This window comes from Adiantum capillus-veneris, chromosome 5, assembly GCF_014529385.1.
Source record: "Adiantum capillus-veneris isolate H3 chromosome 5, ASM1452938v2, whole genome shotgun sequence".
NCBI lineage: Eukaryota > Viridiplantae > Streptophyta > Polypodiopsida > Polypodiales > Pteridaceae > Adiantum > Adiantum capillus-veneris.
Window position 1 is genome coordinate 118099270 of NC_140935.1, and position 72089 is coordinate 118171358.

At 44.2% G+C, this 72089-nt stretch overlaps 1 protein-coding gene, 1 long non-coding RNA gene and 1 pseudogene across 5 annotated transcripts; all 3 read right to left on the minus strand.

Annotated features, from left to right (window-relative positions):
• Positions 1-3944: 3944 nt before the first annotated feature.
• LOC147457982 (transducin family protein / WD-40 repeat family protein) lies at positions 3945-40936 on the minus strand. 3 transcript variants are annotated; one of them, XM_086512741.1, is made up of 12 exons: positions 40371-40935; positions 16023-16238; positions 14884-15957; positions 14685-14807; positions 14394-14575; positions 13725-13956; positions 13425-13634; positions 13186-13305; positions 13025-13093; positions 12828-12950; positions 7435-7485; positions 3945-4284 (listed from the first exon to the last, which is right to left on the minus strand). In XM_086512741.1, the coding sequence occupies exons 1-12, from the start codon at positions 40617-40619 to the stop codon at positions 4132-4134; spliced, it is 2802 nt and encodes a 933-aa protein (XP_086368867.1). In that variant the 5' UTR covers positions 40620-40935; the 3' UTR covers positions 3945-4131. The 3 variants fall into 3 exon arrangements, 2 of the variants coding, with proteins under 2 accessions (XP_086368867.1, XP_086368866.1); XM_086512740.1 differs by lacking the exon at positions 3945-4284 and adding an exon at positions 7018-7357 and having other exon boundaries at positions 40371-40932; XR_015188173.1 differs by lacking the exons at positions 3945-4284; positions 7435-7485 and having other exon boundaries at positions 12882-12950; positions 13186-13259; positions 40371-40936.
• LOC147457983 (uncharacterized) lies at positions 4371-5998 on the minus strand. The gene is made up of 3 exons (XR_015188174.1): positions 4834-5998; positions 4623-4731; positions 4371-4412 (listed from the first exon to the last, which is right to left on the minus strand). It is a non-coding gene; the product is annotated as an uncharacterized LOC147457983 (long non-coding RNA).
• Positions 24072-27676, minus strand: LOC147457984 (uncharacterized; annotated as a pseudogene). The gene is made up of 5 exons (XR_015188031.1): positions 26600-27676; positions 25892-25993; positions 25424-25683; positions 24984-25280; positions 24072-24882 (listed from the first exon to the last, which is right to left on the minus strand). The product of XR_015188031.1 is annotated as an uncharacterized LOC147457984 (transcript).
• Positions 40937-72089: the final 31153 nt, after the last annotated feature.

Below are 72089 nucleotides of genomic sequence, written 5' to 3' on the forward strand. Positions count from 1 at the left end.
TTACAAGGCTTGGGTGAAAACTGAAAAAAATGATGATGATAACCTACGGTTTACTGAAAATGGTGTCGTGGTTGCGTGATGCCGGCGAATGGTGTGTTGCCGATGCGTCAGTGTAGCGCGTACGTCTTTTCGGGGTCGGCCGAATCATGCCTTCGGTGCATTTGCTCTTTTTGTTGTCGGTGTCGCGTGATTCGGGCTTCTCCTTCTTTGTCGATGTCGATGTCGTTTTCGTTTTTTCCTTCTTTTTGTATTTTCAGGTGTGTGCGTATATGCGTGTCGTGTGTATGTATGTCGGTATATGTGGGTGAGCGTGTGTGTATATATATAGATGTGTGTGCGTGTGTATTTATATGTGTGTGCGTATGCGTACGTGGGAACGAGGGGGGTGGGTATTAATATTTTTTTTTTATTTTTTTCTGGACCTAGTAACACAGAGACAGAGGGGGGGAAATATGGTGAATGAGGGGGAGATGTGTGTGTGCTAGGGTGTGTGTGTGATCGGGTGTGTGTGAGTGGGAGTGCTGGGGACGGCACTGCACAGGCTGCGTACAAAGCTTGAGCGGGAGGGAATGATGGGGCTGCCTGCGGGCTGTTACATAGCGAGAGAGAGAGAGAGAGAGAGAGAGAGAGAGAGAGAGAATGAGGGTGGGGTGAGGTGGTGAGGGGTGAGAGGATAGGGGGTGGGTGGTGTGTGTGTGGTTGTGTATATCCAAGGTGCCCACGAGGGCCGGGGTCCGGGGGTGCGAGCGTGAGAGAGAGAGGCGGGGCTCGACAGCGGCCGCAAAGGAAGGGGGGGAGGGGGGGTGAGAGGCTTAATCAACGAGAGACTTGAGAGAGAGAGAGAGAGAGAGAGAGAGAGAGAGAGAGAGAGAGAGAGAGAGAGAGAGAGAGTAAATGCCTAGCATCGGTTCCCACCAAGGGAAAAAACAGGGGGAGAGAGAGAGAGGGGGGGTGTGAGGTTGTGAGGGGGGGGAAGAGGATAGGGGTGGAAGAGAGAGAGAGAGAGAGAGAGAGAGAGAGATCCTCTAAGACCTGCGGGACCGCTCCCGAGAGAGAGAGAGGTGAAGATGTGTGTGTGTGTGGGGGGGGGGGGGGGGGCAGTGGTCCGCCAGGGTTGGGGGGATAGAAAACAGAGGGGGCGGGTATAGTGGCCCGCCGGGGCTGAAGTGTGGACAAGCAGAGAGAGGGTGGGAGAATATTTGGAAGAGAGAGAGAGAGGATAATATCTGTGGCAGCCCGCCGGAGGGTGTGACAGAGGCACCAATGCACCTACCGGGCCGGGTGATGCAACGACAGAGTAGGAAAGAGAGAGAATATTGGCAAAGCCGGGCAGTAAGAGAGATAGGGATCGTGTTTTGGTGATAATGGAGGGGTGTGGCTAAACTGACGGCGCCCCACTAGTGGTTAACTTTGGGGGGGGGGGGGGGGGGGGTATGGTGAATGGTAAGGGCTTCTTTTTTTTGTTTTTTTTTTTCCTTCTGGTAACAGGCCTTACCTTCCTTAGGGTGTGGTTCTCACGGTCACGGTTTCGAAAGACGACCATCAACATCATGGTTTCACACACATGGTTTCACCATGGACAGGTTGCCTCCTTTTCAATACTCTCTACAGGCACCCTTGAGGTCTCTAACGCGGGTAGAGAGTAATAGACTCATTCGTCAGGATCTAATCCAGATGAACGCGAGGAGGACATGGATAGAGCCAATACAGGAGTTGGGCACAAAGATGGCTTTCTATAGAGAGCATCTTCTCCACCTCATGGGGGGTGGGTTTGTGATTCGACCTAGCTATATGGACACGCATCTTTCTCATCGTTTGCGTTGTGCCATTGGCCAGATATGCACGTCCTCACATCAGCTCGAGATTGAAACTGGCAGATTCAGAGGGACACCAGCAGATAGCAGGATATGCCGCTTATGCCATCTAGAGCCACAGACAGAGGTACATTACATATGTCATTGCACAGTGTACTATGAGATACGAGGCCGTTTGCATTGTCTATTCAGAGAAGGTTTTGGGTCTCTATCTAGGGTCATGAGTTATGAGGATCAGAGATGTCTTGAGCTATATCTACTTGAGTTACACAAGCATAGAGAAACTTTACTGAGGAGAGGTGAAGAGAAACAACCCCAGAGACAAATCACAGATTTCTTTACACTAGATATTGTACATCCAGAAGAACAAACAGAGGAGCAACCAACAGTGGAGAGATCTGCCTGCACTACTGGCATTCTCATAAACCGAGCATTGGAGCTAGGGAGATGTAGACAACCCCGATGGAGAAGAGGAGCTCCACAATTTTGAAGGAGGCTACAGCAAAGGATTGGAGCCATACTTTTTCGTCGTCCAAAGTGCAGATGAAGATGGATATCTACCTCCCTTCCATATTGTCTACACATTGTACTACTTAGTTCACACATTTAACGCCTTTCACCTTTCACACCTATCAGCTTAGTTTAAGATTTCACAGTATTTATATTTGGTTATCCTAGTTTAATTTATTTTGTTAATCTGACTTTGTATCAGATACACCGCATTGTAACTTTCTCGTCTCATAGGTCACTTTGGCCTTTTGAAGACGTTAATATAACATTTCATTTCATTTCATTTCTCTCTCTCTCTCTCTCTCTCTCTCTCTCTCTCTCTCTCTCTCTCCCCAGCCCCCCAATCTCACCTCCACACACACCATTGCTCATTGTGAGAGCATACTTGAGAGAAATATGTGTGAGGGAGAGGTTTGCAAGGCAATAAGATTAGAACAGCTTGAAGCTTGCAAGAAGTATGTTTGAATATGCATGACCCTACTGGATGTGCAATATAGAAGCCATGGCTATCATGAACATGGAGAAAAGCTTGGTGTTATGGCTTGGGTGAGTGGAAAGCGAAGAGCTTCTTGGACCACGGACCTCTCTCTCTCTCTCTCTCACACACACACACACACACACACACACACACACACACACACACACACACACACACACACACACACACACACACACACAACTTGGTATGCTCGTCTTGCATGCTTATAACCCCTAGGGTCTTACATGGTGTTGACGTCAACCGTATCAACTACTCTTTGCAACCTTGAATAACAGTTGAATTCAATTGGATCCACCACCAATAGCACCTTATATAGCCATAGTAGCCTCACGCTCTCATTCAGACTTATTTATATTGAAATGAAGATATATACCCTGCTCCACCAATGCCATCATTTGCAATAGTGATTTCAATGCTCAAGTAATTCAACATGCAGACCATGTTAGCTTCTTGCTAACATCACATGCCTTCAAGATGAAAGCATAGGTGTCTGCATTCGAAACGAGGCCTTCACTCTGTATTCAACAAAAACCCTACCCGAGCTAGACATACACTTCAATAAACACAGTCCAAGAGCCAAAATTGAATCTTGTTTGCTCATTACTGCAAGGCAAGTGCACCACATTCAACATGCTAACCGATAGAGCTTTGTTGCCTTCCCCGTGTTGAGCATATAGTGCAATGATTGTGGTCTAAGAGACAAAATTGGACCCTAAGCTTGCCAAAGGCAACATCACCGATCAAAAGCTCATCAACATCTTGTTGTGTTTTGGTAAGTGCACCACAGTCGGCACACACTGACCAATGCACCTTATAGCTACTTCTGTTGCCCATGTTGGAAATATCCTTCAACAAACACATTCCAAGGACCAAATCTTGAACCAAAATCTCTTCAATTACTTTTTGTGCTTTGAAACCTTTCCTCCTTGATAATGGCCAAGGTTGGCAGTCTAAATTGGGGTCATCCTTGCAAGCACCTATTTGCATGGACTATTTTCTTGGTTGTGAATCTAGCTACCATTGAAGTAAAGGTCTTCTTATACTAAATTATGCAGCAGGTAGACGGAGCTTTGCAACATTGAACATTGGAGTGTATCACACCCACCCTCAATTTGTATGGCTTCCTTCAAAGACGTAAGATTAATTACCTGCCCCAATCAGAGGCTGTTCAAGAAAACTCTTTTGCGCATCATCTCGATTACATTACAAATGTCATCTATTCTGTATGAAGCAAAGATAAACCCTCCCACTTAAGATTACAAGTGAGCAACCCATCAAAACTGTTACAGTGATGCCTAAAAGGTTAAGTCATGCAGCTTCCTTCCTCTTCTTCCGCTTCTTCGAAGGTTGATGGCTTTGGTCCGGTCTCTTATCAACTTTTTTTGCCAGCTTCTCCCTGATGGCCAATACCTTCGCTCTTGAGTCTTTAAATGTTGCATCAGAACGAGATGATAGTAGCTCCTGCTGCAGTCCTCTGATTAGCTACCATGCTGATGCTTACATTAAAACATCAAACTAGTGAGTGGTAGTAATTGTACCTGCAATTGGCCCATTGCAGCTAAATTGAAGCCAATTGTATCCTTCAATTTCTGAACATCAAAGAAAAAACAGACATCGGGTGAGAAAGATATTAAACTAGAGTATTCAGCCAAAACCTCAGAACCCCATTCTTCTCATAGCACCAGACCAAGTGTAATACTCAAGTGGTACAATCCCTTTCACAATTCTAAGCCAAAGACACTTCACAAACCTAACTCTCTTTAAGTTTCAATAATTGCCACAAGAAGTGAGAAACACACTTAACACTATACTTCTCTATTCATATCCAAGCCTCCATGTTAGAGTTCCTCGAATTATCTGCAATTCGCTTAAAAATTTGACCGGCTTGTGTAACTCCGAGGAGCCCTGCTGTGTGAGCAAAGTCACCACCAAATTTCATGAATCTGAATGAATGAAGGCTCCTTATACACACTGGTAAGCCTAGGTACAGCAAGACGAAACACCACTTACCCCTAAAATGGGTTCCTCTATCACAGACTTTAGAATTACGAATTTTGAATTTAGGTTAGGCTTTTTGAGAAGCCAGCTCAAACTTGGTAGCACATGTGGGTGGTGGGCGTTTTCAGAATCTTCTGGGGAAGGGTGCATGGCAATCCAAACTCAAAGATGCTGCATCCCCCCTCTGAGAGAACTTTGAGAGAGAACTCAATACGGTCACCAATTTTGTGTGCCAGATCCTCTGAAATTACCAAAGAAGGTGCCATAACACTCGAGAGAGAGAGAACCCAATCAAGAAAGACCGATACTGGCACTTGAAGACCCTTACCCACCACTCCACTCAAAACCCAAGACTAAGATGAAAAGGGAACCTGCTGCAGGGCTGGTGCGTGTAGGGATACAAGGGTTAGGGTGTGCGTGAAGTATGACAGAGAAAGTGTGTGAATGTGGGGGTGTGTGAGTGTGAGGCGGTTTACGAGAGAATGTAGGTGGGAAGGAGGTCACCCACGAGTAGTTGTTGCTGCTGCTGGCGCTACAGATGGGCAAAGGAAAATCTGTTGCGGGTGGCAGGTGGCAGGGGCGGAGACACGCAGGTGGCGGAAGGGGGCGCGCAGGCGGCACGGGGCGCAGGCAGTAGAGACAAGCAGCGTCACCAACCGGTAGGCAGGAGGAAACGGGCAACAGGCAGGTGACACGGGCAGCAGGCAGTGAGCCGGTTAGCGTTTAGGGTAATGGGCAACGAGCAGCGTAGGGTTTCGAGCAACACGTTTAGGGTTTTGGGTAGGGAGAGGCTAGGGTTGGCATAGATCTCTCTCTCTCTCTGTCTCTCTCCCCAGCCCCCCAATCTCACCTCCACACACACCATTGCTCATTGTGAGAGCATACTTGAGAACATCTCTCTCTCTCTCTCTCTCTCTCTCTCTCTCTCTCTCTCCCCAGCCCCCCAATCTCACCTCCACACACACCATTGCTCATTGTGAGAGCATACTTGAGAGAAATAAGTGTGAGGGAGAGGTTTGCAAGGCAATAAGATTAGAACAGCTTGAAGCTTGCAAGAAGTATGTTTGAATATGCATGACCCTACTGGATGTGCAATATAGAAGCCATGGCTATCATGAACATGGAGAAAAGCTTGGTGTTATGGCTTGGGTGAGTGGAAGCGAAGAGCTTCTTGGACCACGGACCTCTTTCTCTCTCTCTCTCTCTCTCTCTCTCTCTCTCTCTCTCTCTAACACAAACACACACACACACACAAGTTGGTATGCTCGTCTTGCATGCTTATAACCCCTAGGGTCTTACATGGTGTTGACGTCAACCGTATCAACTACTCTTTGCAACCTTGAATAACAGTTGAATTCAATTGGATCCACCACCAATAGCACCTTATATAGCCATAGTAGCCTCACGCTCTCATTCAGACTTATTTATATTGAAATGAAGATATATACCCTGCTCCACCAATGCCATCATTTGCAATAGTGATTTCAATGCTCGAGTAATTCAACATGCAGACCATGTTAGCTTCTTGCTAACATCACATGCCTTCAAGATGAAAGCATAGGTGTCTGCATTCGAAGCGAGGCCTTCACTCTGTATTCAACAAAAACCCTACCCGAGCTAGACATACACTTCAATAAACACAGTCCAAGAGCCAAAACAGAAGCTTGTTTGCTCATTACTGCAAGGCAAGTGCACCACATTCAACATGCTAACCGATAGAGCTTTGTTGCCTTCCTCGTGTTGAGCATATAGTGCAATGATTGTGGTCTAAGAGACAAAATTGGACCCTAAGCTTGCCAAAGGCAACATCACCGATCAAAAGCTCATCAACATCTTGTTGTGTTTTGGTAAGTGCACCACAGTCGGCACACATTGACCAATGCACCTTATAGCTACTTCTGTTGCCCATGTTGGAAATATCCTTCAACAAACACATTCCAAGGACCAAATCTTGAACCAAAATCTCTTCAATTACTTTTTGTGCTTTGAAACCTTTCCTCCTTGATAATGGCCAAGGTTGGCAGTCTAAATTGGGGTCATACTTGCAAGCACCTATTTGCATGGACTATTTTCTTGGTTGTAAATCTAGCTACCATTGAAGTAAAGGTCTTCTTATACTAAATTATGCAGCAGGTAGACGGAGCTTTGCAACATTGAACATTGGAGTGTATCACACCCACCCTCAATTTGTATGGCTTCCTTCAAAGACGTAAGATTAATTACCTGCCCCAATCAGAGGCTGTTCAAGAAAACTCTTTTGCGCATCATCTCGATTACATTACAAATGTCATCTATTCTGTATGAAGCAAAGATAAACCCTCCCACTTAAGATTACAAGTGAGCAACCCATCAAAACTGTTACAGTGATGCCTAAAAGGTTAAGTCATGCAGCTTCCTTCCTCTTCTTCCGCTTCTTCGAAGGTTGATGGCTTTGGTCCGGTCTCTTATCAACTTTTTTTGTCAGCTTCTCCCTGATGGCCAATACCTTCGCTCTTGAGTCTTTAAATGTTGCATCAGAACGAGATGATAGTAGCTCCTGCTGCAGTCCTCTGATTAGTTACCATGCTGATGCTTACATTGAAACATCAAACTAGTGAGTGGTAGTAATTGTACCTGCAATTGGCCCATTGCAGCTAAATTGAAGCCAATTGTATCCTTCAATTTCTGAACATCAAAGAAAAAACAGACATCGGGTGAGAAAGATATTAAACTAGAGTATTCAGCCAAAACCTCAGAACCCCATTCTTCTCATAGCACCAGACCAAGTGTAATACTCAAGTGGTACAATCCCTTTCACAATTCTAAGCCAAAGACACTTCACAAACCTAACTCTCTTTAAGTTTCAATAATTGCCACAAGAAGTGAGAAACACACTTAACACTATACTTCTCTATTCATATCCAAGCCTCCATTTTAGAGTTCCTCGAATTATCTGCAATTCACTTAAAAATTTGACCGGCTTGTGTAACTCCGAGGAGCCCTGCTGTGTGAGCAAAGTCACCACCAAATTTCATGAATCTGAATGAATGAAGGCTCCTTATACACACTGGTAAGCCTAGGTACAGCAAGACGAAACACCACTTACCCCTAAAATGGGTTCCTCTATCACAGACTTTAGAATTACGAATTTTAAATTTAGGTTAGGCTTTTTGAGAAGCCAGCTCAAACTTGGTAGCACATGTGGGTGGTGGGCGTTTTCAGAATCTTCTGGGGAAGGGTGCATGGCAATCCAAACTCAAAGATGCTGCATCCCCCCTCTGAGAGAACTTTGAGAGAGAACTCAATACGGTCACCAATTTTGTGTGCCAGATCCTCTGAAATTACCAAAGAAGGTGCCATAACACTAGAGAGAGAGAACCCAATCAAGAAAGACCGATACTGGCACTTGAAGACCCTTACCCACCACTCCACTCAAAACCCAAGACTAAGATGAAAAGGGAACCTGCTGCAGGGCTGGTGCGTGTAGGGATACAAGGGTTAGGGTGTGCGTGAAGTATGACAGAGAAAGTGTGTGAATGTGGGGGTGTGTGAGTGTGAGGCGGTTTGCGAGAGAATGTAGGTGGGAAGGAGGTCACCACGAGTAGTTGTTGCTGCTGCTGGCGCTACAGATGGGCAAAGGAAAATCTGCTGCGGGTGGCAGGTGGCAGGGGCGGAGACACGCAGGTGGCGGAAGGGGGGGCGCAGGCGGCACGGGGCGCAGGCAGTAGAGACAGGCAGCGTCACCAACCGGTAGGCAGGAGGAAACGGGCAACAGGCAGGTGACACGGGCAGCGGGCAGTGAGCCGGTTAGCGTTTAGGGTAATGGGCAACGAGCAGGGTAGGGTTTCGAGCAACACGTTTAGGGTTTTGGGTAGGGAGAGGCTAGGGTTGGCATAGATCTCTCTCTCTCTCTGTTCTGGGGCATGCTTCCTGATCGGCGGCTCTGCTCAGGCTGGGTGTGTGGGTATGCTTCTGCTGCTGCCTCATGCAATGTCTGTGTCAGTATAGTAGTTAGCTCCTCCAAAGGTCGCCTCGGGTCCTCACTGCATAGGCGTCTGTAGATCCCGTCCATGTATACAGAATCCGTCTCCCGTGGGAACGTGTAGCGAGTAGGGGCTGCTACCCGTGGCCTGTGTGCCACATTGAACTGGAAAGAGATGGTCATCGACACCAGAGCATGATCTACTGCTACCCCGACCGGTCTGGGCCCAACTGTGAGATCCTGGATACTAGCGATGAGATTCGGCTGTGCCATGACATAGTCCACTGTGCTGGCTCCATGCCTGTGTGGAAAGCATGTAAAACCTCTTGCAGCAGGAAATCTCTGTAGGCCGTTCAAGAAGGCCAATCCATGTGGAGTGCCCATGTCTATCAGGTGTCGCCCATACTCAGTATATTCCACATCGTGTGATAGTCTGGACAGGCCCGTCTCCATGACATCTAGCTCTCTTAGCATCTCCTCTGAAGTATCATAAAACACTGCCTGGTGATGGGCAGTCCTAGCATTGAAGTCCCCTAGTATGATAATGTCACCATCTCTAGAGAACTCCCATATGTCATCATCTGGAATAGAGAAAGGGGACTGTCCTCTGGGTGATGCATAAACTGATGTACTCGGGGGAAAGTAGCAAATAGCTAGGTAGAGGTATCTGCCTGTCTCTGCTTTCAATCTCACCCACATGTACCTAGCCTGTTCATCCCTGCGGGCTATATGTATCAGTGGCTGCAGATTTTCTCTAAATAACACTGCCACTCCCCCCGAGCCCCGTCCTCTGTGCTCTGAGCCTGTCTCCTGTCTGTAAGCTGTCTCCCACCTGTATCCACTGATGTGAGGCATGGGTTGCCCAAGGGCCTGGTGTGTCTCAGAACAGACACAGGACAGCCGCAAGAGCCACTCCCACAACAGAGCTCCCCCTCGTCTCACACCAGCGGCACATTGATCGACCGAGCGATTGAACTGGGGAAATCCAGGCGCCCATGACTGCGAAGGACTACACAGCACCGACGGAGGCTACGTCAAAAGATTCGGAGCACGCTGACCAGCCATGCACGACGCTTGGTCAGATTACTAACCATGGAGGAAATTGATGAGATTCGCCAACGATCGATGCTAAATTTTTTGTGATAAACCGCCCATTTTTGCTTAGTCTTCTACTTAGCTCACATCGACCAACCTAGGATCCCATAGTATATATCTTTGTTTTGTACTGTTGTTAGGTTATTTTCGTTACTCTGACTTTGTATCAGATCCACCACCTTGTAACTTGCTGGTCTCATAGGTCACTGTGGCCTTTTGAAGACGTTAATATAACATTTCATTTCTCTCTCTCTCTCTCTCTCTCTCTCTCTCTCTCTCTCTCTCTCTCTCTCTCTCTCTCTCTCTCTCTCTCTCTCTCTCTCTCTCTCTCTCTCTCTCTACTTGTTTTCCACAGAGACATGGGGCCAATACTGTAGACTAGAGACATCTGAGCTTTATCTCTCACATTCAGGATTTTACAGTGGAGCCCAGGCCTATTGGGATAGTAGTATTTCATGCACTTTTTACTTGTTTTCCACACAGACATGGGGCCAGTACTGTAGACTATGTTCTGACACATCCGAGCTTTATCTCTCACATTCAGGATTTTACAGTCTATTGTATCTATCTTCAAGACAGGAGACCCCACAGTGCCGGGGAATTACCGTACTATCATGGTAGGACACACATTGGCACGGTTGTATGCATCCATCCTTGAGCATAGGCTGAGCAATTGGACGGAGATTATGGGCATACGGGCACCTCGACAGGCTGGTTTCAGGAGGGGTTTCTCCACACTGGATCATGTCTTTACACTCAGAGCTATCATTGAGGAGGGTCGAGCACATGGTAGACGGATATATTGCAGCTTTGTGGACTTCCGCAAAGCTTTTGACACAGTACCAAGGGCCAGATTGATGCGCCGACTTATGGAATTGGGGTACCCACAGAGCTGGTATGGTGGATTATGGCATTGTATAGTTCAGTGAAGGGTCATGTACGAACACCAAAGGGGATATCTGACATAGTTCACTCCACTATCGGAGTGAAACAGGGATGCCCATTGTCCTCTACTTTATTTGGTATGTATGTTGATGAGGTCTCTGATTATATTGACAGAGGAGGAGATATAGGTGCTCAGCTTGCAGGGACATGGATCCCTCTTTTATTGTATGCTGACGATATCGTGTTGACATCAGACTCACCAGGGGGTATGCAGAGACATTTGGACGCATTGCATAGTTTTGCAGGGGATAGTGGATTGCCTGTCAACCTTGGTAAAACCAAGGTCATGGTATTTAATACCACACCACAGTGGGTCAGGAGATCAGCACCTACATTCACATATGGTCAGGACAATATGGAGTACACTGATGCATACACATATCTTGGGGTGGTCTTTAGTGGACCGAGGTTCGCACTGAAAGTGGAAGCAGACACTAAGATTGACTTGTGCCTATGCAGCCCTAGGCGGTTTAGAGAGAATTTGTTCGCAACTTCAGTTCCAAGAACCTCGAACAAAGCTCTCGCTCTTCGACACTTTGGTCGCTTCAGTTATGCACTACGGGGTTCAGGTTTGGGACCATCTGTTGACAATGCTGGATGGAGTAATATGGAGAGGCCCTTGGTATCTATGATTTCTAGGCTGATCAGAGCCAAGACCTCAGTTCCACATGACATCATACGAGCAGAGCTGGCTGCCCCACCTATGGAGATTGAGGCACTTACCAGATCAGTATCATTTGTACACAGCTTATGGGACACCACTAGGGATAGATATGCTAGGCTTGCTCTTGAGTCATCTAGACAGCTGGCATTACAGGGAGATACATCATGTTGGTATGCACAGATGAGCTCATGGTTTCAGCATGGACAAGCTGCCCCCTTTCCAGTATTCTCTTGATGCACCATCTTTGGCTCTTACACGGATGGAGATTACTAGACTCATTCGGCAGGATCTTATCCAGCTTGATACTAGGAGGACATGGATAGAGCCATCACGAGAGTTGGGTACGAAGAGGGCTTTCTATAGAGAGCATCTTCTCCAGCTCATGACAGACGGATTTGTCACACGGCCCAGCTACATGGACACACATCTATCTCATGGGTTACGATGTGCCATAGGCCAGATACGCACATCTTCACACCAGCTTGGGATTGAAACAGGTAGATTCAGAGGCATACCAACAGACAGGAGGATATGTCAGTTATGCCATGCAGAGCCAGAGACAGAGTTTCACTTCATATGTCACTGCACAGTCTACTATGAGATTCGGGGATGCTTTCACTGTTTATTCAGAGATGGTTTTGACTCGTTAGATAGAGTCATGAGATGTCACGATCAAAGATGTCTCGGATTATTTCTACTTGAGATACAAGACATAGAGACTCTCTATTGAGAGGGCATAGACAGAGACAGTCCCCAGAGACGCATCTCAGATTTCTTCAGTCTGAGTACCACAGAGGCAGAGGGGCCACCACCACCACAGAGCTCGGTTCCCACCCATACACACACTAGTGGTACTCTCATTGATCGAGCTATAGAGTTGGGGAGATCGAGACGACCACGAATGAGGAGGGGAGCCACGCAACACCGACGGAGATTGCGGCAGAGGATCCCACTCTCCTACTGCCTGAACATTGTGTTCATGGTCTTTTTCTCCATGTGCTTGATATATCTAGAGTCTCTGATGAATTCCAAGAAGAGGTCCAAGAAACTGTCAACCTCGGCCGCCTTTCTCTCGTTATCACTATCTGGAGCCTCATCGTGGCCATTGGTTTCCTCATACCTCAACCTCACGCTCACTTCTTCATATTCCTCTTCTTGGTTGTTGTTGGTTTCCTATGTGTTCTCCATGGCGCTTGAAGGTGTTGGAGATATTTGGATCAGATTGCCAACAGAAGAGCAAATACCACAAAAACCAGTTGGCATGTGGTGAACTTGATAACCCACGTCAAACACAATAAATAGAGAGAACTTGAATCAGCAAACATAAGCCTGAAAACCTACCTTTACCCCACGTTGAAGAACTTCATGCAGGGATGTCAAAATAGAACGACAAGACACTGTTGCAACCATCTGAGAATGATGAAGATGTAGAAGAAGAATTGCAACCCTACAGACGAGTTCTACCTGCAAACAAACACTGGGTTATTAATATGAAAAAATCACCCGTAAACATAAAGAAAAACTTGACCATACAAAACCTGGCTGCCTTCTATCATCCAATCCTTTAAGTAGGTCATGACCTTCAATGCATCAGTAAAAGGCAAGGCCTACAATAAGCAAAACAACACACTAAGCTATTGGCTATGTATCATGCGACCCAAATACAGACTCTAATTTCTTAGTTTCCAAAATCCATTACCAGCAATGCCTGCTCCAAATCACTCGCACGCACATTGCTCAAGGCTCGTAAAACATAAGCTGATGGTGTGAGTCCTAGCATCAATACGTTGGATTGGAAAACTGACTTCTCTTTATTGGCCTACACAAAATATTCCATGCATACAGCCACCATACAATATCGAACACTCTAAGAGAACTAGCCATTGGGAGAAGTGCCAGCTATAATGTACAGAGCAAAAAGGCCAAGTATCTTTCTACCTCATGCAAGTGCAGTCGCTCTGATTCAGACTCTGCCAGGTCCAAAGCTTCAATAATTGAGTCTGCAGCAGTGACAGTTTCTTGGGTTTGCTTCCCTGCTAGGCCAACAGCTCCTTCTTCTGGAATTTCTCCATTTGGGAGCTCATTCACACTTGTTGTGCTATCCTGTCCTGCATCAAACAATGCTTCAAGCCGCTTCTCTCTTTCTTCCTGCATCCTCACAGGTTCACCAAACAAAACGATCTGTTGGCACCCTACAACTTTCTGATTTAAAGATGATCAAAAAAGACTCTAACACACCTCTATGAAAAAGGGCTCTTCAGTACGATCCCATCTTCTAATGGATCGATCATGTGATCCAGTCACTAGAAAATCTCCCAGGCTGCTGATCGCTAAACACCACACCTCCGCATGATGCCCTTCTAGGGTAAGCAAGAGCTCAAACTTGTCTGTGTCCCAGTATTTGACCATGCAATCTTTTCCAACACTGAACAAGTAGTGTGTGTTCCGAACAAACTGCACTGCCATTACACTGCTCCACAAATACATTTTCAAAAATCATCACCTCTTGCATGGAAGGCAAAACAATGAAATTTTGATGTCTACATACACATTCATACATATATAATCTATACAACACGCCCTATATACGTGTGTGTGTCTGTGTGTCTGTGTGTGTATCATTGTTGCTTCAACTAGCCCTAGCTAAGTCAACAACAAAAAGCTTCAGTCAATCAAAGCCATGCGTGCACTTCCAGCTAAAGAATGAATAGCCCGCAAGATCCATAGAGCAGAACTTTGACAATGAACTGCTCAAGTGAACAAAACACTTATAACTTGCCCTCTACAACACCAAAACGTCAGTGTAGTAAGTACTGAAATAGGGTACTCAAAAGCTGGTGAAATGTGGTTTCCAAACAAGCTCTCATACAACTAACTGAATTCTGTAATAAGCGATCTCATGCTAACCTGTCAGCATGTGCAAACAACGAACGGTGACAATCTCCAAAATCTAGACCCCAGATTTTTATGTTTTTGTCTGCTGAACCACTAGCCAATAATGCTGCATCAGAAGAAATGTCCATACAAAGTACAGGTAGCTTGTGACCATAGAGGGAGAGGAAGAACTTCAAAGAATCTGCAAAAAAGACCTGCTATGGTATATAATCTCTCAAGTCACTTACAAGTAACTTCTTGCATTGACCAACCACCTCATGAAAATAAATAATTAGTTTGTTAGATTAGGGCTTTGTCTCTCACCTTAATTGTGGAATCTAGAAGTGCAACTGCAATGTACTTAGCATCAGGGCTGAATCTCACAGAGAGAACATCTTCAGACATTTTCAAAGTGCGGACGTTTGTAATATTCAAAGTCTTAGTCCCCTTCAAACGGAAATAATAAACTTTATTATTCTGTAGCTTCCAGATTAGCAAAATATGTAGAATACACAGCACATACATTTTTGGTATCCTGAACAAGCTCAAAATCCCAGAACTTCACATCATGATCTGCACTTCCACTCACGAATCCCTGCCCAGCTGGAGAGGGGGTGACTGACCAGATGGCACCTTCGTGAGCTTCCACCTCATTCACACGCTCACTAGCCCCTATGTCAAAAATCTCAAGTTTCCCTGCCTTAGTACCAACAATGGCATAACCATTGCCAGGTACAAACAGTCCACTTAGTCCATAGCCTGCCTCAATAGTGCGAAGACAACTGCCAGTTATGGGATTCCAAATCTTAACAGAATTATGGCTTGTTGACATAAGCAATGTGTTGTCATGACTAAGGGTTAAACTTCTTACATCAGACCGATGCCCAGGTAGATCTATCATGTGTGCTGACGTAAAGGAGCCCTCCGTTAGATCGTAAACTTCAAGAGAATTGTTGTGTAAAGAAATCCCAATAGTTGCAAGCAATTGACCCTTCCTTCCAATAGCTGGGGAAAAAGAGAAAGACCGTGCTTTCTGCTTCACACGCACCACTTGCAAAAGGTGAAACATATCAGATGCCAAGATTCCATCTTTCAAATCTTTTTCACCTTCTTTGAAGGACGACTCCTTTTCTGGCGTCTCCTGCTTAGATTTGTCCTTTTCCCGTCGCCTTCTATTCCTTTTCTTTACCTGCTTCAAAGACTCCAACTCATCCCTGATTTTGTATATCTCAAGCATTTTTCCTGCGACTTGGCAGCCCATTAAAGATCCAGATCTGTTAAACCTGACAGTCATAACTCGATCAGTGCTTTGTCGCTTCAAATCACCAAAATGCTTCAAAACATCTGATTTCGCCATACTACTTGTGGTCTCTGCTCCTAGTTCATCATCAACAGAATATACTCGAAGTTCCAAATCTGATGATCCAGTCACAAGAAGCGTTTCTGAAGGATTCACATCTAAAGACCAAATCTCTGTCCTATGGCCGACCACAGTTTGAATACAATGCTTGGTATCCAAATCCCACACCCGTAAAAATGTATCCTTTGAGCAACTTACCAACCTCTTCCTTTTCTCCAAGAATCGGACATCCGTAACCTGCAAACTCAGGCATTAAGAATTTACCCTTACATTTAATTTGAGCTTCCCAGGCCTCGAAATACCTGATCTTTGTGTCCACGTAATCTGAACAATCCTGCCTCACCAATTGCATCCCAGATGATGATGTCTGTATCCTTACTGCCTGAAGCAAGAAGAGCGCCAACAGTATTATAGCATAAAGCTGTAATGGCTTTTTTGTGCCCATTTAAGGTTGTCTCACAAGAACCATCAATTATGTTCCATATCCTAACAGAACCATCACCATACCCTGCAGCAACCTGGCAAAACAAAAATCAAGATCTCTGTTAGAGATTGAAAGACGTGTACCTAGATGAACCTAGGAAAAGCCTGATGCCAATTTAGTTTTGGTCGATGTCTCGGAATCCAATTCTTGGATTGGTGTTCTCAGAACATCTTTATATGAATGGTCTTTCAAGTTTACATGTGTAATTGATCCAACTTCTTTCAAATCGAAATGGTAATTTTCCCAATCTTGGATCAAGTGTATTTTCCACATAAAAGGTCGTCCCAAAATGATTTCATAGTTCAATTTTTCCCCTAAATCTACAATGGCAAAAGTGTGTTGGTAGCCAATTCCACAAGAGTTGACTATCACATATTCTAGTAATCCCATGGGCTTTTCAATGTGCCCATCTGCCAATTGCACTTTCATTCGCGTTTGCCTAATTATAGGCTTTCCCTAGGCTTCCCACACTATTTTTGTTGCGATGGCAATGCCTGTCCCACAGTCTAGAATAGTCATGGTTGTTACATCATTGTATGTGTTGCTAAATTGGCTTTATCTTACAGAAAAATAATTCTAAATGAATTATTGGATTTATAAGTGAGAGGGTTTTCTCGCTTGGAACACCAAGGAAAAATAATTCTAAATGAATTATTGGAATTTTAAGTGAGAGGGCTTTTCTCACTGGAGACATCCGAGTACAGAGTATTCCTAGTGCGTCATTCAAAGTAATGACAAGAGCAATGAGAACGGGAATATCTGTAAGGCCACCAAGAATGGGTACTTCTAATGCGTCACATCAAATGGGTGACAGGGAGCATCAGAAAGAAGTATCCGACCATCCGGGAACGGACATCTCTGATGCGTCATAGGATGGGTGACATAGAGCATCGCGAAGGAGATTGTACCGTAAGTTCGGTAGGAAAGGACTAGGTGATGGGTATTCCTGATGTGTCACAAGGTGGGTGACGGGTGCATCGGAAAGGGGATATCCATAGTCAAGAGGAAATTCCAAACTGTTTTAGAATTGTGCACAAGGAAAAGCAAGTACTTGAATGAAGATAGGTTTAGAGGAAACTTTGAGGAAAAACAGATGCTTTCTGAGAAAGCGGGATTGCTTTTCGGGAAAGCAGATGCTTTCCCGCGAGGAAGTCTATGTCTGCATTGCAACTGTGCGTGTAATTGCATCTAGGGACGCCTGGGAAGTACTGTGAAAGCATTGTTTTTAACTTATAAGGTTTTATTGAGTTTTTGGGTAGACTCATACTATTTTTAAAATACGTCGGCCGCCCATTTAATAAGTGGGCAGCCATTTGATAAATAAGGCCACAAATCAGCCAATGTTTTCTCTCTCTGTTTTTCTAGCAGAACAAAGAAAAAAAAAAAAAACCAGCCGCGATCTCTACGCGAGCAGCTATTCGCGCCCGTGGCTAAGAGCTATAAGAGCATCGCATGCCCTCACTCAGAGGGGAGGATCAGTTTTTGCAAGAAGGAGATGTTGTTGCAGAGTTCACCCACAAAGAAGACGTTTGCCGGTGATGCCACTGTCCCAAGTGTACCCAATGTCGCCAAGACCCAATGCCCGAGTTCCCTCGCGAAGAAGTGCCTACACAGCGTGTTTCCATCACGGAAAGTTGCTGTTTTTCTCTGTTCTCAGCCCATAAATGTCGTAGACGGGGCTGATTTACGAGAAGGAACCGGAGAACACACCTCTTTTGTGTGTAGGATTGGAAGAGAGGATTTTCTATGTAGAGATCTCTTCCGGGGAATTGCTTTTCGAGAACCGAGTTGCGTTTCGAGCGTCGAGACTTTGAAGGTAACGATTTTCCTGTTATGATCTCTAAGTATTTGATTGCAGATGTACTTCCTCTTCGTGAGGGAGTAGGAGCAGAAGAAGGCATGAGCCTCTGCAGGAGAAAAGCGCTCTAAGGAACTAGAGCCAGATCAGCCCAAGGGTTTCGTACCCAAGTTTGGGAAGCAGATCCACGGATCGAAGAGAGGTAGACTCTCGAGATGTGATCTGGAAGTTGAAATTCCCAAGGGAAGAACTTCGTATCCAGGAAAGCGGAGTTAATCTGCAAGAAGAGGACTCTGGAAACAGAGTTAGAAAAGAGTTGCAGGGATGTCATGCGCTGAGTCTGGCAGGTGAGATCCAGAGGCGAGAACCTTGATTCTCGAGGATTTGGAATAAGGAACGGAAGTTCCTTGGAATAGGGTTTTGCCCTAGGAATAGGAAGTCGAGGCTTCCAGGAACCATCAAGTCTTATTCTAGAACGAACGTGGTAATACGTTCGGTTCAAGTGCTTATATAGACTTCTCCTCAGTAATGAAGATACTATTACGGGGGGGGACCAGCCCATCTTCTGGTCCCCAGTACTCTGTCGATCTTCTCACTCTCTATCTTCACTTCTCTCTATATCCTTTGGCTTCAGTAATAAGTGATAAAGTCTATTTATCACTTATTGTTATATTGTTATGTGTTTTATATTGTTATGCGCTCCCGATTGTGACAGTATTGTACTAGTAGGGTTATGTTCCCCTTTCCTTTGCAGTATCTCCTACCTTGTTCATAGGCACGGATTTGATGATTTTTCCCCGCAATTCTTCTTTGGGAATTTTATGCGAGCTTTTGTTTTTTATATTACTATGCATAATGGAGCTGATTAATATATTGCTTTATGGCTAATTACCGGTGTAAAAATAGGCGTCAATGTATGCTCCCACACACATGCACACGAGCATCACTACAAACATCCGTGTACTGAGTTTTATTTTTTGTCATGGTTCTAGACATGAAGGGCATACTCGGCCATACTGAAGCCTAGCACTAAAAGAGGCATTAAACAGGAAGAATTATTATGATAAAAGCATATGCACCACTAATCATAGAAACAATTAACAAATATCAATCGGTCGTAACTTGGACAAAAACATCATAATGTGAAATCAGCATGTCCGCTAAATGACTCTTAACATAAACCTCAATAAAACCCAAGAGAAGACCCTTTCTTTCTTCAAAAGAAAAGTGCAAGTTATACAGTAGTCAGCCATAAGAACATATCTTAATCAGCTCCATCATTCATAGTATTGATCAATACTACAACATCCTTACTAACGTCGTCAATGCCCAATAGTGGCTGAGGACCTAGGTATCAACATATGTTCTCACACACATGATATACCAGTCAGCTCCATCATGCATAGGATTCGCTAAATACAACAACATCCCTACTAGCGTTACCATAGCCGAGAGTGGGTGTAGAGCTACGTATCAATATAAATATATGTACATATGTACATACGTATATATATATATATATATATATATATATATATATATATATATATATATATATATATATATATATATATATATATATATATGTGTGTGTGTGTGTGTGTGTGTGTGTGTGTGTGTGTGTGTGTGTGTAGATATACATATTAATACATATATAGATATAACATAGCATAAATCACTACAAACGTCTCCGTATTCAGTTTCTTTCTTTTGACTCTATAGACGAAGGGCAGACTCCATTATCCTGAAGCATGACACCAAATGCATTGAGTAGGAAACATTAAAAGCTACCTCATAGGGCATACACACGACAAAAGGAGAAAGTACTAACTCAATATCAGCCAATAGACTCCCCTCTGAAGAAAGTCCAAGTTATAAACTTATGGAAGTCAGCCATGACACATCAGCTCCATCATGCACAATATTGACTAAACACTACGACATCCTCATAACGTCGACACTGCCAAGAGGGTATGTCCACATCTATCAAGACATTGCCCTCATAATTACAGTCAAGCACTGCAATTGAGGGACCTTGCTCCTCTACAATGTCTGGATCACCCGCAGCCGGGTCATCAATTTGTGAACTATGAGTGTGAATGAGACAAACAACCTCATTTGCATGCATCTGGCCAATACAAATGGATAGCTTCCCCTTGTGAATGCTCTCACTAAGAACTACCTACCTCCGCCGCCGCAAGACGAAGAGCAGTGTTGTATGCCCATGAGGTCACCCGCACTGTCAAGCTCCTTGTGCAACTCGCGAAGGATCTCCTATACATCTCAGAGCCGATGATCTACCTCCTCTACAATAGATTCATCTACCAGGCTATCAGATCTACCAGTTCATCCAAGACAAGGCCAGACTACAATCATAAGTAATGCAAATTAAATTTCCAAGTCTCAAGAGACACGAGGCAGTGTTGAATTTAGTTATAAAGTGCATTGTTGATCTACTTTGGAGTCCCAAAAGCGAGGAAGCTATACACGTGCCTCGTGTTAGCTCCACACAAGACCAACTTCTCCAGCTAAAAAGTGCTCAATCCATAGAGGATCTTTGTGTGAAATTGTGGATCAAAGAGTTTGAGCTCCAGGTATGCTCACATGCACCAATTGAGCAATCCTGCGAGCAACACACGGATATGCAGTGTCCAACACTTGAAAGTACTGGAAACTTGAAAGCAAGAATAGCAAGTTTAGAAGGAAATCCTAAGAATGATTAATATTTGAGCATTGTACCTAATCTAAGAGAGGATACGAAGACCGAGGCGGCATTGCTTTGGAAGAGCTATCCTGCCATGAACTTGCCACCATGTCAAAGGAAGCTTGCAAGCCTCTTCTCTCAATTCAACAGCTCTCACAATCGCCCATGATTGTTTATGTAGCTCACAAACTCTAATCAATAACAAGCTACTCCTCTTGTGAAAACATCCTTGTCAGGTGCCGTGGAAATGAAATGGTGACAAGATCTAGACTTTACACTTCCACAAATCTTTACTTCTTTCCTTGTATTAATGGTTGCTACTTAGCATGAGAGATGGCTCCTTTTATTTCCTTGAAGAGAAGGAATGAGAAAGAGAGGAAGAGATGTGGAGAGAGAGAGAGAAGGAGAATGACACCCAATGGGGTCCCAACCAACCCTCTCAAGGGCCTCCAACACCGTTGCCGATGTTGTATTTGCTTTTGATTGCGCAAATGGAATGTACACACATGCAATACCTCAAGTGCAAACTCTATTGACTCCTATGGGGAATGTTGCTGCGGTAACTCTTAAAAATGCACCTCCGGGGCTGATTTGATGCACCTTGGATCCGTCTCGAAGGAGGGGTTGTTGATGGCCACCAAGGGGTAGATCTGGGGCTGATTTAGGCTCCTGATGTGAGAGGAATCAAGGGCTGAAAGCTGGCTGCAAAAACGCAGCCGTGAAACAAGGCCGAAAAGGCAGATGATGATGGAGCCGATGATGGACAGCAATGGGAGCACGATGCGGCGAGGGAATGGCTAAGCAGAGGCTCGATGGGCTGCCAAAGTACCGGGCTGCAACGGAGAGGCTAGCGCTAGCAAATCCGGGCTAGTTCTGGCGATGTTGGGCTGACCTGCTGAAATCTGAAAACGCTGGGCTGATCTGCTGGAATCTGGATCAGAGAGCAAAACGCCAAGCTTGCAAATGCAATGCAAAAACGTTGGGTTGAATACTAGCGGTTGGAAAACTTATGAGAAATGTTGGGCAATGATTTCCCTTTATAGTGGATTTTTAGGTCAAGAAGGAAAATTTATGCCAAGTCGGGAAAATGTGCAAATGTGCGCACATGGGAGTTCTCTGACGATAACTCACAATTCTGTGACCCATTTGACGAACCGACTGGACTGACAGATTCTACATGCTCGTCATGCTAGAAGTGTCATAACATCTGTCAAAACGCTTGTACAATCCGTTTATGCAAGAGGGTTCCAGAACTTGAAAACCTAATGGACTTGTCAGGTCATGCAGGTCCTTTGAACAAGCTCACAAAATTGACGGTACTAATCCTCCTAGGGTTCTAGTGTCACAAACTGCTAACATGTCAAGCCACTAAAGACCGGACCCAACCTGCAATCCCAGCCGAGGGGCCTAAACCCTAAGAAGAAGAAGCAGAAGAAGAAGAAGTCTTACCAACTTGGGCCCAAGTGACCTAAAGACATTAAAATAAAGCAAGACCCACTCACTCATTTTCTTGTGATCAGCTCATGACGTAGCATTGTTATATGAACAGCCCGGATTTTGCGCCAACATGCTGATGTGGCACTTTCGCATTTTTCATTGTTGTTTGCTAACGTGACAAGTGTGAGGATTTTCGTAATTCACACTGACAACTTTTCACGCCAATTTTTGGACCACATGCTTTTAGAGTTGAAAGCTTTCATGTAATTGCTTTTCATGGCCAAGGGCCTTTGAATATGAGCTAAGGGCTGATTCTCTGGCACGCTCCGGCATAGAGGTGCAGAGGATGGAGTATCGGCATTGTACTCAGTTCAAACAATATAAAGAAATACCGAACGGGGTGCCAAGGTTTGAGGCCAGTGCTCTCTCGGGGTGGAACTTCGCCACTCCTCGTCTCGCGTGTCGTGCATCTCTTTCAGTTCAGTTGTTATTTGAAGTGCTAAAAGTTGTTCAGTCTGTTCTTTTCCATTGGCACATGGTGCCCGTCCCCATTACATCTAGGCACTCCTATCTAGAGATAGGTACAGAATTGGCTCTCGAAGTTGATGAAGCATGTCCACGTGGCACACAAAGCCATGTGTACATGACAATGATGTTGATGTAATGTGTCTATAGTGTGAACAAGGAGGTGTCACAAATAAGTTGAGCGCCCTGTAGAGAGGATGGAGCAATGCACCCACTCCATGAATAAGATGGGTCATGAATGCCCACCAACTCTCTGCAATAGCCAAGATCTCAAATCTCCTACAAAGAAGATGTGAACACAAGGATAATGCTAACCAAAAGTTTGGTGCAAAGGACCATCAAGAAGACTAGGTGGTTGCAGGTTCTCACCGCTTTGGTGTTAGCATCGGTGCATGCAGAGATGTGGTTTTCCCTCTGTGTAAACAAATAAGAAAAAGAAGGTCAATTCGAGCCCATATCCATAACCCGCAGGAGAACATACACAGGCAGAAGAGCCACTATGCTCTCTTCAAGCACTCTTCGTACACCTCGGATCCAGACTGCAATATGCAATCTCTCAACTTGAAGAGCCTCAATGTACAATAGGCAAACCTGAAGGTCTAACCATGTCCCCTGTGCTATGGCTTCTTCGTAAATTTTCTCTCTCTTGAAATAATTGTGCCCATCTGGTTTTACATCCCTCATAATCCACTTGTTGATTATAAAGCCACTTAATGTTGTATGACCACTTAAAATATTAACTTAGGCGTAGATAGTAGTGGAGTCGTAGCAATAGCTACTTTAAGCCTTTCAAAACTTCTACTTTGTTCTGCGATCTCTCCTTCTCTCTTAAAATGATTAGTTATAGAGCACATAATATGCCATAATCTCCATTCCCAAATGACTCATCAACATAATCTAGCTAAGCCTATAAAATGTTGTAGCTCTTTTAGGTTCCCTGGAGGAGTCCCAACTACCTCTCAATCCATCTAAAATCTAGATTCCCTTTCCAAATATCATACTTCTAGTGCAAAAACTTCAACACAAGATTTGTCTGTATTAAAAAAATGGGATTTTCAAAGTTGCAACACTATACGTCATTGTTACAAGTGTTCCTCTTGACAGTTGCTGGCTAGGAAGTGTCAAGATAGAGTACAAAGACTCTATAATCGAGTTCATCAATGTAGCTAATACATTGGCAAATCCGAATGATATTACCAAAAAATTTCATGATGTTTGTACCTTGTCTGAAAAGCCGTCTATAGAACCATAGTGACAACCCGAAACGGAAACGATAGAAACGAAAACGGAAAAACCAGAGTTTCGGAGTTTCGACTGAGGTCGAAACGGTTTAGAAACGAGGTTTTTTTATTTATTAAAAAAAACAATATTTTACTTAAAAGTTAAAACAAGAAGCTTAGAAACTTGAAACTTGAAAGACATGTCAATGATCATATTCTACAGAACTTCAAAATTTATATGACAAAAACCCTTTACCTTCAACCTAGAGTCTACCAATGATCACTTTGTACTCTAAAAAGGTCTACAACATTCAAACCAAGACTCAAGAGACATTTTATTCAAAGACACTTTTCAACGTCATAAAAAGACGATCATACATGATACTACTCAATGCCAAAAAAACTAAGCAAAAAGTGACAGAGTCATAAGTGAAGACTCAAGAGCCATAACATGTCCAGACTCCAAACCCATAAATCCCCGCAATACAAAAAGATAGGGTTCATAAACATAAAGATAAGCAATCCATTGAGCCAAGCCAATATAGTCATCTAGTGGAACTATCGATGCTCAAGAATCTAAGCCCTGAGAATCCTCCTCCTCCTCCTCCTCCTCCTGGCTCTCCTCACTAGATGCGGAGGAAGAGCCAACATCTTGAGGTTGTCTCCTCCTTCGCCCATGTCCCCTCATATCATGAACTGGAGTAACTACCTCCTCATAGAGCAAGGCATATAAATCACGCTCCTCCTGAGGGATGTCTGGAATATCCTGCACCTTTTCGTTGTAGATTTTGTCAATATTGACCTGTGTAGGCTCGGGGGAATCAGAAAGCCTTTCAAGGAGCTTTAAGTTGGCATTGCAATACACCAATCGCTCAAGCTATAGGGTAGTAAGCTTATTCCTCTTCTTTGTATGGAAGAGGGCCCAAGTGCTCCAATTCCTCTCACAAGGACCAACAGCACAATCTTGTGAGAGTACTCGAATGGCAAGGCGTTTCTGCAAAATACATTATACATATTACGAGAAGGAGAGAATTTAGAGGTTAGGACTTATTTTGGAAAGAGCTAAATGCGAGGAGATTAAGAAAGAGTGGTTACCAAAGTAGGTGCACAATTCCCATATTTTTCCCACCATGAGACAGGCTGCAGTTGTGTGTCTCGCAGCTTTGCAGTGGCTCAACCAAAGTGCTTGCTTTCATTCTGAAAGGCCAACAAATCAGCTTCAATCCTCCTGATCATTGCTACATCACCTTTTGCATACTTTTGCACATACTCCTGAAACCCTTAATCTAGTTCATCCAATTCATATTGTGCTTGATCACGCCATAAAGGGTGTAAGACATGGGCAACTGCATGGATTGGTTTATGAAACCAATTCCAACGTGATAACCACACCTCCCACAATTCCTCAACCCTGACAGCCATTGAAACCATTGCATATATATAAAATAATATACATAAAGCACCCCATAAAAAATTCAGCCGACTGTGATAAAACTTCCGGAGGTACAAAGGGTTTGAAATGTAGGCATGTAGGCATTCCTTTGGAGAGCCTCCCTAATTTTATCCATGTACTCGTAGAGAAGGCCTAATGTGATGGGCAAGACCGTGTAGATAGGAGTTAAGGATTTCACCATTGCCTCTGCCTCAATCCACCAAGTCTCATTGAACACATTGCGTCGAAAAGCTTGGAATTTTGGAATGCTAATTTCATCCCAAGCAAGCCATTCATCACAATTTATGGTGCGTATGAGATTTGGGCACACCCTAATGAGACATTTCCCTATTTTTGACATTTCTCACTTATTATTTTTAAGTGACTTTTGTTGGGAACAGGGTAGGGCAATTTTGACAAGGAAGTATATAAAGAAACCTAGCGCTAGCACTTTCTGGCAGAAGAGGTGGCAAGAACTTCGCGTTCAACAGGCACCTTCTCAGCAAGACCCCCCCAAGATGCCCTAGCGTTTTTGCATCACAGCAAAGGCCTAGCGTTTTTCCCACAGAACCAGCCCTGGCGTTTTTGCTTGACAAATCAGCCTCGGCAACAACAAGAGACAACAGATCGGCCCTACCGTTAGCAAATTCCACAGCACCACAGCAAATCAGCCCTAGCGTTAGCAGATTTCCCACAGTTGCACCAGCGTTTTCAGTTTTCAGCAGTCAGACATCGCAGTAGAACCCCCAAACCTCGCAGATCTCACCTTCCCGCAACAAATCCTCGCCGCACGGTCAGATCCATCGAAATTTGCAGTTTCAGCCCAGAAAACGCACATTTCAGCATCTGCGTTTTCAGCGCGTCGTCGTTGCATCGTCATCATCGCCGTCGTCACTGACATAGAGTCAGAATTCAGCAAATAAAGATTTACAGATTTCAGCCATTAGCGTTTTCAGATTTCAGCCGTCTCGTCGTCGTCCTCACCGTCATCGACATTGTCGACAAGTCCAAGCATTGTAGAGATTTGTGCAATCAATAGTAGACTGCTCTCGCTATAGAGAGTGGGGCCTTCGGAGGAGGGTTTGACAACTTGTCTGGTGTCGTATTCTCTTCTCTCTCTATCTCTCAGTCTCAGCACCTTCATTCACAATGTTCATCCACTTTGTTTGTGTCCATTGCACTCTCTCACTAAAGGAACGGAAGGCTCTCCCTTCCGTAAGTAAAAGGAACCCTTGAGCACTGTTCGGAGCACTCATCTTGAGCAAAGTTCAACATTCACATCCGCTACACCTTACAGGCCTCCTCGTGACAAACTTGACCATACTCCTAGCAGTGGCAAAGAGTTCACTCACCCAAAATATCTTGCCAATATCCTCAATGAGTAGGTCCAAGGAATGAGATGCACAAGGTGTCCAAACAATGGCAGGATACTCAACTTCCAACAAGCATCCCATAGCCACACAATTGCTACCATTGTCAGTTATAACTTGTACAACATGCTCTGCACCTATCTCCTTGATCACCTTGCTGATGTGTCCATAAATGTAAGAGCTTCTAACAGTGACACCGGCCCCTGAAGCATCTATGGCTTTCCAAACCATGGTTCCTTTGCATGAAGAAATCAAGACATTGTAGACACTTCTCTTCCGCACATCTGACGACCCATCACAAAGAAGAGTACATCCATACTTCTTCCATGTGTCCTGAACTCAAGCTGCACATTTATGCAATCTTTCTCCCTTTTCAACTCCCGTGTACGTAACGTCTCAGATGAAGGACCCTCCCACTCACATCCGATGCGACTCACTGCCCGCATTGCCCTCTTCCATTGCCCACATCTAGCCACATGAAATGGAGTGGCATATGGAATGAACAAACGTGTGATCTCACGAGCGGCTAATTTCATAGCCTGCTTTTGAAGGCTAGCCTTCAAGCTAGAAGCTTGTAAAGACCCTTTTCCGGAGACATTAACTTTAGGCAAAGGGCTTCTTTTTGCACCTGAAGTTGTACAAGACACATGTGCACTTGTTGCAAATGAGTCCCATCTACTGCGTTTAGAACTCACATGGCTTGCTTCTCCTTGACTTTGACTTGGATTCTCTGCATCTTTCCCATCTTCGTTGCTGACCAAAGCCAAACGGTTGGCTCTCCATTCTGCAAGGCCATTCTTCACATCGACCGGAACACTTCCACATAATGACATATCCTTGCCAGGCACATGACCAAGATGATCCTTCACGCAAGTCACGCTCCCGCTTTTCTCCAAACCACAAAAATTACATCTCCACTTCTTTGAACCCCCTCCTCCTTTGTATCCGATGATTTTGGTAACATATCTCCAGTAAGGGTCTGACATTGCACGCGTGGGAGTAATTTCAGATAGGGATGTTAAGTTCACGTCAAATTTTTGGCGCGCTCTCTTTGAAGATTTTGGCACAAAGTTAAATTTTTCATCTGCTTTTGTCACAAATAGGTGACGTGGTATGGCCCTGGACATGGGGCAATAGAGTACACACACACACCCCGGCTGGCAGGCCCGTGAATTGCGAAGACAGGCTCACGTGGCAAAATCCGTGAAATGCGGCGGGCTGGTGACATGGCATGCCGTACGGACTTTCCTGATTTGCGTCATAAAAAGCAGCCAGGATGTATGGAATTCCACCTTTTTGAGTGGGCTGAATTCTACGCAAGATTGAGAAGCTTTTGGGATTAGTTGCTTTATTTTAAGTGGCTTTTAAAAGTTGGCAGATTTTGGGGCTCTACTTTTGGGCATCCCTTGTAACAAATAAATAGGTCGGCAAGGCCCTCGCTCCTCAGAGAGCATCTGGACGCAAAGTCTGAGAGTGAGAACCCTCCCACTTTCTTGTACTTTGAACTCAGATTAATACAAAAAAGAAATACCGAAAGGGGCGCCAGTCTTTGGGGCCAATATCTCTAGGCACGGAACTCCGCCTAACCGTGTCGAATCTATTGTGAACTGTAAACCGTTTTGAGTGAATCTTTGCTGTGTCGTGGTAGAATCTTGACTTGGAGTGTCCAAGTTTGTTACAGTGGTATCAGAGCGCGGCCGATTTCTCTTCTTCCGGGAAATCCCATCCTTTTCTCGCGGCACTTATGGATTCCAACAACAAACAGTCGACTTCCTCTACATCGGGGGATGCGGGAAGAGATCACGAAGAAGATTCTCACGAAGCGTACGGCCTGCCTCGGCCTACTTAGGCAGAGATTGAAGAGATGGAACGTCGACAATTGGTTGACTATGCGACAAAGATGATGATCAACATTGCAAGGATCCGAAATTTGCTAAATTTTTACTCAAACGTCCTTCAACGAGGTGCACTCCCAGTGGCAGAAGGCTACAGAACCACCCCTCAAACCGGCACTCAAGAACCCTGCTACTTCGAAGATGTTTACAGAGCAAGAATTGGAAGAGGTGGTTGATACACGGATTACACAGCTTTTTTACGCGAACAATAAAGCCAAAAAGGACGACAAAAAGCAAAAGAAAGGAACTGCGTTCCCGGGTTATTTGGGTCGTCAATCTACTCTTGCCTCGGCAAGAAAATAAAAGAAGCATGTCCGATTTGAAGGAGTATCCAGTTCTTCTTCTTCTTCTTCTTCTTCTGACAATTCTTCTAGCTTATCTGACTCGAGCAAAGAAGACAAGAAAGGGAAAAAGCAATGCTTCGGAAAGGGCAAGAAGCCTAAGTTCCGCCCAGTTTCTGACAATTCTAAAGAGGACTCGTCTTCAGATAGTTCAGACTCAATACTCGGGACTCGGGACTCGGGACTCGCATATTTTTTTCATACCCGTGTGGTTGCCTGTCACAAAGTGATGACGTGGCTGCCAAAAACCCTAATTTTGCCGAAACCCTAACCCTAAAACCAAAAACCCTAATTCTGCTAAAACCCTAACCCTAAAACCAAAAACCCTAACTCTATTGAAACCCCAACCCTAAAATCAAAAACCCTAATTCTATTGAAACCCTAACCCTAAAATCAAAAACCCTAATTCTGTCATAACCCTAACCCTGATTTGCTGATGTGGCGGGCTGACACGTGGCCCGCTGTATAGACATCAGCGTGATTTACGGAAAGCTCGGCAGCTTTTTGGCGTTGCTCTTTCTATGCAAATTGCTGAGAAAGAGAGAGAGAACCCTCTTTGCTTTATTTTAGTAAGAGAGAGAGAAAGAGAAAGCCTCTCTGCTTTATTTATTAAAAGAAAGAGAGAGGAAGAACTTTTGCTTTATTTTCAAAGCTTTTACTTAGAAGCTTTTGATTTCAGCTTTTGGGGCTCTGCTTTTAGCAACCCTTGTAAATTTAAATATGTGAGCAGGCCTCTCACAACTCAGAGCATATGGACGTAGAGTCTGAGTGTGAGCGCCTGCCCGTACTCTTGTACTTTGAACACAGGTTAATACACCGAAAGGGGCGCCAATCTTTGGGGCCAATATCTCTAGGCACAGAACTCTACAAGGGCCAAGGTCGAATCAATTGTGAACTGTGAACTGTTTTGAAGTGGTTATTTGTGCTATCGTGGTAGATTCTTGACTTGGAGTGTCCAAGTCAATGACAGTGGTATCAGAGCACGGCCGATTTCTCTTCTACGGGAAATCCGATCCAAAAAAAAAATTCCGCGGCACCTATGGCTTCAGGCAAGGATCAGTCGACTCCCCTTGCATCCAGATGCGGAAGGGATCACAACGAAGATTCACGCAAGGAGTATGGCCCGCCTTGGCCTACTCAGGCGAAGCGTCAAGAGATGGAGCGCCGACAGTTGATAGGCAATGCAACAAAGATGATGCTTAATTTTGCCAAGGACCCAAAAATGGCAAAATATATGAGCAAGACCTCTTTGAAGGAGGTGCATGCGCAGTGGCAGAAAACCACAACACCACCCCCAAAACCCACTCTCAAGAAACCTTCTACTTCCAAGAAATATATAGAGAAAGAATTAGAAGAGGTGGTTGATGCACGAATTGCTCAGCTTTTTGATGCGCAAAACAAAGCTAAAAAGCACGGCAAAAAGCAGAAGAAAGGCACCGACTTCCCGGGCTACTTGGGTCGTCAAACGACATTTGAAAAGGCAAAGAAACAGAAGAAGCGTGTTCGATTTGAAGGAGTATCCAGTTCTAGTTCTTCTTCTTCTTCTTCTTCTTCTTCTTCTTCTTCTGATAGTTCTTCTAGCTCATCTGACACGAGTGAAGAAGACAGAAAAGGCAAAAAGCGAATCAAGAAACAACGCTTCGGAAAGGGCAAGAAAAAGGCAAAGAAGCCAAAATCTCGCCCCGTGATTGACAGTTCTACAAAGGACTCGTCTACAGACAGTTCAGACTCTGATGAGAGTAACTTTTATGCAAAGAAGAAGAATTTTTACAAAGCCAACCAGTATGACTTTCTCAAAGACAAAAGCAAGAAAGTCCGGGAGTTTAAGGAAGGTGGACAGTTAATTAAATTTGACACGTTTTCGGGATATAGAGATGCTTCGAAGGCTGTCTTTTGTACAGCAGTTTGACATCGCTTCGCGGGAGGACGTTACTTAGAGCACTCTAAGATTCGAAGAGCTGCCTCTTACTTTAAGGGGAATGCTCAAACTTAGTGGTCCACGCTTCTATTAAGCAAGATTGCGCCAGTTAAATGGCTGAAATTCAAGAGACTTTATATTTCTTCTTGGTTGACTCGAGAGTATGAACGCGATATACGAACTACTTGGAACCATCTTCGGATGACCAAGAAGGATACAGTGGACACTTATTGCGAGAGATTTTGGAGCTCTTTTCTACATGCCTCTTCATTTAAGAAGATCTCGTTCAAGGAACAGATTGAGCGATTTACCTTGGGTCTACCTACAGAGATCCGAGATCACTACTTAGAACAAAAGTCGGCTTCCATTCAAGAGTTGATGAGTCATGCGAAACGGGTTTTTTGCCATTCACTCTGGCAGTCTGACCTACCCCACAGGTGAGATCATGACACAAAGAGCCGAACAGACTTCGAAAAATGAAAGTAGAAAAAGAAAGAGCAACACATAACAGAAAGAAAAGGATGCACGACCCAAGCTTACTCCTCAAGAGAGGGCTCTCTATATAAAGGAGGGGAAGTCAGAGTTACCCGGAACGCGGAACGGGAACGGCGACGGGCCTCCCTGCGGAACGGGGGAACGGGAATGGGCCCGGAACGGGAACGGCGCGGAACGGCAAGCTAAAAAAACACCCAAATAAATTTTTTTTAGCGTTATGTGTTTGAATACAAGTAGTATTAGAGTCCTTTGACTCTAATACCCACAAAAAACACGATTCGAAGACCATTTAACCTTATTATGACTTGATTGGGATGTGAGGCGCCCAGAGTACATAGCCAGATGAACAACATAGCCAGATGAATAACAATGAGCAAACACAATGTCCATAGTACATACACAATGCTCTCAAATAATTGCAAGAGTAGTAGTCAGAGATAACACTTTGGAATTAATTATGGCTAACATAGTAACAAGCCTCAAGGGCCGCCAGCGGCCAAGGTGCTACAAAAAAACCAAAGGGGGGCAAAGTTCAAACCAGACTTCAGTGACCACAATACCAAAAGAATGAAGGTGACAAATACCATAAAGATGCTAGTAGCTACAAATGGCAAAGAGGGCAAGGCTCAAGCAGCCATACAAAAAGGTGGATAAATGGCAAAGACTCAAGACTCAAGAGCCACTAGCCTGAGAGGCCTCCCAATCCGTAGTAGTCGGCTGTAAATCATGCACATCCTCCCATTCCTCATCATCGAGGTCTAGGTCCGGCTCGATCTCAGCCACAGATGAAGTACCTAGTGTTGGTGGATGTGCATCTCCACCCGCCTGAGAAGCCTCTTGCTCCATCTCCCAATGTGTAAAAGGATCTGTCTGTTTGTCTGTACTCTTGCAAAGCATTTTCAAATTTGCGCTGACGAAGACAAGATCATTAGCCTTCTCCACTCCAAGCCGATTCCTCTTCTTGGAAGCAATGTGGCTAAAGGTACTCCACAATTGCTCCAAGCATGAGGTACTAACTGACTCGCTGAGAATACGAATCGCCAATCTCTGAAGCTCAGGGCCATCATAGCCATAGTCCTCCCACCAAAGCACTGAACCTATTTTCCTACGATCAATCTGAGCATCTGGACTGCCAAATGACCCTCGCATCTCTCTGTACTGTCTCAGCTGATCTCTGACAATGCGTCGCCCATCTCTGTCTAGAACCATCTTGTTTAAGATCTCTGTAAATTGGTTCATGACTTCCCTATCTGTCTCTTGCCCTGCACCTTGGAACTCTGGATCCACCATGTACGCTGCCCCGTGTAAAGGAGAGGCATATGAATTCCACCTCGAGCTGCAAAGCGCATGGATCTCCTCATATCGCTCTGTGTTCGGCTCAAGCTGTGCAAGCTGCTCAATCATGCGGTCCATTGCCTCATAAATCTTGCCAATGCAAGGATCCATGCCATCCAAAACTCGAAGCAAATGAACCACCGGTTTTACCTGTGCATCTAGACTCTTGAGCTCCTTCCAGAACTCAAGATCCTCTGCCTTATCCTTGCACAAAATCCCTGCAACTGTCTTTGCATAGGGGGAGGTGGTGAACTCATCACTGATGAAGACCTGTCGGACCGCATTTTGACATTCAGACAGCCTGCGTACAAGAAGAAAGTTGAATGCGAAGCGGGTATCTGAATACTTTAGAAGCACTTTGCCGCCCGACCTCTTGAGGTACTCACTCCGAACCAAGTTGTGATTGTTGATGAAAGTAACCATCTTCACTGCATCAGCAATGACTGGAGCAATCCAGTCTAGCTTGCCGATGTCTTTCAGAAGGTTGTTCAAGCAGTGTGCCATGCAAAAGCACACTGTCACATGCGGATAGTGGCCCTCTATGATAGCTGCTACTGCCCTGTTTGATGCCTCCCCATCTGTGACAAAGGCCACAACGTGTTGCTCACCGATGGTTTCTATGGCCGCTGTCCACTCTGCAGAGAGGACATCGGCGGACTTGCCACTCTCAGTGGCATCATGAGAGTGCACAAAGTACATCTCTCCACTGGAGTATGCGACGAGACCATGGATAGATCTCTTCCTTGTATCGCTCCACCCGTCAGCAATGAGGGAAACGCCATGTTTTGCCCAAAGACGCTGAATGTTGAGGGTTGCTTGCTCCACGATAGCCTTCTCTCGATCGAGCAAGGTGGTTCGGAGAGCCTCTGAAGATGGCGGCACATAGCCGGTGCCATACTCTCCTATCTGTTGCACCATGACTTTCCAATACTCCGACCTATTTCGATCAAACATAGAAGAGGTTAGTATCAAAAAAGTGGAAACGACGATAACGGAAGAAATGAGAGAGAAGATTGATGAATCATAAAACAATGTACATACCTCGCTGCGACAAATGGGATATGGTCGTGATAGAAGAATCGGGCCACGCCGCATCCACCTCTTCTTTCTTCTTTGGGTCCCAAGAGGTGGTAAGGGTCTTTTGGCGACGAATTGGACCTTTTGAAGATGCACCAACACCTACACCGGGTAGAGAGGAAGAAGGGAAAATGAGGGTCTTTGGATCAATACCTTTGCGTGCCGGCTTGGCTTTATGGTTGAATTGCCGATCCTTTTCCTCGAGCTCCTTCCTCTTCTCGATGGTTACGTTGGCACAAAATTTCACCTCATGTCCCGGCACTCGAAGAAAGTGTGCCCTCACTTTGTCATGCCCCCCTTTCCGCGTGTAAGAGCATAGCTTGCATTCCCATGCACGAGAACCTCCCGCCGCCGACAAGGTGCCCTCCGAGGTCACTTCATCCCACCACGACCATTCCTTCGCCTTTTGAGTGTTGCCCGCATGAACGGAGGGGGTTGAACGAGAAGAAGAGGCCATGGATGATGGATTATCTGTGAAAGAGAGAGCTTGATCTTGAACTTTGAGAGAGAGAGAGAGAGAGGGATTGAGAGAGAGAGGCTTGCCGCTTGATTCCGTGAGAGCTTGAGCCTTGAGCCTTGAAAGTTGAGGGTTAGAACTTAGAAGTTAGCCCAAGAGAGAGAGAGGTTGAGAGCTTGAGCCTTGAGGCATGCCGCGGCGCCACACTATGGCTTGAGAGTTGAGAGCAAGCTAGGGAGAATGAGCTTTGCTTGAGAGTTGAGAGCAAGGCTCAAGCAAGGGAGAATGGGCCTTGAGGCTTGATGAGTGTGTGAAGAATGGGGGAGGAGGGGGGCATTATATACTTTTTTGACTACTGAAAATGGCCGTTGGCTGCCTAACAGTCATTTTTTTCAATTTCAAAAACTGCCGTTTATGGCCGTTGCGGCCGTTCCGGTCCGTTCCGTCCCGTTCCAACCCGTTCCGGTCGTCCCGTTCCGGTGACAGTTTCCAGCCGGAACGCCGTTCTAGAAAATCCCAAAAGGCCGGAACGCCGTTCCGGCGTTCCAAGGCCCGAAATGTCCGTTCCCTGGTAACACTGGGGGAAGTGCTTTGGATGCGGGGAAACTGGACATATCTCCGCGAAGTGCCCTAAAAAGGCACCGAATGAGCAGGATGAAGAATGGCCAAAAAATTATAAAGCAGTTGAGAGACGTGGCAAAAAAGGCAGATAAAAAGCAGAGCTGGTACCACATTGCATGGGGCTTGAACCGAATTTAATCAATAAAAGTACAAACTTTGTCGAGCAAAGGGAAAGATCAGGAAGCTCTTTTGAAGGAGCCAAGGCCAACTTCTTGAATTGGCGGCTCGATTTGGAATTACGCCCGACAAGCTGAGGTCACAGGCGGAGGTAGTTCGAGAGGGCACCCGGACGAGATGTTGCCATTACACCGAGCATTGGCAAACTTCGTTTGCAATGATAGGGGTGTTTAGGGCACGACGGAGTTTAACGTAATTTCCTTGGAAGGTTGTGACGTTCTACTCGAAATCCCTGGGTACCACAAGAACAACGCCGTGGTTGACTACCGGGCCGAGAATGCGACTTTGACAAATGAAGGGCTCAGAGATTGTACTTGATGAAATTTCAGTTTCTTTACTCACTTTTTTTGGGAGAGAACTAAACGATGGATGAAGGTCGAATATGTTTTGACCTGAACAAAAGAACGCCAAGATTTTCTCCACACTCATGCCGATTGCTTTTCAGAGGGCCTGTCAAACGAGTTACCACCCACTCGTCCTGGGGATCATACCATTGATCTGATACCTGGAAGCACGCCACCAAACCGGCCACCTTACCTTGTGAGCCGAGCCCAGAACGAAGAGATTATGAACCAAGTGCAAGACCTCTTGGAAAAGGGTCTTGTCCAGCCTAGTACTTTACCATATTGCTCTCCAGTGTTGTTGGTTTTGGGGGAAAAAAAAAGGACGAATCTTGGAGAATGTGCATCGATTATAGAGCTCTCAACAAAATCACCATCAAGAACAGATTTCCGATTCCTAGGATCGATGATATACTTGACAGGTTACAGGGATCTTCGTGTTTTAGCAGGATTGATTTGAAGAGTGGATATCATCAAGATAGACAGGATTTTTCGAGAGTACAGGCTATTTGTTGGCACTTTCTTTGACGATATCATTGTTTTCTCCAAGAATGAGGCAGAACAAACAGATCATCTGCTTTAGGTCCTTCACGCATTACGAGATCACAAGTTAGTGATTAATGCAAAGAAAAGTGAATTTTTCCTACCACAGATACACTTTTTGGGACACATTGTGTCAGCAACAGGAGTGCAAATGGATCCGGCCAAGATAGAGACTATCCGTGATTGGCTCAATTTGAAGAATGTCCATGAGTTAGAAGCTTCTTGGGATTGTGTTCATACTATAGGTGGTTCATTCGAAAGTTTGTAGAGGTTGATTCTCCTTTGCATATCTTGATACAGAAAGGAGTCCCTTTCTCGTGGGGACCCACAGAGGTGACTGCCTTTCAAACTTTGAAAGAGAAATTGACTACGGGACCAGTTTTGACTTTGCCGGATTTGCAGAAGTCGTTTGAAGTATTGTGGTCGTAGTCTGGATGCGGTCTCAATGCAAGAAGGCCAATGTCATTGCCTACGACAGCCAATTGTTCTCAAGGCTAGAATTGACAACACAAATATGTGAGGAAGAGCTTTTGGTGGCCATCCAAGCTCTTATTTAGTGGCGACATTACCTACTCGGAGCCGATTTTACGGTTTTTCACAAACGATGGGAGTTTACGCTACTTCTTGTCATAGAAGCAGCTATCGGAAAAGCAGATGCGATGGGCAAAACTTCTTGTCACAGTTTACTTCCGAATTGTCCATGTACAGGGACAGAAGAAATTGGTGGCAAATACTTTGTCCCGAAAGCCGTTGGTTCTGGCTATTTCCACGATACATCATAGGAACTTCAAGGATATGGTCGGTCTGTACACCACAGAACAGATTTTGCAGATGTATTCAGTTGAATACAGAAAGGGGAGATAGTAGTAGACTATTCCGTTCGGGATGGCTACTAGATGAGGAAAACCATGTTGTGCGTTACATAACCGTTGAGGGAAAAGGTTCTAACCAAATGCCACTGTCCGCCTTGTACGGGTCACCACGGCATTGCTACCACCTTGAAAGGGGTAGAGAGATACGTCTATTGGCCGAGACTCAAGAAGAATGTGGACGAGTTTGTGAGCAGTTGCTTGGTATGCTAGAAGGTCAAGTTTGACAGGCATAAAGCACAACGATTGTTACAGCCTTTTTACCCATACCCACCTGCCCTGGGAAAGTATTGCAATGGATTTCATCTCCCAAGAACACAGCATGGACACAATTGTTTATTGCCCAGGTCTTCAGATTACACAGCATGCATGAGACGATTGTCTCCGACAGGACCCGAGGTTCACGAGTTTGTTTTGAACGGCTATTTGGGAGAGCATAGGCACGCGGTTGCAGTTCTCGTCATCATTCCACCCACAAACTGACAAGCAATCAGAGATTGCTAATTCCGTGGTACTGGCTTTGTTAAAGTCTTCTTGGTTGGATCATACGATTACTTGGGAAGGTTTTTACCTTTGGTGGAATATGCCTACAGAAACACGATTAACTCTTTGATGGGGAAGGCGCCATTTGAGATTCTTGAATTTGCTACGAAGGTTTCACCCTTCCTTAGCACGAAAGATAAGATGGACTGAAGCTGCCAGAATACTTGGAGAATCACAATGTTTTTCATGTGAGTCTCTTAAAGCCTTTTGAAGGCGATGAGCCCGATGATGGGAAGCTAGATGTGCAAACCAAATTGGACGAAAACGAGCAGATACTCATCCCAGAACAGAAATTGGCACAGAAAGAAAGAAAGAAGGTAAAGCGAACTAACGGTACTTGGTTAAATTCTAGACCTACTTTGCAATGAATGCGAAGCGAATGGAGGAGGAAGACCTAGCAGATATTCCTCGGAATGTGAATCTTTACCTTGAAACTTTTGGTTTAGCATAGTCTACTCCAAATGGAACCCAGAATTCAGCTTGGCCAGAGATCTGGTGCAGTGGGTTTGCACAAGAGGGAGTTACTCCGCTCCTTTGTGAACAGATGCCTCGATTTTTGTATACTAGAGTCACTGATGTCTCTTTGAGCTTGAGGGATACTGAGAGCTGACAGTATTCTGCTAGATGACTTTATGAAATGGAATTTCGAAAAATATGAAATTGACTTGTTCTTGACTTGTTTAAGTGCAGGAACTGATAGACGAAATGACTGCAGCATTTCGGTCTAATTGATCTCGAGTAGACATGGTTGCAATAGGGGTTAGTCAATCGGGCATCGATGAGGTCCCGACTGGATCTAGATGCGATTGCTAGCTACATTGGCGATAAATCATGGTCTAAGATCCGAATGAATGTTGAATGTCATGTGATCTCATGTGATGTCGTGTGATGTGACTATCTATTGGTACATGTGCTAGATGTGCGTTTCTAGTACGTAGGTACTAACAGTCAATGTCTGCTTAGACGGTTTATGGCTTCTGTCTGTTTTGCAGGCGTAATCGAGGGCGATTACAATGCTCTCAAGAGGGGGGTACGTCACAAAGTGATGACATGGCTGCCAAAAACCCTAATTCTACTGAAACCCTGACTCTAAAACCAGAAACCCTAATTTTGCTGAAACCCTAACCCTAAAATCAAAAATCCCTAATTCTATTGAAACCCTAACCCTAAAATCAAAAACCCTAATTTTGTCCTAACCCTAACCCTACTGTCGTGGAGGACTGACACGTGGCCCACAGCACGGACGTCAACGTGATTTACGAAAAGCTGGGCAGCTTTTTGGCGTTGCTTTTTCTACGCAAATTGCTGAGAAAGAGAGAGAACCCTCTTTGCTTTATTTTAGCGAGAGAGAGAGAGAGAGAGAGAGAGAGAGAGAGAGAGAGAGAGAGAGAGAGAGCCTCTCTGCTTTATTTATTAAAAGAAAGAGAGAGGAAGAACTTTTGCTTTATTTTCGAAGCTTTTACTTGAAGCTTTTGATTTCAGCTTTTGGGGCTCTGCTTTTAGCAACCCTTGTAACTTTAAATATGTGAGCAGGCCTCTCACAACTCAGAGCATCTAGACGCAGAGTCTGAGTGTGAGCGCATGTCCGCACTCTTGTACTTTGAACACAGATTAATACAAAAAGAAATACCGAAAGGGGCGCAAGTCTTTGGGGCCAATATCTCTAGGCACGGAACTCCGTCGGGCGAGTGTCGAATCAATTGTAAACTGTGAACTGTTTTGAAGTGGTTATTTGTGCTGTCGTGGTAGATTCTTGACTTGGAGTATCCAAGTATGTTACATTGCCTAGTCGTACTTCCGTACTCCTCCGAGTACGAAAATGTATGGAAAGTGATTCCGTACTCGATAAAAAATTCGGGGCCAAAATATTTCGCTGCAGTTTTTTTGGCTGGGTGAGTTGGGTTGCTGACTCTATTATGCAGGCATTGCAAGGAGCGTGAGATTTTGGCACATCAACGAGCTGCGAATTAGTGGCCAGCCCATCCTCTCACCCTCTCTTGCTTTCCTTCAGGCTTCTCCCACGCCCACAAGCTAGTCTCTAAATTCCAATTTCTGAAGTTTCTATGGTTTTGTATTTGTGTATAGAAATTTAAGCATGATGGTGTAGTATCTAGGCTTTTAAGCATCCTGTGTAGTAGGCTATCTGACGTGTGGAACTTCCGGGTAGTCTGATCCGTACTTATTCCATACTTCCGTACTCGTGTGGTTGACGTATGGGAAAACTATGCTCGAGACTACAAACGAGACATATGAACTGCTTCGAATCATCTCCGGATGACCAAGAAAGATACTTTGGACGCTTATTGTGAGAGATTTTGGAGCTCTTTTCTACCCGCTTCTTCATTTAAGAAGATCTCGTTTAAAGAACAGATTGAGCGGTTTAGCTGCGGACTTCCTACAGAGATACGAGATCACTGCTTAGAACAAAAGTCGGATTCTATTCAAGAACTGATGAGTCATGCGAAACGGGGCTTTGCCATACATTCAGGCAGTTGACTTACCCCACAAATGAGATCATGACGTAGAGAAACGCTCAATCTGGTGGGTTCCAAATGCAGACTGCAAAAAGTCTCAGAAAGAGCCTTTGGAGAGAGCAGGGCCGCTCATTAATGCTCGCTCTCGTGGGAGTCGCCTGGTGGTGACTCGATGCCGACATAGAAGCCATGCCAATTTGTGGGTCTTGTAAAGTAGAACAAAGATGGAAGCAAAAGCAAGGCAGGAGCAGAAGTGTAATGTCTCCACACCCGAGAAGCTGTTGTTGTATAGCAAATACGACCCTCTCTCTCTCTCTCTCTCTCTCTCTCTCTCTCTCTCTCTCTCTGAACATGTCAAGGTTAGGAAGCACAAGACTTGGAACTGAGTTGCAGAGCCATTGCATATGGTATAAACTTTGCATGTTTTCCTTGCTCATCCACAATATACAATGACATGGACACCATTCTAATGTGTTCTGTTTCATAAGCTACTATGGCCTTGCGCACAGATTACTAAGAATAATCTCTCTCTCTCTCTCCCTCTCTATCTCTCTCTGGGGCGGGGGGGGGGGGGGGGGGGGGGGGGGGACATACCAGGGATATGGAAGAGGGCATGCAAGCGATGTAGGTGACTGCAGGCTTGGCAGCTGAGGATGAAGAGGAAGAGGAGGAGGGAGCGAGGGCGTGGAGTAAGCGGCCTTGCCTAACATTCCAGACCATTAAATGCTCAAGGGACCCCGCCAGAAGCAGCTTGCCAGAGTGGTCAAAACAGACATTGGCCTCCGCTGAGGCCACCAGCCCGACGACAGCCGCCTGCTCGTACCGCAAGTATGCCTTCACCATCTTCTTCTAAGTTAAGTTGTAGGTTTGCAGCTTCCCGATTGTATTTCATTTTTGGCCTGAGTCAGGCATTTAACTTTGGCTCGAAAGAAGCAGATTAATCACGTTAAATCAAAAATAATAACAAGGAATCAAATAAGATACGATGTCAAGTATCGGACGACAGTGGTCGTGAGGGCAAGGCGGTGAGTAGATGAGCACACCTCCCGCAAGGAGACAAGCACGGGATGAGGAGGAGGTGATGCACAGAGAGATGGACTTGCGAGCGTTTTTGTATTGAAGGCGTTGTCAGTTTGGAGCAGCTCAACGTGGCTGCTTGCTTGGTTACAGGAGACCGGTAAGAAATATACATTGCGATTGTAATGGGTTCGACTTCGCCCATCTCTCTTTTACAAAGGTAGGAGAGCTTTCTCTTGAGTAGTAAGAAGCGAAATAAAGAGGAATCTTGGGATGAATTGAATAAAGTAAAGTAGCTCCCAGTAGTAGTATGGTGCTAGTAGGTGGTACCAGCTCATAAAAATTCAAAAAATCCAGCATTAAGGGAGTACATTCTTCTGTATATGATTTTCTATGGTGGTGGCAGTCACCCTAGCCAGTGGACGGGATAGACAAGCAGCCCTCTCGTCTCGATTCAGTGCAGGCTTTTGTGGCGGTGCTAGTGAACAGAGTCGATGAACAACCGGCTCTCTTTGTCTCGATTCAGCACAAGCTCTCTCTCTCTCTCTCTCTCTCTATTGTGGCTTTGTGAACTTCCGCAAAGCTTTTGACACGGTACCCAGAGCTAGACTGATGCGCAGATTACAGGAAATGGGAATACCCACAGAGCTCATTTGGGGGATCATGGCATTGTACAGATCAGTAGTAGGGCATGTACGCACGCCGGAGGGACTTTCTACACCGGTTCACTCCACTATTGGGGTGAAGCAGGGCTACCCGCTCTCTCCTACTCTCTTCGGTATGTATGTGGATGAGGTTTCTGACTACATTGACAGCGATGGGGATAAAGGCGCACAGTTGGCAGGGACATGGATTCCACTTTTGTTATATGCTGATGATATTGTGTTGATCTCCGAATCCCTAGAGGGAATGCAACGTCAATTGGATGCTTTGCATACGTTTGCCCACGAAAGTGGCTTGTCTGTCAACCTTGGTAAAACCAAGGTTATGGTGTTTAATACCACCCCACAGTGGATCAGGAGGTCAGCACCTACATTCACATACGGCCAGGAGACTGTGGAGTACACAGACGCTTACACTTACCTTGGAGTGGTTTTTAGCAGACCTACATTCTCACTCAGAAGAGCAGCAGAGACCAGACTGACTAGAGCCCACGCAACATTGGGTAGACTGGAGAGGATGTGTTTGTCGCAGGTTCAGTTTCAAGAACCCCGAACGAAGCTCTGGCTCTTTGACACCTTGGTGGCTTCAGCATTGCTCTATGGGCTGAGATATGGGGACCTTCATTGGATCACCACGGGAGGCCAGGCCGCACAAACAGATGGGGGAACATGGAGAAACCTCTCGTCTCTATGATCTTGCAGCTCATTAGAGCCAAGGCATCAGTACCACAGGCCATTATCCGAGCAGAGCTAGCGGCCCCCCCACTAGTGGTGGAGGCGCTCACCAGATCAGTCTCCTTCATAAACCGCACATGGGAACTTCCTAGAGACATATATGCTCGCATAGCACTTGAGTCCTCTCGGTAGTTAGCCATACAAGGAGATACAACATGTTGGTATGGGGAGATGACATCATGGTTTCAGGCGCATGGGTTCAGCATAGACAGGCTGCCACCATTCCAGTACTCATTGGATGCACCATCTCTCATTCTTACACAGTCAGAGATCACCAAGCTCATCTGCAAAGACCTGACCCAGCTAGACACCAGGAGGACATGTATACAACCAACAAAAGAATTGGGCACGAAGATGGCTTTCTACAGAGACCACCTTCTCCAGCTCTGACGGAAGATGGTTTTGTGACGAGACCGAGATACATGGATACCCACTTGTCTCATGGGATACGATGTGCTATTGGCCAGTTACGCACATCGTCTCACCAGCTCTGCGGATTGAGACTGGGAGATATAGCGGAGTACCAGCAGAGGCCAGGACATGCCCCTTGTGTGACATGGAACCTAAGATAGAGCTGCATTATACATGTCGCTGCCCCGTCTACTACGAGATACGAGGCCGCTTCCATTGCTTGTTCAGAGAGGGTTTTGGACCACTCTCAAGAGTAATGGGATACGAAGATCAGAGATGCCTGGGTTTGTTCTTGCTCGAGCTGCGCAGACACAGAGATAGCCTGATGAATGGCGAGGCTAGCCAGTCTCAAAGACGGATCACAAACTTCTTCAGAGTAGACACGAGACTCCGCAAGAGCCACTCCCACAGCAGAGCTCCCCCTCGTCTCACACCAAAGGCACATCGATCGACCTAGCGATTGAACTGGGGAAATCCAGGCGCCCACGACTGCGAAGGACTACACAGCATCGACGGAGGCTACGTCAGAAGATTCAGACCATGCTGGCCAGGCATGCACGATTGGAGGAAATTGATGAGATTCTCCAACGACCGATGCTAGATCTTTTGTGATCCAGCTATCCCAACAAGCCGCCCATTTTTGCTTAGTTTTTTGCTTAGCTCACATCGACCAATCTAGGATCCCATAGTATATATCTTTGTTTTGTATTGTTGTTAGGTTATTTATTTTTGTTACTCTGACTTTGTATCAGATCCACCACCTTGTAACTTTCTGGTCTCATAGGTCACTATGGCCTTTTGAAGACTTTAATATAACATTTCATTTCATTTCATCTCTCTCTCTCTCTCTCTCTCTCTCTCTCTCTCTCTCTCTCTCTCTCTCTCTCTCTCTCTCTCTCTCTCTCTCTCTCTCTTCCTTCAACACAGTCTTGCTTTCGCACAAGGGAAGCGTGCAAACAATCATTCTTTTTAAGCTTATGGATTGCATGGTTCAACATCTTCGCACATTGGTTCAAGTGGTTGTAGGGGTTGCTCGGTGTATTGGACGGTTTGATTTCAACTCCCCACTCTCTTCCTTTTAGAAATGCAATAGAAATCCTAAGGTTAAAATCAGAACAGGAGGATGGAATCTAGAAATTAATGAATAAAATAAGATATGAGCCATTAGCGATTACGCTAGAAGGCCAGACAGAGAATAGTATTAAATAAAAATATTTTGATAGACACTATTCATTTAATAGGGCACCCACATCATGGGTTTTGTTTTGTTTTTTTTAATCTCAAAGGATTCCATTATTTGCAATGGTATGAAATTGAAGTGGTGTGAAAAACTCGCTATTTTTAAAATAGCAAGTTTGACTAGGTCTAGCTTCTAGAAGTTGCTAGGGCGGCTCTCTCTCTGATTAAAGTGGTGAGAAAAACTGCTATTTTTAAAATAGCAAGTTTGACTAGGTCTAGCTTCTAGAAGTTGCTAGTCTCTCTCTCTCTCTCTCTCTCTCTCTCTCTCTCTCTCTCTCTCTCACATGTGCTAGGCTATCACCTCATCCGATTACTTGCTGTGCAGCACGTCACTGCCTCAGGATAGCCACCCTCACGGTTGTGCTAGGCTGTGGGACTTGTGGGCGAGCGAAAAATGCCACGTCTCTAGCATTTAGAGTTATTCATACCTGCTTCCGTCTCATGCCAGGTTGTGGGGCTTGTAGGCGAGTGAAAAATGCCACGCCATTAGCATTTAGAGTTACTCATACCTACTTCCATGCATAAACAAACTAATTTGAATAAGTGAGTGTGTGAGTAGACCACACAGACGATAGAGTTAGTAGGTAGTAGGCACACATTAAAGGAGAGGAGTGGTAGACGTGGTAGAGTGGCTCGAAAGATGCACATTAAAGGACAAAGTTAATAGACCTCATAGAACCAAGGGCCAAATTAGGTGGCGCAGAGTGGCTTTGATCTACGCCATCCGATCGCTCGGGTGAACTAAGAATGAACTAGGCATTAAACTAAGATCCCAAGTCCAACCACACGTGTTGGGAGCATGGTGAACTAAGAATTAACTAGGCGTTAAACTAAGATCCCAAGTCCAACCACACGTGTTGGGAGCATGGTGAACTAAGAGGTTAGCCCTGAGTGAACTGGGGTTGTAATTCTTGTCCCTAGTCACGCCCTAGTAGACCCTAATTCACCCTCGCAATCGGATGGTGCAGATCAAAGCCACGCAATGCCTCATGATTTGTTACGAGCTCACAATGCCTCCATAGCCATGGAAGCCCGCCGAGCTCGATCCATTGCCGATGTGAAGCTCACCGAGAAGAGGGAAACCCCGGGAGAGAAGTAGCACTGCAACCTTCGGCTTTGATACCGCTTGAAGAGTGCACGATGTATGCGGCGTGCGAGGGAGAAGAAGAGTAGACACAAGCACGATGTGGGTGGAGCTCTCAATGAGGATTCAGAATTACCTCAATACTCCTTATTGTTCTATATGATCAAAAGAATAGATTAGTACGGTTAGTGTGATGGGTGTCCAGCCAGTTGGCTTGAACCCTAACATGCCCTCACTCATGAAATCTGAACACACTTGGCATCCACTCTTTGGTGGATTGCTCTTGGTGCCTAATTGAGCTCTACCACCATTGGGGGAGGTCCAAGAACACCTTTACAGGGCTACATCGCATAACGCCCCCTCCCCCCCATTGGTAGATCAAAAGAAGGACTAGCACTATGGACCATCTTATAGACTAATATTTTTGGTTCCCTATGTCTTGTTCGAGGGAATTTTCATCCCATTCTCATCCTCTTTCCATGTGAAACATGTCCTCATTAAACTAGTTCAACATCGAAAAAGTGGAACTATGTATAGAGTAATGTAAACATTGTCTCCATAGCAAATTTAAAAGCAAAAAGTCTTGCAACCTCGATTCACGTGCGCCATCTCTTCCGAACCCTGCACGCTTTGTCTCGCATCCACCCTCTGGCTCTATCCTGCCATTCATAGCCTACCCTGCTTAACAGCTGATAGACAAGGTCTCTTCAACCTACACGAGGCTCTACTCTGGGACACCTTGCCACCATCACCTTGATCATCACTGCATCTATGAAGAGAGAGAGAGAGAGAGAGAGAGAGAGAGAGAGAGAGAGAGAGAGAGAGATTATGCCTCTCCAAGCAAAGGCTCCCCTGCACACACACACACACACACACACACACACACACACACACACAAAGAGAGAGAGACCCAACCACACCATCCTCAAGCACGAACCAACCATCTCTCTGACCCTCGTCTATCCTGCCCTGGTCCGTCACCCTTTCCACCCTTGCCTCTCTTTCTCTGAACAACGAGCCATAAAATGGGTTACTATAGAACACCATGCCCTGCGACTTGCTGTATCCTTTTTGTAGCTCTTCCCTACCGCCAAAATCGTCTCTCTCTCTCTCTCTCTCTCTCTCTCTCTCTCTCTCTCTCTCTCACACACACACACACACACACACACACACACACACACACAGAGGCGCACGCACACACTGCCGCCGCTGCAAACACGTACATCCTCTTGCACCTACACCGGAGGCCCACGTTGCAAATAATCCTGTGATAGATAGACCAAGTGTGCGACAGACCAACATGGAGGACATTCGCCCCCTCCCACTCCCTTCCACTGTATCGACCTGTGCTCCAGAACAATGGGCTTGCGATTGTCTATCCGCAAGGTTGTCAGACACCATCACAATGGAGGAGTAAAAAATCTTAGAGCACCCACCCTAGTACTGACGCATGTCGACTCTGTTTCTGTCTCCCTCCTCCATGTGCCAATCTCAGAAGATTCAAGTTAATTAAGCATGTGAAATTTTTTTTATACAACTACATAGCAAAGCTTCGCTTTTTCTTTTTCTTCTTAACTTGAGAGAGAATCTTGGTTGATTCTCTTTAATAAGACTCAAAAACAACATTTTGGGCACCTACTAAACTAGCCTAATGGAAAACTAGAGGAAATCCATATTGATCATAAAAAAAGTAGAACATTCTTACTATATCTCCTTTTTGTATTGCTTTTTGAATCCAACCATAATATTGGATTGTTAACTCTAAGCTTAGATCATCAATCCTTAAACATAAAATTGGATCACGAGCTCTTATCTTAGGTCCACTTTGTGGATCACTTGCACGATGATAGTAAAAGTTAATAGCCATGCTTGAAACTTATATTATAAATCAACTTGTACTCGCAATCTTGTTGATGAGAAGTAAACATGCTAAAAACTTATCTAAAAGATCAAGTTGTGCTTGTTTTCTTTAAATCTAACCATCCATAACATTGATTGTCTAAGGCAGTCAACCATTGAGAGAGATTGTCCACAAGCATCACCCTTTTGGTAAGGTGATTAAGAATGTGCTAACAATCTTTTCAAAGATCACGCATAGTCACGGAGCATACCATGCATTTTATTTAAGGACTCTATTCCTTATATTAAAAAAAAAACAAAAAACACTTATTGATAGCAACGTTGGCATCTCAATCCACCAAAAATGCTGCAAATAAGTAATCTGACGTGTTGGTTGATCTTTGTGCGTGTATGTTGCACGTGTCAATGCAAGGAACTTGTCGATACATCGCGTGCGAGCCACAAATGGCTCCAAACACACAACAAGTCTAAACTAATAAGCTCAAAGATGACGATGGTGTGTCACTCACCGCTCTACGCTTGCTTCGTAGAGGATTTCTCGTCGCGAAGAAGAGGGAGACGTTGCTACGTCACGTTCAACCGTCTCGCCGCCGTCGTGCCGTCGCAATGCTCGATCGTACACACACACTCTCTCTCTCACGCATACACACACACACACACAAGGAGATGAAGAAGAAGAAGATGGAGATGGAGCAAGAGCACTCTTCAATTGCACAAACGAGAGAATGAGTGAATTTTAGGTTTAGTTGATTTTTATATGAGCTCACCCCATTCACACTTGGGTGCCCATGCTTAGCCAACTAATCCCTTGAATGTTCCAGTTAGAGTGCGCCTCTCATCGGCGATCACTCTTACCCTTTTCCTATTGGACCGACAAGCTTGGTACCTGACTCTACCAAGTAAATAATACAACGTCCATCGTAGGTGATAGGGTGTCCGTGAGCCGTGAGGGTTAACATGCCCCCTTCCTGATGTAGATTCCGTCCTCGGAAGCTATTGAGTTGAAGCACGTTTGTCGAGGGGGAAGAGATTTTGAGATGAATGTCCTTAGCCTCCTTCAGTCGTTGCAATATCAAACAACATTGGCACAGTAATTGCATTCTCATATAGAATTAAAAAGCATATACAGTTGTAGGCAAACAATGTGATTAGTAACAGAAGTCTAAACCATTTGTCAGCAATAAACATTAAATTGCAATATAATCAAAGGCATAAACAGTTGGGAAGGTAAAAAACTAAACAAGTTCGGCGGTCACTAATTCAACGATCGAAAGGCACTAAAGATCGTCGACTATTAATACCATGGGTAAGCTTCTTAATTTTCTCTGGTCAATTAAGTTGTTTAATCGCGAGAGCCAAGTATTTCATGTTCGAGGGCTGACTAGAGGCTATACCTAGAAGACCTTGTAGTTAAGCTACAATAAAAGAAATTTCTCATGAAATCATCGCCTGACTGATTACCTTTTCTTTGACCCCCCAAAGTCTTTTCACAGTGATTCAATTTTGATGTGTGTGCTTATTTTGTATGCCTTGGGTTTTTTGCTTTTCAAGGAAAAGCGCCCACACTGGGAACCTCTAGGGCTCTAGTACCATAGGCGATACATGTGAGTGAAGTACCAAATCAACCTGAGATTTCTCTTCCAGCTTAAGATTTTACATTGTGGCACTTTGATTTTTTTATTTTTTTTGTTCGTTTTCAACATTTATTTTGTAACTTTGGGGGGTCATATAACACTGTTACACCTCCCCAGGCTCATCACACTAGTAAACTCCCTTTATAATACTTAAGCTAAAGGTCAATAGGGTCAAGCCCACTAGAAAGCCCTAGTACATTTCACACAATGCTGCCTAAATCGGATTAAGAACCTAAGTAGCCATTGATTATTAGGAAGGAATTCCCCATGGTATTAAGAGAAGATCTGTAACACCTAACTTGGTAAAACTAGCTTAGTCAGACTCCTTGATTTTTAAATCTAGACAAGTGATTATGACAAAAAATTACATTGAATTTAATGTTTGATACTAAGCAAAGGCACTAAATATTATGCTACCAATCACAATTAAAGCAGACAAACATGGATGCAAAAAGAATAAGGGGCAATGTTAATGGACAAGAAACACCTGTTTGTGTTGCTGGTTGAGCTTGATTGAAGTGTGAACGAGAGAAAGATTCCATGAATGTCCAAATCCTAACCACAACAACACGTTCTTGTACACACAAGGAAGCACAAAGAATATCTCTAGGAGGCACATCAGTGGGAAGAAAGAACTTTGCTAATCACTAAACTCTCAAACAGAGACACTCCTATCATACTAATCTTACCTACCCTCCATCACTAAAGTGATGAGGATCAAAGTTGTTTTATGACATAGGTTTCTGTTTCAGTGTATCGGATGTGAATGTGTAGGTCTGGGTCAATGTTTTGACTTTTATTGTGCATACTCGTTTGCTAATTGCTCTTGCTCTTTATTATTTTTGTTTTTTGTGAGTATAAGGCTTTATATGTACATTCCTAAGATTGGGAGAATGAGAGGTCAGGGAGGAAGGTTGAGAGGAGAGTGAGTGAATGATGACTGTCAGCAACCACTCCCGGCCTTCCTTGGGTAGATCATACCGTTTGAAATGAGCTCGTCACCCTTTGAAACTAATCGTTCCAGTTGGTAATAGATGAGGATTTTTGCCATTAGTTTTCTATTATCTTAGGTGTCTCGTCGAGTTGCAAGGGTGGTAAGGTACTCTCCCAGGATCGAACTTGAAGTGGTTCATCAGGTGATTCTTGAACACTGGGAGGTGTGGATTCCTTTGTAGCTTTATGGAGGTCCACTATTGTAGGTGGAGGCTGTGGAGAAGCTTTTACCTCTATGGATGCATTACATGAGGAGCTAGAAGCTTCATGGGTTTCTCCCCTTCCTGAGCTAGGTGGAACAAATCGTTCTTTCTTCGGTACCCAAACTAGCTCTGGAGCGGGTGTGTAGCATTCCGTGATTTTTTTCTTTCCACGATCGGCAATTCGTTTTGGAGCTAAAGGATTGGGCTCACATGGGTCAAGTGACAGGTAAGAATACAATCTACGTTTGGGCACCCAGATTTGATCATTTCCTTGATAGTAGCCTTGGGCTTCCAATAGTCGTTTAGGAATCCAACGCCACATTTCCTTACATTTCTTGGAGCGAATGAGACGTTTCTTACAAGGCTTCTATTTTTTAGCATTAGCTATGGTCGCTAAAGAATCTTTAGGGACCCATTTGTATGTTTTCTTTGTTATATGAGGATGAGTCTTGTCAGAATCTACATGCATTACTTCTAGCATATTTAAGGGTACGGGTATTTCATCCCCCTTAGGTGTTACCCAAGTTGTCCCCCTGTTTCCCCAAGTGTCTATGGTTGCTGCTAGGTGGACCCAATCCACATTGTCCGACTCAGTCATTCCAGGTAGTACGTCCATATAAGGAGAGTCTTCCCCAACATCAGTGTCCGCTTTACACGTGTAACAATACTGTAATGGGGCCGAGTGAACTGTGGTGTTAGATCTATGACAATTATAAACCTGTTTCCTAGGGGATGTGCTCGACCCGTCACAAGATCCACTCAAATGACGGAATCTTGGAACTGCAGGTAGACATGGTTCTTAGACCAGTCATGCACCATTTTTGCTTCCCTCATGGAAGGGCGTCCTAAGATCATCTCCGATGCCATAGTGTGTTTGGAGAAATCCATAACAATAAAGGTAATCCTTATTTTATGTCCAAAGACCTTGATCTTGAGATCTTCTAGCATCCCAATAGGTTTAACGATAGACCCATTGGCCATTTTCACTACTATGGTTGTGGTCGAAAGGTGAGGTCTTCCCATAGTTTCCCATCAATTTTTAGTCGCAATGCTAACCCCAACGCCACCATCAAGGATTCCCTTCACAGTTAATCCCTTGGTAGTGATTGGTATGGTCGCATTGGATTCATCACCCTCAAAGTATTGTCCCAACTGTTGGGGTATAAAGCCCAATCTGGTCGCCCAGGTAAGTGGGCGGGCCACCAGGTATGTACACATATTCTTTTGTAAAATCTAATAAGAACTCACTATGCTCTACACATTACAGTAGAGCGAGTTCACCATATCGTCATGCTCTTCTTCTCGCACTTTCGCTCGTACTCCTTCAACTGGTATCAGAGCTCAGATCGAGGCTCGAGGCAGCATTTGCAAGTAGCCATAGTCACCTGCTCAGATTGGACTGAGATTCGAAAGGTGAAGACACGACCCCAAATCCTGAGGTCATCTCGGCCACCATTCGGCTTCGACAAAGCTCTACGCAGGCCATTTTCGACTACGTGGTCTTGGCGGGTGCAGATCCGACTCTGCAAATTTGGGGTTTCGGCCTACGGCTACAGGTGCTGAGGATATCGGCACTCCCAGAGTGCTGATTTGTGGCTGTCTGCACATCGAAGGACGTCTCACAGTTCTTGGAGGCGTGTCACATACGACACGGGTGCTTCTACACACAGACTGTAGGCGACATCCACTAGTTCATCAGGTAGCTTGTGTTTGTTGCTTGATATTCCAGATTTCATCCTGACATTGCAGGTACTTCCACATGGGATGTATTGTCAGAGATGATGTATGTTTGTTGAGGGTTTGCTGGCTGTGAGTCACGCAGCAAACAACCGCCGCAGCGGTTACAACATATAGTGGGAAATTTGTGGATGTATGACTTTGTGGGAAGTCTATGTATTGTCAGATTTACTGCAGCTTTTTTTGAGGGTCGAGTGAGGTTTTATTGAGCTGGGGGATTCTTGAATGTTGAGATCCTTTCAGTGATACAGGTCTTGGAGCGATCCCTCGAGCACCCTTAGATAGGCAGCTAGGATGTATTGACTGTGAGTTAGACAGTTGGGATTGCATCTTTGCTTTACTGCCGTTGAGGCATTGTCGTAGTTTATGCTTATAGGACAGTAACAGGTTAGTGAGAGACAGTACAGGTGCAAGACAGGTTTACCCGCAACTTACAGTGTTAGAGAGACAGTGTTTTTTGAGCTGTTTTTGGTCTGTTTTTTTAGTACATCAGAGCCATTTTACAAAGGAGACTGTGCCAAAATTTCTGCAAAATCTAAAGCTTTTTTGGTTCATTTGACAGGTTGATATTGGTTCAGAGGTCAGTTTACAGGGGAAACTCTGCCGAATTTTTTCCTAGGAAAGTAAACTACTGTGAAGCGTAGCTATGGCTGGATCACAGCACACTGCTCTTTACAATATCAAGAAGCTGGATGGAACTAATTTCCCATTGTGGAAGAAGCAGATTTGGCACGTGTTGGTACAAAAGAAGCAGATAAAACCTATAAAGCTCAAAGGGAAATGGATATGGACGAACATGAATGGACGAACATGAATGGATGAACCAGAAGATATGGACGAACATGAATGGAGCGAAATGGATGAATTGGCACTTGCTACCATTATGCTGACTTTGGCAGAAAGTGTTTACTTCGATGTAGCAGACGAGATGTCGGCTTATCAAGCATGGTTAAAGCTGAGTGATCTTTATGAGAAGCAGAGTGCAGCTTCACAGGTATACTGGCTTAAGAAGCTTGTTGAATTGAAGATGAAAGAAGGGACACCTATGTCCAATCATCTGAATGAATTCAACACAATCTATAGTCAGTTGTCAGCTCAAGGTGTCAAGTTTGATGAGCCTGTTAGAGCTATGTTCCTGTTGATCACATTGCCGGAAAGTTGGGACACTTTTCGCACAGCTTTGAGTAATTCTGCACCTCCAGATGGTTTGAACATAGCAGGTGTAGAAGGCAGTCTGCTTACTGAAGAAACCAATAGAAAGACAATGGAAAAAGGCAAAGGAACAGCCTTAGTTGTCAGGGGAAGGACCAAAGAAAAGTACAAAGGTGGAAAGAGGAAACAGTCTCGTAGCAAGTCCCGCAGTGCTAAAGGAAAGAGTGACATAGAATGCTACCATTGTGGAAAGAAGGGTCACATGAAAAGAGACTGCAGAGAATGGAAAGCAGAAAAAGGCAAAGAGAAAGCTGAAGACCATGGGGAGAAGAACAAGTCCTCAGTGAAGATTCAAGAAATAAATGTGACAAACACTGTTGCAGAGGATGACAGTCTAGTGTCAGGAGACATCTACTTCTTGAAGAATACAATGGACTCAGCTCTTCTTACAGCATCTGATGGAAATGCACTGAGTGACTGGATTATAGACACAGGGGCATCACTTCATATGTCTCCAAACAAGGAGTGGTTTACCTCTTATGTGACCACTAAAGATCATGTTCGGCTAGGCAATGGGCAGACATGTGAGATCTTAGGTGTTGGAGATGTTCAATTGAAGTTTCAGAATGGCTCTTCTTTCACGCTGAAAAATGTGAGACATGTTCCCGCAATTACAAAGAGCTTGATCATCACAGGTTTACTTGATGATGCTGGCTACGTCACCACTTTTGGACAGAACATGTGGAAGATATCCAAGGGTCTATGACAGTAGCACATGGAGTAAAGTCTGGAGGACTTTACATGATTTATGTATCAAATGTCTCTAAAAATGTAATCAATGCAACCGAGCAGCCGAACGTTTCTTTGTGGCATAGCCGGTTAGGACATATGTCCAAGAAGGGAATGGAAATCTTGTCTCGTTCTGGTTATTTGCCTGGATTTTCATTTAATGATTTTGAATTCTATGAACATTGTCTGTATGGTAAGCAAACACAGCAGCCACATAAGCATAGAAGCAGAAGAAGAGATACACAGCTGGCACTTGTTCATAGTGATTTGTGTGGACCTATGCCTAACCTATCTCTAGGGGGAGCTTCTTACTTTATGACATTTATAGATGATTACTCGAGGAAAGTATGGGTTTACTTTCTCAAGCACAAGGATGAAGCATTTACTGTTTTCAAAATGTTTGTGACACTTGTGGAGAATCAGAGTGGCAAGAAGCTTAAATGCTTACGCACTGACAATGGTGGAGAGTATGTTTCAAAGGCCTTTCAGGACTTTTGTGAGTCAAAAGGTATAAAACGTGAACTTACTGCTCCTTACAATCCTCCTCAAAATGGTGTTGCTGAGAGGATGAATAGGACCATACAAGAGAAGGTCCGAAGTATGTTGTCTAATGCACATTTGCCAAATGGGTTTTGGGCTGAAGCTGTATCAACAGCTGTTCATCTTATAAATATATCTCCTACAAGGTTTTGCAGAAGGATTCGGTGCCAGAGATGGTATGGTCAAGCAAAATGCCCTCATACAAGCATCTCAGAGTCTTTGGCTGTGAGGCATATACTCACGTTCCAAAGGAATTTAGGAACAAACTTGAGCCAAAGAGTAGAAAGTGCATTTTTCTAGGCTATGGTAATTCTGGTGAGATGGGGTACAAACTTTGGGATCCCAAATCCAGAAAGGTTATCCATAGCAATGATGTTCACTTTAATGAATCCAAATATCATTCTAAACCAGAGAGGGTTGAGGAGATTAGAAGAGTTGTCTTCCAAGAAGATGGACTTGCACGTGCAAGACAAAATGTCAGGGCTCAAGAGGAGCAAGGACACGATAGATTGGAACCACAGGTTGTGGCTGAGCCTGAGCCACCTATTTTGCATAGATCTGGACGTATCACGCAACCTCCTGATCAGTTTGTTCCATCTATGAACTATGTCATGTTGACTGATTGCAACGAGCCTTCATGTTACAAGGAAGCAGTGCAAATGAAGGACTCCGGGAATTGGCAATTGGCCATGCAGTCAGAGATGATAGCTCTGCATAAAAACCAGACATAGAAGCTTGTTTAATTACCACAGGGCAAAAAGGCTCTACCTTGTAAATGGGTTTACAGGTATAAGATCACCACTCATGATAGTCAGCCAAAGTACAAAGCAAGGCTTGTTGCCAAGGGCTTTAAGCAAGAACAAGGCATTGACTTTGATGAAGTCTTCTCTCCGGTGGTCAAGATGACTACATTGAGATGCTTTCTTGCATTGGTTGTCATATTAGATTTGGTGTTGCACCAAATGGATGTCAAGACAACGTTCTTGCATGGTGATTTAGATGTGGAAATTTACATGCAGCAGCCAGAAGGGTTTGTTGAGAAAGGCAAGGAAGATTTGGTATGCCAGTTGTTAAAGAGTCTTTATGGCTTAAAACAATCACCGAGGGCATGGTACCATAAATTCGACAAGTTTATGCTTTCTCAAGGCTACAAACGTAGTGAGTTCGATCACTGTCTATATACAAAGAAGGCTAAGGATGGTAGTTGGCTGATCCTTATGTTGTATGTGGATGACATGTTGATTGCTGGCAAGCACTTGGAAGAAATTTCAGCTTTGAAGTCAAAGATGGCAAAATCATTTGACATGAAAGACATGGGTGAGGCAAGTCATATACTTGGTATGCGCATTGAGAGAGACAGATCAAAGAAGTTGATTTGGTTATCTCAAACAGAGTATATTGACAAGGTTTTGCAACGTTTCAATATGGAGAAGGGAAAGGCATTGAGTGTTCCATTGCCACCATATGTGAAACTTAGCGAACAAGATTGTCTTGTGTCTGAGGAAGAACAAGCTGAAATGGATAAGATTCCATATGCGTATGTAGTGGGTAGTTTGATGTATGCAATGATTGCTACTCGCCCAGAAATTGCATTTGCAATGGGAGTAGTAAGTCGATACATGTCAAACCCAAGCAAGAAACATTGGGAGGCAGTGAAAGGAATATTGAGATACCTGAAAGCTACAAAGAGTATGCATATATGCTATGGGAGTCAGGAGCTAAGTGTAAAGGGTTTTACAGACTCAGATTATGCAGGTGACATAGACAACCGAAGGTCTACGTCAGGGTATGTCTTTACATTGGCTGGTGGAGCAGTATCATGGCGTTCTAGATTACAAGATTGTGTTACTCAGTCTACTACAGAGGCTGAATATGTTGCAGCATCAGAGGCATGCAAAGAATCAATTTGGCTTAATCGACTAGTAACAGATTTGGGAATCAAAGAAGAGATTCCTGTGTTATATTGTGATAGTCAGAGTGCTATACAATTGGCTCGCAATCCAATTTATCACTCAAAGACAAAGCATGTGGATGTGAAGTATCATTTCATTAGGGAAATGCTCGAGGATAAGTAAATTCAGCTTGTCAAAGTTCACACCACAGAAAATCCGGCTGATCTACTTACAAAAGGACTTCCCTCACAGAGCTTTGCGCATTTTCGCAAGCAGTTAGGTGTAGGGTAGTACATCACTTCTCTACATCTCTTGTATATTAGCTTGTACAGTAGCTTCTCTCACACTTAAAGTACCACATTGGACTTTAAGTGGGAGGTTGTTGGGGTATAAAGCCCAATGTGGTCGCCCAGGTAAGTGGGCGGGCCGCCAGGTATGTACACATATTCTTTTGTAAAAACCTAATAAGAACTCACTATGCTCTACACATTACAGAAGAGCGAGTTCACCATATCGTCGTGCTCTTCTTCTCGCACTCTCTCTCGCGTCGCACTTCCACTCGTACTCCTTCACCAACTTGTTAACATGTATTTCTATAACAAGGTTCTCATCTAGGTTGGCTTGTGGATCTAAGTGTTCCTCCTCTATTGGCATCTCCCCAACTCCATCCATCTGTGCAAATTGTGGTAGCCGAAACTTTAGTTCTCCATTGAGGAAGGCTCGAAGAGCTGAGACTAGCTCAGGGTCTTTTTATAGTTTGGACATGATGGTGGTTCTAACTTCTGAAGACATGAAATCCATCAATTTGACAATGTTTAACGACACCTTTTGGACCTCAATCCCTTGACGTAGGGAAGATGGGATCTCCATTTCTTCGATAGGATCAAGTAGTCCCTCTGTAAACATTCTTTCCATCAAGAAGTGAGTACGCCCACTTTCCCATGACTTTAAGTCACTTTCTTCTTGGATGACACTAGGTATGGCTAAGGGTCTATGGTCTTGGTGAGGTTGTTGTTGCGTAGGGAACACTGTGTCTGTAATCTGGATCTTCCTAGGTGCTGGTTCTAGACCCCTTTGGGTATCTTCTACCAAACTCCTTAATTGCTTGACTCGCTCAATCTCCTCTGTAGGGTTTGGATAAGTTCCTATCTTCTTCTTGGATCCTGGCCATTGTGGCTCATGAAGATCTTCCTTGTTGGTTTCTATCTTAGTGGTCATTTTGGTCTCCATGGTTTCACCTGAATCAGAATATTCTTCAGCGTCGTTCATATATACGGGGTCGTCACCAGTCCCTATGTTGGTCTTTGAACTGGGGTATGACTTCGCTGCTTTTTGCGATCTCTTCCTTTGTGTTTTCTTCTTTTTCTGAGATTGGGCAATTGATGCCGTGTCTCTTTCCTCAAGAATATAGTTTTGTTTTTGGAGCATCGATCGTGTGAGTACGTTTACTGGTACCACAGGTGTACTTTGTGATGGCTCCTCGGTAACTTCAATAAAGTTTAATGGCATGATCTCCGGTGCATTTGGATTATTTGGACATTGGGCAATCAAATGATCTATGCCACATCGATTACACATGAGTATCGGCATTGTAGACGTGCTCGCTTGATTGGTTTGCATTAGTGTGGCATTCTTTTGTAGCCTAATAGGAAACTTAGCTACACGATGTGGACCTCCACACTCATAGCATTGAAGAGGTGGTCTCTTAGCAGTGTAATTGATATTTTGGCCTCTTGCCGCAAGAGCAGCTACTTGATATACAGGTTTGACTTGTCCCCAATAGTCCTCCATGTAGTATTGTGGACTTTCTTCAAGCACATCCATCCCATAGGCGATATTAGAATCTATATCTTCCTCACAGCCTTCCAAACAAGAAATAGATGACTCACAACCCACTTGATTCACATAAGTGATTCTCGGATGTGGTGGTTGCAGTCCTAGCACTGGAGGTGGTAAGGGTGTTGTTTGAACAACATTTTGGGTCCTAGGTACCATGTGTTGTGCTGTTTGTTCAAGAGGTGGGGCCGGCATCAATGCAGGCACTCGAGGTGTGTTTGTCCATGCTAAGGTTGGTCTATTGGCCATCACGCGCTTAAATACAATGCAATCCTTAGCTTGATGACCATACCTTCCACATGCATTGCAATTCCCATTGAATTTTACTCTAAAAGTAGGGCATTCACTGGTACTATGCGGTCCATAGCATACTGAGCACCATTGTTACTCCCTTCTTGGATACATATAATTGTTTTGCGGAGCACGATTGTCTCTAAGACTCTCTTGAATAGCCTTGGTGAGATCTGCTAAAGTCATCTCAGATATCTTTGGCTCCTTAGCAATAGGCTTTAGGGTCATTGGCTGATGCCCTGATGCTTGTGAGCTAATAGATTTAGACTCAACAAACACTCTTTATCCTTGAATCATTAAATTATCCTCTAATTGGATCGCATTGGTGGTCACTGCTTCCCAAGTGGTGATGCCTCTAATGACTAAGCCATTGTAGATATCCTCATGTTGTAACCCCCTAATGAATCTATCAAGAAATTGGTGACTGCTTCCCAAGTGGTGATACCTCTAATGACTAAGCCATTGTAGATATCCTCATGTCGTAACCCCCTAATGAATCTATCAATTGGTTATTGTTGAAGCTCTCATTTGGATTACAACAAGAATTCAAATGCTTCAAGCGACTTATAAAGTCTCTCACTGACGCTCCTTCCTCTCGTTGGGCTTTCTGGAGCTGAGAGGCTACACCCCAAAGTACTCCCTCTCGTATGTATTCTTTTAAGAACAGTCTCCTAAGAGTAGGGTAAATCGTTTTTTCTTCCACCCTTAGGGTTCTATACCAATCCCCAGCCTTTCCACTTAAGGTTAGGCTTAGCATTGCTCTTATGTAGGTCATTGTGTTCTCCTAGAGAATCGCATATTTGTTCAAACACTTCGATATGCTTTCTCACATCCCTGTCTCCACTAAATTTTTGTGTGAGCTTGGCTATTTGTATTGCCTTACTTCTAGGCTCTCTATCAGGCGTGTAACGCATATTCTCAGCAATAGATCGACCGATAGCTTGAGCAAATGTTGCCAAGTCACCTAAGTGAGTAGGCACCGTGGGTGGAGGTGCTCCAGAGACTACATGTGGAGTAGGTATTGGCATTGGACTCGGCGCATAGGAAGCCCTTGGGTTCCACGGTGGGTATGATGTTGTGCCATGTGGTGGTCCATAGGTCATATGTGTGGCCCTAGGATAGCAGACGTTGGATGTGACATGCTAATGCTAGCCGGTATAGTCCCATGGAAATAAGAACTTGGGTGTTGTGGTTGTGGAGCATAGGTAGTTGAAACAATGGGAGGGGTAGAGACTACATGAGTACGAGGACCCATGGATGTATACGATTGGTACACACTTGTAGGTACTGTTGCAGGCATTGAGCTACCATGTAGCGGTGCTTTACTAGCAAATGAGGTCCATGGCATGTTTCTCGGCATGCCCATCATTGGGGCATGCATGGTAGCCGTGGTGTCATCAAAGGAAAGATGATCTAGACTTGGAAAGGTGAAGCTATCACTTGTGGGCTCAGATTGCACTGAGACCCCTGGCGAAACAACATATGGAGGATCCATCGGACTTATCGAGGGAGTCTCCATTTGCGATAAGGTCGGTTGTTTAGCCTTCCCTGTATCCAAGAATCTCATGAAACCTGTTGAAGGCATGTTGATCCCCTTGTTCTGTCTCTCTAACTTGATGACCCTATGGATGACCTCACAAACTCTTTGTTGTTGATCCTCCACACTAGTAGCACCCATTGTGGATTGTAGGACATCTAACCAACCCACGTGATAGGTGTGACCTGTGTATAGGTCGGTCAGAGTTTTCGTTTGTAGTTCGTACTCCCAGTTCTCATTTAAGAACACTCCATCTAGGATTGAGGTGCTAGGGGTGTCCTTTGAGCTAGATGCAATGTTGCTTTCTAGAGGTTGCTCTTTAGCAGTTGCTAAGTCAGGAGCACTAGATTGCTCTCTTAGCAAGGATATTGACATAGGGGCTTTCACTTTTAACTCTCTTTGTTGCTCCGTCTTGCGTAAGCTCTCGACTTCCTTTTCCCTTGCTGCAAGGATATATCGCTCAACCTCTTGCACTTCGGCAACGCTTCTATCATCGAGTAATGTGACCTTGGAGGGAAATAACTCTGAAGAGTCAGGAGGTGCAGTGAATGAAGTATTCACGTGCACATTGTCTACGGTATAGGGTCTAAGTTTGTCACGAATGGAGAATTTACTTCCCCGCCTCCCTCATTTACATCATTAGCTCCATGTTCGGAGCGAGTGGCTCTACTAAAGGTTTCCTTTAAGCGGCTAAGCACGCTCGGCCCGGACCGTGGGCCCATGGCATGCATGTCTTGGCTTGAACTATCGGGATTAGGCATTGGGGAACCCTCCATGACATCGTAGTCAGAGGAAGAGTCACTAGCTGCTATGTTCGGGTCTTGGTTTGTACTACCTTGGGTCCTCGCCCAAGGCCCGGAACCTAAAGTAGGTGGATATTGAGAACTCGCGTAAGTTAAAATTCTCTCTAGTTGCTCCGTCTCTAGCACACGACCAGAGCACAGATGCATGTGCCTTTGGCACCCTACAAGCGTCGGCGAATAACCTCGAAGGTTAACCGCTTACCTTTTTTAAGCGTCCATTTCACTCGTGTTTTTTACGTTTTTAATGTTTTTTTAATATTTTTTAATGTTTGATTTTTTTGATTAAAGTGTGTGATAGCTCGAAACGAGCGTATCACTTAGAGGGTCGCTGTGTGCTTTACAGCACAATTTTTGGGCATCTAAAGTTCTGTTGGTCCTCAAAAAATCGATTTTTAGCTATGTGTGAATCTAAAATTCGTAATTTTAAAAGGCAACTGAGGCCTAGGCCTGAGCGTGAGCTTGGGCTTGGGTCTGGGAGATATTCCCGATCCCAATCCTACCTTTAAAATTTATTTATTTTTATTTTTTTAAAATTTTTAAATTTTTTATTTTAAAGGATAAGGTCGCCGCGGCCTACGCGAGAGCACACACACACTCTATCTACCTACTTCTAACCAATACACCTATTGTTACACACTAACACACTCTATTAGCTCTCATAGATCTACTTCCTACTTACTGTACACAGAAAACTAACAACCTTAATACACAGAGAATAAACACAGTACCTTTGAAAACTCCATTAACAAAGAAAACTAACAACCTTAATACACAGAGAATAAACACAATACCTTTGAAAACTTCATTAACAAAAAAAATACATAGTATAACACAAAATCCTTCTTCTCAACACACACACACCCTCCTTCCTTACCTTTTCTACAATAGAAATTGCACCACAAAAGAAGCACAGAGTGCCATTCAAGCTTAGTGTATGGCAATCCCTGGCAGCGGTGCCAAAAATGTGTGCGTATGTCGCACGTGTCAATGCAAGGAACTTGCCGATACACCACGTGCGAGCCACAAATGGCTCCAAGCACACAACAAGCTTAAACTAGTAAGCTCAAAGATGACGATGGTGTGTCACTCACCGCTCTACGCTTGCTTCGTAGAGGATTCCTCGCCACGAAGAAGAGGGAGACGCCGCTACGCCACGCTCAACCGCCTCGTCGCCGTCGTGTCGCCGCAATGCTCGATTGCACACACTCTCTCTCTCTCTCTCACGCACACACACACACACACACACACAAGGAGATGAAGAAGAAGAAGATGAAGATGGAGCAAGAGCACTCTTCAATTGCACAAATGAGAGAATGAGTGAATTTTAGGTTTAGTTGACTTTTATATGAGCTCACCCCATTCACACTTGGGCGCCCATGCTTAGCCAACTAATCCCTTGAATGTTCCAGTTAGAGTGCGCCTCTCATCGGCGATCACTCTTACCCTTTTCCTATTGGACCGACAAGCCCAATACCTGAATCTACCAAGTAAATAATACAACGTCCATCGTAGGTGATAGGGTGTCCGTGAGCCATGAGGGTTAACAACCCTTGAACGGTAAGATACCCTCGGAATCTTTCTCTTGTGCATTGACGTAAGATACCTTTGGAATCTTTCTTTGTGCAATAAAAATGTATGTTGTACTTTTCCGTACAAAAATTTATTGTGTCAAAACAAAACAAAAAAAATTAGTTTCACAAAATTTATCAGTCATGAAATACCCCTTGGGTTGCCAATAAACTATCAATCTACTTATTTTGGACAATCTTAGGTATTTCAAATACGATCATTTCTTGCATACATGTAAATATTCATTTAAATCTCACAAAAAATTCAACAAATGTAATAACGTGATTGAGATTTGAATAGCCACAAGTATGAAGCAAGATGAAGAGACCTTGGCTACAATCATATCTCAAACATACTAGACCTTGTAAAAAACAATAGCTACATGTCTGTGAGTCATATTCACCAAATATTGTCATGGAGCCGACAAAATGTGAATCCATATGCCGTTTGTGGCAATGGAATTGTCTGCCACAAAGATTGTTGTAGCACCATCTTATGGTGGGATGATAGAAAAGCCTCATTATAAGTGTTCCTAACACACTACACCCTTGTGATAACCTTGGATAAAATGATAGAAAAATGGCCTTTTCATACACATGTAAAATAAACATAAGGTCTAGATAGCTAAACCTAAAACTTTCTTAGAATAAAAACATATCAAAGTAACATATAGAGCATTTCCATTGCTCGAGCGAAAAAAGCGAGCAAAGTAGAATTTTGAGCAAAGATGATGAAAACTCTGATATTCTACCATCATAAAAGAAATAAAGACAATGACACAAAGTATAGTTAAAACATCCGGAGAGATGAGAGCCTATGGTATTGCTACAAAAATGCTAACAAGTATTTCCATCAAAAAATTGCTATTGATCACAAGATTCCTACAATGTGCCCACACAAAAGATGAAAGATGAATCACTTTTAGAGGCTACATATTCTTGATTTATACAACAATGGGATATTACAAGCACCAATAGACAACAGTGCCTTGATAGTGCTACATGAAATTATTAAAAGAACACTTATATAAAACATAAGTCTCAGCTAAAAACCAAAGAATTTTTACTTAAAACAAAGCATCCATGTGCCTCATATATCACCCAAGTAAGAGATGTTTGACTTAAAAATGATCTAATGCCCTCCTAAAATATTTATATTTACACAAAGTAATTCATTGAATATTTCTATACACGACAATATGAGAGATATTAAATTTAATCATTTTGACTATATCATTGTATTTAAAATGTTCCAAAAATAAAAGTAAATATCCATATGTCTTTTTATGAGTTTAGAGACGGAATTTTAACCTCAAAATGAAGTAAAAAGCTTTAAAAGGATTTAAACCAATCTAAATTTATATAGTTGTTAGAATTGACAATTTTGATCACACAGTTGCATCCGAAATGCCCCAAAACCCCATAAATGACTGTGATTATGCCTCATTCTAACACTTGGAGATGGGATTTTGTGCCAGAAAAGGTTTCAAAACTACCAACAATTTCCAGATGGAATTTCACAAATTTGGCCACATAATTGCATCCAAAATGGCCAAAAACCCTAGAAACGGCTTTCTATGCGCGATAAATTACTTGAATGCTTTCATGGGTGCAAAAAGGATTCATCAATATTTTTGCATTGTTAATAAATTACTTGTTTGAGATGACGCCCTTAACCATGCCTTACATGTCATGAATCAAAGCATCCTTCAAGTCAGCAAAGTAGTGGCCACAATCTTATAGCAAAAAACTTGGTTTCCATAGACCAACGAAGCATTTAACATTCATCGTATGCTCCTTGACTAAGCCTCAATCATCATACCTTGCCTTTAAGCCTAGCTTAGGTATTGAATCTCAAAACATTTCACACGCACACCGTCAAATATTTATCATGCATAAATGGCCGGACATCTTGAACCACCCCCAATTCCCATTGTGAGCCTTGCTCTAGCGATATCAAGCATTGATTGATCAATTAGATGTGACAAATTTCTTGGAAATCATTTTATGGAGGATGACTCCCATCCTATAAGACATATTGATTGCCTTTCGACTTGCCCGTCTGTTGAATTTTCATTCCATGTAAGCATGCATGCATCAAGGATGAGTGTTAGGGAATTTGACAAGGAAATCCATAAATTTAATTCTCCTTGGGATATCAAACATGTCTGACGTGTATAAATAGAAACTTGAGTGGATTGTTTTTTGGTGTTCAGAGCTTACCCGCTTGCGTGTAGTGGCATCCAAGATTTGGATGGTAGACTCTTTTTATGCAAGATTATCAGTGGTTCAAGAAATTACAACATACAATAGCATGCAGCTCTAGTTATCGATCAAAACGTTCCATGCATGTAGATCTTTGAGAGAAGCCCTTGTTTGTAAAAATCAGTGAAAACATACAAGGTGAATCCGAAGCATTAATAGAGCATGTTACTCTATGCTATTCAAAACAAGATTTTGAGGGCATGAACAATTCCAAAAGTGGGATAAAATCTTTGGTCACTTGGCGTAAAAGCTATCAAAATGACGAACATGCTTTTGTGACCTCTTCTGGTGAAAAGAGCTTGAAAAATGTGATCACTTGTGTGATAACTCTGGTGGGAACACAAGTGAGGCATTCATAGCTTAATCATGAGAAGAATAAACCTCAACTAATACTTAATCAATGGACGATGCATCAAGAGTACATGGCTACAAATTAAGTTTGATTCATTAATCATAAAGATGTACAAAGTGCCTCTATATATGTTAACGTTATAGCATCTCAAGTGGATAGCCCAATGTGATGCCAATATTCATTTGGCTTTAGGTATTTATTTTTACAATTTACTAAAGGGGGATACTTAAGGCCCCCCATGCTAGTATATAAGCAACACTTGCTTCATTTTGGATTTAGGTATTTATTTTACTTATTTGTCAAAGTCTTGGGTAGGGCAATTTGCTAAAGGGGTACGTAAGGCTCTCTAGGCTAGTATATAGGCAACACCTTCCCCCCCCCCTCCTTTGTAAAGCACTAATTTATTTTTGAGCTAGTTGGTTCATCAATCTCTCTCTCTCTCTCTCTCATGTATTCTCCCCATTGCTCTATGCTTTTGCATTGTCGACTTTGACATGGTATCAAAGCTTTGGTGGAGAATTGCACCCATTGAAGAAGAGGATTGAAAGTCTATGGTAGCTCTCGAAGTCTCTTGCAAGTGCTGGTGTTTTTCAAGTGGCATTGCAAAGTGCTGGTGTTTTTGTTGAGCACCACGAAAAAAAACTTTGGATTGTGCCTGAAATCATTTTAAAACGTTGTCAAAATTAATAGTCAACCCCTTGCCCCGCAAAGGCTTCTTGAAATATAGTCTGTTTCATGGTGGTGGTCACCGGGAGCTTTTTGAAACGCTCGGACATTGCAAGGTCTTCCCAACTTGACGGCAATGTGTTTTGAAATGTTAATGTCAAGTGCTCCTTCCTAGTGCTGCCGATGTGAAATGTTACAAAGGGGTCATGCCGATTGAGCATAATTTTGATATGCTTATTGTAGAGGAGGTTGAGGTAGCATGACCGAGGTATATCCATAAATAGACATCACTATTGGGGTGTCCATGATAGCTTCTTCATCGACTTGGTCTTCCTACATATGTCCACAATGAGTTTCAAAGAGTGCCTTAAAAGTTATAGCATCTCAAGTGAATAGCCCAATGTGATCCCAATATTTACTTTGGCTTTAAGAATTTATTCTACTTCTTTGTCAAAGCCTTGGGTAGGGCAATTTACTGAGGGGAGCTTAAGGCCCCCATACTAGTATATAAGCAACAACTTGCCCCATTTTAAATCACTAATTCATTGCCCACTTGGTTGGTTCAATATTCTCCTTTTTCTTTCTCATTTATTCTCCTCATTGCTATGCGCTTTCGCATCCTCGAATTTGACACTATAGGATTATAAAAAAAAGCAACCTATTTGACACATTAACGTACAACAAGGCATGCATTTGGTTGCTTATACATTGTCCAAAATGATATACTTTACACATGTTTTGTCTACATATAAGAGTAAAGTTCACACAATGGCTAAGTCTACAAATGCTTACAGGTAGGTAGAGGATATGCACACACATAATGTGTAACAAAAATTTGCACACAACGTTCCTCCCCTTGCGTTTTGTTTCAGTTACATAATTTTCTTCTCAAAACACACTAGGGGTATGGTAGAAATTACACAAGACTCCCCTTTAACACAAGGGTAAGCACACATCTCCCAAACATAATGGTATATCCACAAGTTTTCCTACACAAAATGAAGGTTGGTACACAAAGTGCTTCAATTTTTTAAAAATATCATCGTTGTTGTAGACAGAGCCCACATCATTGTACATAGTTAGAATTTCAAGAGTAGCAATCTATTTCCTATGTTTTGATATCTTTAACTCTACAATACTTTGCAGCATGGTTGTTTTAACCACAAATGCAACAAGGATTCACTTCCTATCTATCTTTTGAAAGGCCGTTTGTTCACTCACAGTGTGCATTTTAGATTCCTTTTGTGCTTCTATGGTAACAATTGTTGGTGACAATCAAAGTTACTCTAGGATATATTCTTCTTATCGTGTTCTTGAAGAGACTTGAGAACATCATCTATTTTAGCCATGGGATCCTTCTTTTTGAGCATTGTCACAATTTCCTCAAAGGCTACATTAGGAACATGTAAGGGTTGCAAGAAAACACACTCAGCTTGAAGAAGATGAAGGAAGCTCAAGGCACACAATAGAGTGTATTACTTAGTGTGCAATGGAAAGATAGATAGCTCTAGAGTGATGGGCATATATACAATGCACGGGGGAAAAACCTCCTAAAGAGGGGAAAAATGCCCTGACAGTCCTAAGTGTGTTCACACACATCACTACCACATGTATATGGTAACAAATCCCCCCTGGAGTGATGCGGTGAACAAGAGCTGGCACATGAGTAAAGGAAGTGCCATGCCCTGAGGACCTGATCGATCCACAAAGGGGAGTAAGCCCAAAGCTTTGCAGAAAGCTTCGAACTTCTCACGAGTACAATGCCTTTGTGAAAAGATCTGCAAGGTTGTCCTGTGTTGGCACATAAGCCAAGCTGATCTCTCCTACTGAGAGCCTCTCCCTGATATAGTGGTAATGCACCTCAATGTGCTTTGTGCGAGCATGAAAAACTAGGTTCCTTGCAACTACCAATGCGCTCTGATTGTCAGTGTAGATAGTGTTGGCAGTGTCCTGTCCAACACCCGAATCAACCCCATAAGGCGTCTGAGCCATACACACTCAACCGTAGCTGTGAAGGCTATCTTATACTCAGCCTCACAACTAGAAGTGGCCACAGTAGGTTGCTTCTTGCTCAACCATGATATACATGAACTGCATGAAAAAAAAACCACTTGTGGACAACCACGTGTCAAAACAACCAGCCCAATCTGAGTCCAAAAAAGCATATAAGTCTGGCGGCAATGATCCCCTCTTGGGATAAAACAAGCCAAGATGTAAAGTGCCACTCAAGTAGTGGAAAATCCTCTTAACAGCCTGCCAATGCTTAGACCATGGGCTATGCATAAATTTGCTGACCTGTGAGACTGCCAATTGAATATCAGGCCTCGTGTTGCATACATAAATGAGGCAGCCAACATCAGTTTGATAAAGAGTGATATCAACAGGATTACCATCGTCATGTAGACTCAACTTCAAACATGTTTCCATGGGAGTGGCAATAGGTTTGCAATCCTCAAGTCCAAACTTACATAGCAATGTCTATATGTAAATTTTTCGACACAAGGCAATACCACCATCACACTGCTTAAACTGTATGCCCAAGTAATTATGCAACCTTATCATCCAATTTTCTATGTTGCGCTTGTGGCACTAAACCATAAGCCAAATAGCCAAAAACAGGCATGTGCTCAATAGATGGCTTTCTATCATGCCATGCTTCATATGGAGTCATAGACTGCAACGCTTTCATAGGACACCTGTTTAGTACATAAGTGGCACGCATGTGCTCAATAGATGGCTTTCTATCATGCCATGCTTCATATGGAGTCATAGACTGCAACGCTTTCATAGGACACCTGTTTAGTACATAAGTGGCACACATGATGGCCTCAAGCCAAAAAGAATGCGGCAAAGCTTGACTTTTGACCATACATCGTGCCATTTCCATAAGTAATATGTTTTTCCTCTCAACAACACCATTTTGTGAGGCGTATAAGGCACTGTACATTGGTGTTTTATCCCATGACCAGCCAGAAATGCATTAAATTCATGAGACATATACTTCCCCCCTCGATTGGAACAGAGGGTGCCCATAGTACATTTTGAGACATTTCAGTCATAGCTAGAAATTGTTTGAAGCACATAAAAACTTCGGACTTTTCTTTAAGCGGAAATACCCATGCATGCCTGGAGTAATCATCAATGAAAGTCATGAAGTAAGGGTAATTTCCCAAGGACGAAGTTTGCATGGGCCCACAGACATCACTATGCACAAGCTGCAACCTGCATGTGGCCCTAACTGAACCATCCTTTGGAAACTGTAGCGCGGATAGGTGTCGTGCTCTCTACAGTGGGTGCATCCTCAGTGCAATGTGCGTGACATCTCACTCCAAACAGAATGAAAACACAAGAAACAATAGACAACAGTTGATCAACACAGAGACACAACAGCAGACCACAACATATGGACTCGACTATCTCAAAGAATCGATACAGACTCTGGCGTGGCAGCACACTCAGCTCCAACCCAGAACTCACAGGTACAATGGGGGTGTCGAGGCTCAGATGTGCAGGGATGTGCATACGTGCTGTGTGTCCAGACTCGCTACTCTAGACAACGACGCTTGACCATATATCTAGAAGATGACAATCCTGACCCAACAGATACTACTCACATGGACCACTATAAAGAGCCACCAATGGCTCATAAACGTCAGCCATCTAAGTCTATCTCCAAACTGAGTGGTGGTGGTGACCTGGCCACGATGTCCATAGATCACCATCCGTATCCCTGCCACTTGTCAGTGCCTAGACCAGAGAGTCCGTCCAGTATGAACCAAACCAGACCAACTGTACTAACTGTGTGTCGTGTGAAAGTGACACTGTAGCCTGCTATACAGGTTGCCCGCCACAAGACCGCTCACCGTCTTGGTGAGAGGAATACTGAAAAAACTGTGAAAGAAAACCAATAGGTACTGCATCCGTACATCTTTCATGAAGCAGGTGCTAGGCCCAACCATGACCTTACACGCCTCAAAAAGTGGAGTTGAAAACACTGCATTGCTTGCAAACGCCCTAAGCCTTTGAATAGGCGGGAACCCAATATGATTGCATAGTCCAAGAATCCCAATTGGCAAAACAGAATGAGGCTCCACAACAAAGAGATATGCTCGGTTTGGATCCAGCTCATCTTCATCTTTGATAACCATAGTGAGAGGAAAATGACTTGGTCCATGCTTGCAGATAACCTTGCAACACTTTTTGCACAACACTCTTCTCGAAAAGAGGGATGACCATAAGGTGGAGTAACACTGCAAATAAGGTTAAGCTCCATCGTGATTTCAAAACGAAAAGCATTAACAACAATGGGATGGCAACCAAGTGAATGCTTGAAAGCCACAAGGAAACAGCCAAAAGGCTCTTCATGTTGCTCGTCTGCTGTGAAACACCAAAAGACTTGCTTCAAAAACTCCAAAAGCTAGCAGCCTGGCAGAGCAGAGTGTACAGATTGCTTTCTTTTTTCTACATTTTTTTCTAGAGGGGAAGAGGTGGGTAGGGCTAGACACCTGCGAGGGGGCTAGATAGGGGCAAGGGGGAAGTGGGTAGTAGGGGCGAGGGTAGTAAATGGCCGAGGGGTGGGTAGGTAGTAGGTAGGGGGCGAGGCCTAGGTAGGGGGGAGGGGGAGGGGTAGGTAGGGGGGCGAGGCCTAGGTAGGATGAGGGCGAGGGGTAGGTAGGGGGCGAGGCCTAGGTAGGGGGGCTAGGGGTAGGTAGGGGGCGAGGCCTAGGTGGGGGGGGGGGGGGGGGGGGGGGGCGAGGGGTGGGTATGGGGCACGGCTATTATAGGGGGAGGGTTGGTGGGTAGGGGCGAGGGAGAGAGAGAGGGGCAGTGCGGGGAGATAGAGCAAAGAGATATCATGATTAGGGAATATATCGAGCTTGAAATCAACACGGTTTTTATTGTATCCCGTCTTGAGAAAGCTTTGTGACGGGAGTTCGCTAGACACAGAGGAGAGCTTTGTTCTAGTTGGAGAAGCAGACACTGATGGAGCTGATGTTGAAGGTTGTTGACCTTCTCTTTCTTTCCGCTTCTATGATTCTTCATAGGCTCATAAGATCCAAAGGCTATCACCAAGGGCGCACGGGAAGTAGCTTCTGTGACCTTCAAGCTTTGTGTTGGCTCAGGTGGCCTATTGGGTTTAGTTACTGTGGAAACATTGGAAGAGGGTGTACCTTCAGGCAAAGAGTGAATAGAGACTCCATAACAGGGCATAGATTTGGTAGCATCCAACCACTCCAACATATCCTTTCTTGACTCGTCAGGTGGAGTAGGCTGTTCCAATTCAAGGCTGGTTGCTAGGGACAAAGAACTATGTTGCACGACGGGATCCATGCCTCCTTCTAGGCTAAAGGGCTGCATCGGAGAGCCAGGAGTATGTATCCACATGGCATCATTTCCCCAATCATGAAGTGCTTTAGTGTGTCGCAACCATGGTCTACCAATGAGCAAGGGAAATCCACCTTCCACCTGTGGAAGATGAATCACAACAAAATCCAAACTAAAAGTGAAATCTTGTACCTGGAGAGGCACCTTTTCCACTATGCCGACGACAGGGTATACTTTCCTCTAGTTGGCCAATGTTACTGTGAAGGGGGAAGGTTGAGTAGGCTGCACGCCTAAAGCCATCATAGTGAACTCAGGCATCCTATTAATGCCAGATCCACCATCCACAATTACTTCTGAAAATTGCTACCCCAAGACAGACACTGTCAGGTGAGGGCTTCTATAATCAGTGAGGGGAGCAGCGGGATTGGATATCATATAGGACTTTGATGGTCACACTGGGAGGTACCCGCCACTAGGACTTGCTCCGGGGTAAAGCGACTGAATAACAGAAAGGGTGTCACTTCTAAAACTCGCATCTAGCCGCAGCATGTCATAGAGGGACACTTGTTGGAAGGTGTTCTTCAAGACTATCTCTGCTGTAAGCTTTTTCTCTTCTACCAGTGGTTTCTTTGGTACCTTGTTCTTCTGTAGATCGGAAATTGCTTCCAAGAAAGCTTCATCAATATCGGAGAGCAAAGATTTGGATTCTTTCATGGCATTGAAGGATGTCTTGTTAACAGCTGAAGGTAGGGTATCCACTGGTGTGAGAATGTGTGGGGGAGTTGAACTTGCTGGAATGCTAAGACCGAGAGCGGCTCTCTGGGCCCGGGTGAGGATGCCCGTTGGCTCCTCTACCACCTACAACTTCTCTTGAATGGTAACCACTTGGGCAGAAGGGGGTGGTTAAGGAGTGGGGCTCACTGCTATCAAATTGATCTTGGGAAAGGTAAACTCATTTTGGCTTTGACTTGGGTTCACAATCGTGGATGCACGAAGTTTAGGGAAACCTTTACTGTAGTGATCCTTCATTTTAGGGCAATGACGACAGGGAGGGGACCCTTCTGGTAGGGGGAATTTGCTTTGGTAATGCCCATATTCCCCGCATCTGTAGCACACAATGGGCCGATTCAAAAGGCGAGTCGAAGGGCGAGGTGGGCCTTGCTCCTGGTGCATGGAGTTGGAGGTGGAGGCATAGAAGCTTTGAGGTGATGAGGGAGCATGGGTATGATAGAAGCTCTAAGAGGGAAAAGTTCTTTGCATACCTTGCACAGGAGGGGCTGTCAACAAAGGTGGCATATGGTGTGGATGGCCACAGGGAGAAACCATGTTGGATGCAGGTGCTCGCCCTTGTAGAAGAGTAGGACCAAGACTTTGCTATATTTGTCGCAATCCCTTTAGGTAGTAGAAATCCTTGTCCTCATGTCGAGACTTTTCACAAAAGTGGTAGTAAACCCGGGTTAACCCATCACTAATAGACTTAGAGAAGAGAAAATTGAAGAGGTGATTAGTGCCAAAATGGAAATGCATGGCAAGAAGGATTAAGAAAAAATCACAATGGCTATGAGAGAGAGAGAGAGAGAGAGAGAGAGAGAGAGAGAGAGAGAGAGAGAGAGAGAGAGAGAGAGAGAGAGAGAGAGAGAGAGAGAGAGAGAGAGAGAGAGAGAGAGAGAGAGAGAGAGAGAGAGAGAGAGGGAGAGAGAGAGAGAGAGAGAGAGAGAGAGA

Excerpts from the sequence above, each read along its gene's own strand:
- LOC147457982 (XM_086512741.1), bottom strand. The coding sequence starts at position 40,619 with ATGGTGAAGGCATACTTGCGGTACGAGCAGGCGGCTGTCGTCGGGCTG. Across the intron at positions 13,094-13,185 it reads ATTTGGAGCAGGCATTGCTG|GCCTTGCCTTTTACTGATGC; the intron begins GTAATGGATTTT and ends TGCTTATTGTAG. Across the intron at positions 4,285-7,434 it reads CTGCAATGGGCCAATTGCAG|GAGCTACTATCATCTCGTTC; the intron begins GTACAATTACTA and ends GGACTGCAGCAG.